Source organism: Silurus aristotelis (assembly GCF_946808225.1).
Source record: "Silurus aristotelis genome assembly, chromosome: 29".
In the NCBI taxonomy this organism is placed as follows: Eukaryota; Metazoa; Chordata; class Actinopteri; order Siluriformes; family Siluridae; genus Silurus; species Silurus aristotelis.
The window spans coordinates 480,137-551,365 of record NC_139602.1 but is presented as its reverse complement, the minus strand read 5'-3'; the positions used below and the strand labels follow the sequence as shown (position 1 = coordinate 551,365).

Here is a 71,229-nt window from a genome sequence, read left to right as displayed (position 1 = left end):
GTCCAAAAACAACTGTCATTGAAAGAGAAAGAAAATAAGAAGTTTTGGCCCCGTTTGCTATTACATTAACAGAAATGTTTTGAATGAAGATTAACATTAAGCATTGTACATGGGGGAGGTAGGAAAGGTAGTTTACATTCTCAGCAGAGTAGTTTTGATAACAGGCCAAGAGAAATATGAGCCATTTAAAACGTGTGCATTAACATAATTTATTGTTCTCCTACTCTGCTTGAGTACTCTTCACAGTTGCCCTTTTTCAGGCCCTGAGACAAATGACAGGTCCCACTTCAAGAACGGATGGGAGTGAAAAATCATTCACAGTTGGTAATCGCTTAAAACAGCACTATATTTACAGACTAATAAGTGCAAAATGTTCCAGGCCATTCCCTCCCTCTGACTGGGATTTGGGATCTTCAGGAGAAAAAAAAAACCTTCTGTGATTTACGTCAATTTGGAAAGCTTTCATTTGGAATAAGGCATCGTTTGTTGAGGAGGAGGAAAGGAAACAAAAGGAGGTGGAGGTGGAGGATTTATAATTTTCGGTGTATATTTGGAAGCGTCCCACACATTTCTAAACCAATTTATGTACAAATGGAGTGACCCTGGAATTAATGAGCTTTTCAGTTGAAGTTTCGGCGAAGACGAGGTCAAATAAATTACTCTCTCGAACTCCACTCATCCTCTCTGTCCATTCTCTCTCTCGCTCTCAGACTGTGAAAGAACATGAGAAATGCCACCTCATCGACACTTTCCGTCAATCCGGTGGGTCGTATTTTACTCTGAGCATTCCGAATGGCTATAAACAGAACTTGATGAATGACCGAGGGCTAAGACTGAGAAGCCAAGGGTCACTTTCTTTGCTCCAAATTGAAGACTGCTTTTGTTGATGTTATTCACATTTCTCTCTCCAGGCTTCTTTTCTCTTTGGTTTCACTTCAGAATTGTAAATCTTATATATCGTATGCGTCTATTATCTTAACAGTGCTACGTTACATCATAAACTCTTTTCTTTAACGGCATACGAAAATCCAACATTTGACACTGAAGTGCTAATGCACAGGATATAAATAATATTGCAGAATTTGGGGTTGCCAGTACTATGCAAAAAGCACATACTAAAATGAATGGAGGGTTTTTTTATACACTTAACTGCTTCGTTCCCAAAATGTTCACGCCAAAGTTGGAGACACACAATTGTACAGGAAGTCTTTACTAGGAACTAGGAGACCCAAACCTGTTCCGGCACATGACACAACAAGATCTGCTTCCCATGGGTTGGATGTGTGGAAGATCATGAGTGACCTGCTGTAGAGCTACAACCCTATTGGGGTGAATTGGAACACCACCCCAGATCTTCTCACTTCATCACCTATATCACTACCTTAATTCTAACAATGAGATCTCACACAATCCACAAAATCTAAGGAAACATCTACCCAGAGGAGTGGAGTTTGTATAACAGCAAATGTGGACTAAATGTGCCTCCTCGCAAGTTCTGAACCCTCTGGTTTCCTCCAACTGTCCAAAAACATGCACATTATCGGACTGCTATGGGTAACTGCTCTACCAGGATTGACTCCAAAGCCTCCATGACCCTGTCCAGGATGAAGTGGCTACTAAAGATAAACTAATGAATGTTCATTAATAGTTAAAGTGAACAGCTGTAAACGTCACACCTGAATATATTATAAATAAAACAATTTTTTTATTGTAAACACAAATTTTTTGCATTTTAAATGAAAAGGCACAAATTTCTGATAAATATCTACAAATACAGAATCAATTTCTCAGCTTTAGGAAAAATGCTTTTTCTGTTTTAATGTGTGGTTCAAGGCTATAGACAGATACTACATTTCCCATCAGCCACTGCACCTTAAACACTCCCACCACATGAGCATTGCACCTGATTCACATTCTCTCTTAATTAGCGCTTGTGCGTATTTAGCGTCACTTTTCACCGCAATCAGTTTCACGGTTTTCTTGTGTTTTCTACAACGTGCTCTCTTGCACTTTAATTGAAAATATTTGCATCCCGCTTTGCTCACAAGACAGTGTGATGGAAAAAAAAACTGATTTGCATGGAAACTATATAATATTTATATAAATTGCTAATTAATTGCAAATTGCTGAACGAATTAATGGAACATCATGTTTTAAATAATTACATTTATTTGTTCTATCAGCACCTGCCATCCACTCAGAAGTCTTCAAACATTACATTTATTAAAAATACCTCCTGTTTGAGGGTCTTTCCCAGGAAACTAGTCTTAAATTAAGTACACACATGTTTGTATTTGCATTTATTTGGAGGTTGAAGCCCCGGTATCGCCATGCTGGTGTTTTTGGGGCTCCAGGGGTTCTGAAACACCCTGTACTTTTAATCATCTTCCTAAAATCTCTGGTATATGAGACAAAAGAAGTTCAGTGTGCTGTAATGTGCAAGTGACAATTATTAAGAATTTAATTTTTTGTTTATTTCCTTTTCATCAGTCCACATGGTCCTCATTCTTTCCTATTTTAACGACCATCATTGGGGCTTTTCTTCTTGTTGGCTGTAACTGAATGCCATTTATTTTATAATTATTCTGTGCCACAAGCAAAAATAAAAAAGATGTTAATAAAAAAACCTGTTACTGTTTTACATTTATTTGCATTAAAAAAAGATCCTGTGAAGTTTATCCTCCACCGAAGATCTACAGTAAGACTTTATTCAGATCAAACAAAACAAACGTAGATGCACCAAACTGCTTCAGGAGGTCTGAGATGCATTTTAACCACCGTTTATAATAAATATAAATCTATCCCATACTCTATAATATACATATCTTCTAAACTGGCCTCGGTGAGCTTTAATAGGAAATAGACGAGGACCTTAAAAGTCAGCAGAGCTTGAAGAGTTGCAGATGAATAAAATGAGCTGAGGATCCTGGGAGAACTGGGACGCTGTAAAACACCATGGTGCAGATCAAATAAAGTCACAGTTCAACTTTAAGTTCGCTGCCTGGAGCCTTTGCTGAATGCCCACTTCCATCCCTCATGCCTTACATGTATACGATTACAGTGTATTAATCTTCTCTTTGAATGAATATTTGAGTCAAGACAATTAATAAAGCGTATTTTATATGCTGGAAAAATGATGATTATAACGCATAATAATCTGCCTGGTCCAATCTGTGGATTTTATTCATCTTCGGTTCCAATAATTAGTTTTACAATCAGAAGGAAAATAATGACACCATTCTCAGGACGTTGAAGAATTAAAGCTCTACGTTCGGAGCGTTTTATATTAAATAATATTGTAATTGTAGCTTCTTTTTTTTTTGTGATGTCATAAAACCTGCAGGTCAGAAATTCAGCACTACATTTTCAGTACATAAATCAGAGTTTGAGCTTCTTTCCTGTTTAGCTGCAGTGACATTTACTGTCCAGACGCTGCATTGAAAATAGAATTCCCATATAGATAGGACGAAGACGGAGTTCGAATGAGAGCATATGTGACACTTTACAGACGTTCGGCATTGTGCATGCCCTAATCTAGGCAATATTTTTTCTTATTTGCATGAAAGCTCTCTGAGCAGTGGTTAAGTTGATTTATGGGTTAATCAGTGTGGCAGATGTCTATATACAGTAAATCTGGTCCATCTGCCATTACAGCCATTACATTCTTCAACCACTTAAAAAAAAAAAAAAAGGAAAACTACCCAATGATGTCAGTGGTGTTGCTCTGAGATTAAGCAGTTTCGCAAAAGTTCTTGGCTGAGGTTTCCAAGGGAACACCTTGATGGCTATAATTACTGTCATGTTGAAGCGATGAGAGATACCAGAGGTCCAAATAAAATGTAAAATGGTTTTGATATAATAGATGTGTATCTCTTTTGTTTATAAATTCCCCAGACCATCTGCTGCTCATCTCGAGGGCTGAGTGGGGCTTTACTTGGCTTTATTTGCTTAAGTACTTCAGTCTGGACCTTTGCTGCAGTGTGAAGGGCTGTAATTAGAGGAGTGAACATCACCTAGATTTTACTCTTACTGAGATTCACTCCAGTGACCAGACAGACTTAACACACGTCAAGCGTATTATGTATGATGCGTCTTTCCGTGTCTACTTTCTGCTACTAAGGACCTGCTATCTGTTAGGTCAAACAGGCATTACAGGATTTCTGATACTCCTTAAGTACTTATACATTGAGTCACATTGAATTTCTGACATAAACGAGTAAATCTAACCGACCGCTGACATTCGGATCGGAGTAGAGATGGTTTATGATCGACCTCATCATCTCGTATCAACTGCTACCATTTTTGGTTGGGAAAAAAAAAACGATCCAGCGCAGAGAGAGACGAATGGAGCAGGATGACAAACGAGCACAGGTAGTCAATGTACACGACTTTACCAAAAGTATTGGGACACGTAGCATTTCCACCACATGGTTTTATTTGTGCAGTGAAGAGTCAATCTACACACTAATACACACAGACACCAAATTGAATTGCTTTGTAGGCTACATTATTCTATTAACGATGAAGAAAAAGATTTTATAAACCGGTGCATCAGATTTATGGCCGTGCCAGTTGTGTGAATGAACTGGCAACTCACCTGAAATAGCTGATTCTGAAACTGAGAGAAGCACAGAAGCTAAAAATAAACACCATATGAAAACCAGCAGGGTACTTCCCATGAAATTAAACTCAGAAGTCAGTAAGAGAAATGCTCTTCTTCTTTTTTTTTTTTTAGCTTGTTTTTAAGGCTGGTGATATATTAAATATTCAGCTTTGGTCATCATCATCATCATCATCATCTTCATCATCATCATCATCAGTAGGCATTGTTTGTGTGTATTTGACTCTGTTTTTCCCATGAATTGATTTTTATTGAATCTGGTGTCATATGGCTTTAATATTCGCTTATAATATTATTTTATTCTCAACATAACGTCCAGAATGATATGATGCTGCTGAAATAATGTCCAAATACGTGGTGTTTTCCTGACGAATATTAATGTATAAAGGGGTGGAGAGAAAAAAAAAACGACTTTTCTGACTTCCTGGTGTTGGCCAGCTTGGATCTTTACGACTCTTACTGTTCTCTTTAGAGAGTAATATCTATAAACATTTATTTATTGTAATGACAGACATTTGTGCAGAAGTGGGCCTTCGAGCATGTGACTTCATAAGTCAACCTCACATCAATAAAAATATAAATTCCACTTTTCTGGAGTGATGAGAACATTCCCAAAGGGGGCTTCTCTGGGGCTTGGCCCTCCATTTTTCCAGTTGGCACTCTTTTTAGAGCTCTGTGTTTTCAGAACTAACAGAGGATCTAAGGCCCATTACTCTATATTTGGAATATTGTAAAGAGGTAAGTGGAAGCCAGTGGAACATTTTGTAAATCTTGAGTCACCCCAAACCACCACGAGGACGATAAATGTGTTGGTCTCTCCAACAGGATATCCCCTTTGCCTCACTTACCATGGTCATAATGAGAATAACAGAGGGGGCATTATTTTTCCTCAGTAGTCCAGGAAGGTGATAAAGGGCTTTCAGATCCTTTCACAGGGTGCAACGGTATATACACATTAATTCACAGAGACATAACTAAATCTCTTCTCTCTATTACAGAACATTTTCCTCTTCACTTTACAGTTTAGAGCTCGAAGTACATATCCATAGGAGGTGAAGGATTAGTTTCTAATTAAAAGAAAAAAGCATAATTAAACTTATAGCTAGAATATATATAAGAATTTTATATATAAGGATTTCTCTAATCGGCATCATAAACATATCTTTATTAGATTCCAACATCGGCATATCTTGTAGTAAAAGTAGTAGAAGTGATGATGATAATAATAATAATAATAATAATAATAATAATAATAATAATAATAATAGTAATAATAATGATAAAAATATACTCGATCTAAAAGGAAGACAGTGTGTGTCCTGTTTTTCTGTTTTTCTCCTTGTTTTCATTCTGGTAGCATTAATGCGTTTAAAATCCGAGGTAAAACGCTCATAAATGATAATTTTGCCTACGGGATGTGAGATTATGTTACTTTCTTGGCAGGACTGTTGATAAAATATGTCACTGGCCATCTGCTGAAATGATTACCAAAGTTTTAGTGCACAAAACTGCTGATTTATAAAGCATTTAGTGAACATATCTTCCTTTTATGTGTCCTGTTATTACAAATATATAAACGTTAAATATCGCTAATATTACTGTATGTATGTGTGTTGGTATAAAGTGGTATAAAGGGCGGTTCTGCAGCCAAATTTATTACAGTCGGAATACAATCATTTCCTATTTGTATAAGAACTGACACATTACTGCCTTATTTTTTATAGTGCAGATGCTTAAGTGTGTGTGTGTGTGTGTGTGTGTGTGTGTGTGTGTGTGTGTGTGTGTGTGTGTGTGTGTGTGTGTATAAATATATGTATAATGCTTTTATTTCCAAATATTACTTGAAATTTGCATGCATGTAGGCATCAAGGTACAAAACAGGAAGTCATGACAATACATCATTTCCAGATGAAGGAAGTTTTTTTATCCATGGTATTTCTAATTCAGATGGAACAATCACTCTGGAGTTGGTGATCTCAGTTCTAATGCATTTAAACTTATTTGAGTCCAGCGCTTTTATAACGTGTCCTACACTCATACACACACTTATCCACGCAGATCTGATCGCTGTAATAGTGGTTGTTTTCAAGAGGAACCCACACTTGCGAGTCTGTACCAAATTTAAGGAAGTAACAACCGTTTTGACACAGTGAGAAACTCAGACCCAGCCAGCTGCCTAAACTAAAATGAGGGGTTTCAGTTCTTGTAAAGAAATACCTTGCAACATCATCAGCAGCCCGTTATATGTGAAGGCTATCATATCATAAGAGTTGCGACACTCGAAAACAAACCACAAATGTGTTCATCGTTTAATAAATCACACTTATGCAGAATGACTCAAAAATCTAAACCCTAAGACTTTTTTTTTTTTACATTAAGACACTTAATAATATGAAACAAACCGGCGCTAATGACTAAAACCTTTTAAAATCTGGTCTTTTTGTACGGATTGTCATCGAGAAAAACGTGTATAATACAAGTTCCTTTTTTGTTCTGCAATCAAAATAGAAGGTGTAAAACAATATTGTCCAAAGCAGCAGCTGTTGAAGTAATTCACCCATAAATATTGGACTCAAACACTCGTTCTTGGTTTTCAGTTGGAAGCAAAACTAAATGACTGCCCCCCAGATTTCTTCATGAAAAGGATCAGAGAGCTTCAGGAGAGTTCAAAATGCCTGCAGAAGCTGTAAGAAAATCCATTACAAACAAAACAAATCAAGAAAAGAAAGAGAACGTTTATATTTAACACTGCAGCTCAGCACAAAGGAGCTCAAGAAGGAGATTAAACAAGACGGGATGAAACATGTGGATAGGTTTATTTTTTTTTGGTCTGATCTTCAAGCTAATCACAGACATTATGAGGAAACACTAAAGGACCCATTAGGCTCATGTTGACCAATAATATAGAGAGTTACAGTCCATGCAAAATGACAATGTTAGTCTTTGGGATGGACTGAACCCCAAAATTCTGATTATGGCCTCGATTAAAGATCTAGAAATATCTTCAGCTGTGAAGAACATATGGATTGGTTACTAGTTCCCAGATCCTGATATACAGATACAGATGCTGTCATAATTGAACAGAAGGAATGTCAGTCCTTTTTTTTGTACCAACTGACCACCAAGTCGAATATTTCCATCAAGTGTACTTCCCATCCTATTAAATAGAAGGCGCTGGAGGTCACACTCGTCCTTAAAATGGTTTTGTCCACTGCGTGTTTCATATTTTCAGCCTCTTGTAATGCTCTGGTGAATAATCCAAATATGATTTCATTGGATCTTAACGAGTCTCCATTTTCTGTACGGTTTAAGAGCCGAATAACTAAAACTCCATTCCTGATGTATCGAGAAGAGTCGTGTAGAAAAAGGCCTAAAAATGAAACAGGGCAGAATGTTAAAGATGAAAACTTGCTTCCAGATAATGAAGATGGTAACAAATTTGTCTCTGTGTTTAATGGATCCAAATGGTTCTAAGTCATAATTATAAATCAGACTTTTACCAGGAAGAAATGAAAATGCAAGAGAAGCAGCTAAACAGCTTTAGTTTCTCCCCTGGGCTTTGGGGAATTTAATTGGATGCCACAAGAGGTCACAAATGCACCAAGCAATTCATGGAAAAATTCATGGGAGGTACAGTACGAATCTGTAAGGTTTGAATCTGTTTTTCTTTCTTTCTTGATGATCTTGACGACACCCCTGAGGATCACGAGGATTTAAAGTTGTGACCACGTAGTCTCCGAAAATGGGATGGAACAGGAAGCCAAATAAAGATCTTCCTAGACAACCTGGCATAAGCTTCGGAATATCTACGGAGAACTCAAATCCTTCTTTGGAGTCAGATTATTACAGTTTTTCTCGATTGCTAAGACACATTTCTTGAAAGCTGCTCTCTTTTTCCCTAAACTGTGAACACAAAACACAATTCTCAAACTACATTCACAAAACCTCAGACTCTTCTTGCAAAACCAAACTTTCACCTCAAAACAGTTGAATCTAAACTCAAAACTGAACTATGTTGTCAAATCGTGCCCCGAGTCAATCAAAATGAAAATCACTACGGAACAGTCACTAAACACTACGTAGAAAAATAGAAAACACAATGCTCAGGACATGAAGCTGGAGAAATAAATGTTTATTGTTCACTGTAGGCTAAATGCATTTTGCAAAACAAAAAAAAACCTGTGCATTTTGCACAAAAAGAAATAGATATAGTTTTGTAAGTGATACGGAAAAAGTGATTTAGGCCACTACAGTAAATCACTACTTAGAGTAATCAACATCGAATGTGTCTGGATATTTGCCAACCTGTACATACTGGAATCTTTGCTCTCTGACTCTGTCTGAGTTGCGATCAAAGGGCACTCTGTATAGCTGTTTCATGTGCAGGCTGTTGCGCTTGAGGACACGATCAACAGTAGAGAGGCTGACACTGATGATACCCTCGAAATGTACATGGTCCTCAATGATCTTCTGCTGAATTTCACTCAGTTTAATGGCATTGTTCTCACGGACCATATCTTTTGGTGGGGGGAGAACATACCTGTCCTCCCACCCCCATGTGGCAGTCTTTCAATTCTACAAAAAGAGAACATGGAGTTACAAAAAATATACATGGAATACTAGGCCTACAAACAAACAGTTAGACCAACCCTCCATGACAATACTACAGTACATTGGTACAGTGATGTTCTGAAACATATATTTACTTACAGTATACTCTGGTACAGTATGTAGTCTGTCATACAGTAATTGCTGTCAACATTTACACACTGTACTATAATGTCAAAAAAGGTAATTACCTGTTCTCTTCTCAAAATCTTCGGATTATGGTGGACACAGTGAGTCTACTGATGTTTGGTTGTACCCTTTGTCCAGCCTCCCTCATGCTCATACCATGGACAAGAACATGGTCAATCACAGTAGCTCTGATTTCATCAGATATTACTGTTCTTTGTCTTCACTGACCACCTCGACCTCCTCTCACACGAACTCTTCCTCTCAGATTTCTATCCATTGTAGGGTCTCACAAACCAGTGCTCTCTGAACTGGCTTACTGTATATGTTCCCTCACATCATTAGCCACAAGTGTGATCCATTTTGAGTTGTTGTGTTCAAGTGGTGACACTTGTGTTTGACATTTGTCACCTGTGCTCACCATTATGCAGCACGGGTGCATCACAATGAAAATGTGTTGGCAAGTTGTGTCTAAACAGGTGAAAAGTGCTTATGGTTTTGCCAAAAGAGTGATTGATTCAATCAGTGGGTTCAGGCAACTGAGCATTTGGTTCAGACAATAGAGTTTAGTGTTTTAGCAATTGAGAAAAACTGTAATACAGTGGTATCCAAAACCACTGCATTTTTAAAGTAAAAAAATCAATAAAAATTAATGAAATAAACGTAATATGCATCCAATAATTATCAAATTATAAAATGAGTAATATTTTCCTGCACTTGTTGACACACAGATATTTTTGTACTGTAATCATTTTTAATGCATGCAATAAGAAAAGAAAATTTATGGTATGAATAACAGTATTTATTCTAGATCCTTGATTTCACCCGAAAGGGTTTATTATACTGTTCAAGAATTGTTAGGAATAGAAACACCCATGTGCACCTCTAAGCCTCTGAGTGAGGATGTGAAAAAGAGCTAATTAATGCCTGCACATAAGAGGAAGACTATAAAAAGATTGCACTTCCAGCTCACTTGATGATTCCACTGTGTGAAATCATTTTGAAATGGAAGTTAATGCAGACCATAGAAATCAAGACAAGATCTAGAAAGTCCAAGTAAACTCAAATAGACGGAACCTTCTTAGAACAGTGAAGGTCAGTGGATTATATTCAACAAGCAAAAATGTCTGTATTTTTGTTTTGTTTTTCAGCAGCAAATACAATACAAACAAAGCATTTTTATTTAAGCATCTTTATTTTCTGGTCAATGCCAAATCCAATTCCAAAGATAAAACGCACTGCAGTTGGTGCTCAAAGAAAACCAGTTTCTGATGTCCTCATGAAAATTTCAATTCAGTAGAATTTTCTTTGTATATTACACCAATTAGCCATAGCATTATGACCCCCTGCCTAATATTGTGTTGGTCTCCATTTCTGCTGAAACAGACGTGACCCCTTGATCATCAACAGCATGAACTTCTTCAGAAGTTTGCGCTACAGGAACTCGTCTGTTGGATCGGACCACAAGGACCTGCCTTCACTCCCCACGTGAATCAATGAGCCTCGTCCACGACCCTGTCGCCGGTTCACCACTGTTCCTTCCTTGGAGCACTTTTGATAGATTCTGACCACTACAGACCAGGAACATCCCACAAGAGCTGCAGTTTTGGGGATGCTCTGACCCAGACGTCTAGACGTCAAAATTCGACTAACCCTAACCCCATTTTTTCTGCTTTTAACATCAACTTTGAGGACAAAATGTTCACCTGCTGCCTAATAAATAAATCCACCCACTAACAGGAGCCATGATGAAGAGATCATCAGTGTTCTTCACTTCACCGTTCATAATGTTCTAACGTCATAATGTTACGAATAATCAGCGTATATTTAACACATGACCTGTGTCCCACCTTGATAAGAAGGAAAATATGTTCATATACGTTTCATTGTCTTCAGTTGTTTATAGACCCATGAGAAAAGAGTCAATGAAGACTTTGGATGATCCTTTTGCATCCAGACACTGATGTTCCTGTCAATGTCAGACTGAATGTGTAGTAGTCCAGGATTAAGTGCCTGATCGAACCTGGAGTTGGCCAGAGCTTGTGTGGTTTAAAGCCACAGGCATTTATGATATGGGATCTCCAGGAGATACTCTAAGAGCATCTGGAATTAACACTGGAGAATACTTCAACCCCAAGAGTGAGGCAAGAGATTGTTCTCAACCCCTCAAGTTACTTCAGCTTTCCTCTCACCCTGAACAAATTTTCAGCGCTGGACCATCTCCCCTCTCCCACATTAACAGTTCAGTCATTTTCTCTTCATGACGCAATTTTTAGACATCATTCTTTACCTGAGCCCTTTAAAGCTATGATTTGTTCAAATAGATTGCATTTTGTTGCTTTTAGCTTGAGTTTAGGCGTAGATTAAAGATGTAGTTCTGTAACAGACGCAATGGAGATTCCTCTTCACTCCTTCTCTTTCTCCACCCATCCCGAGGAACCAGCACCAGTCGTGTCCCACCTCATAAAGATTTCTTACCTTTAAAGATTAGATGCTGACCCTGGGAAGATCGTGAGCCATACTACATATGCTGTTTCTCCATCGTTCAACATTCAAAGGTGATGAATCTATAATAAGCTCAGATGTTCAGCTATTTTCTTAGTTGCTCAGGAGCTTCTGGATCCACAACTTCGACTGACTGTAGAAGACTGTAGAAAAGACATTACTCATAATCACACATATTTCATGATATTTCTCTCTCCAGTGTAATGTTTTAATGATTTATAATCAAACTCTTGGTGTCACCCAGAGAAAGATGGGTTTCCTTCTGATTCTGGTTCCTCTCAAGATTTCTTCCTCATAACAGGTTTGCTCATCGGGGATAAATACACATCCATTTAATTATAAGTGAATTTTTTTCTATAACTCTGTAAAAGATGCTTTGAGACAATTGGCTTTATGAAAAGCGCTAAAGAAATCAAATCAAATCAGATGTTGTTCAGTAGCTCGCTCTGGGTTATTATATGTGTGCCCTCCTTCATTTCCCTCACATCCATTATCCATTAACTCAGCAGGAGAGTCCATATCCTTCCTGCTCTTGTACTGTTGAACACGTCGCTGCCGAGCCGCTCAATCAGCTGTTATGAGTTTCAGTTCAGGAGCATTCATGTCCCTCGGTTTCCCACAAACCCATCAGGCCTAGTGGCGGTAACCTTCATTGTCTTTGCACCACACACTGCATTCCTGCTGAGCTGTTCAGTCAGCACCACAGTTTCTATTTATCATGTGATAGAAACGTGTAGATGCTTCAATGTCGCTTCAATCAACCAGAGCTTTTGGTGTTAACAGTGTGAGAACATCATATTAGGTAGGTCTGATTCTTGGTGGTTAGCACAGTAATGCAGCTCTTCCAGGTTTCTTCTAGAACCTGTCCTAAAAGTCTTCTTTCAACTCAAGCACCTTCTGCAGATCGCCGGATCTTCACAAACGGTGTCAAAACATTGTGCTGGATCTCCATCTTCAGGACGAGGGTGAAGTCAAAGCACAGGAGCTCGTCGAAAGTCTTCCCGATCTCTCATCATCTTCTAGTGATGTCCCTCTTAAAGGGCATCTGCGGCTCGAAACACTTCGAACGACGTACGTCGGATTTGCCCAGTTTCACGCAAGATTTCACGTTTGATCTTTGTTCGAACTCGCTGTCCGTGATGAAATCAGAAAAGAGCAGCACCAGTTACGCTATTAATCTCCAAACCTTTGGATACCACCTCGAATATGGTTCTTTAAACACTAGATATTACAATGAAATATAACTATAAACAAGCTTCAGCGGTGGTGTCAAACATGACTAATGATGGAGACTGAGTTGCTGTTTGACATGAGCATGAGTGAAAAGATGTGGTGAACTTTTGGGAGCTCCAGTGTTTGGAGTGGAGGTGTAGTTACTTATCCTGACAATCTGGAGGAAAATTTTAATCATGAGAAACCTACAAATCATGCAGAGAGGGTTGATGAGGCCTGGAGCATTGAAACCGGTTTGAAGAGGGATGACGTTACTCTTTATGATATATGAAGATAATACAGGTGGATAAATGCTGTACAGATGCTTAGAAATATTGTTTGTTTGGGTTTAGTGTGTGTGTGTGTGTGTGTGTGTGTGTGTGTGTGTGTGTGTTTGTGTGTGTGTGTGTGTGTGTGCGCACATCTGGGTTGTGTGCTAATTTTATGCTAATATTTTTGGCATGAAAATAAGATTGTTTCTTTTTTTTTTTTTTTTAAAGTAAATGAATCCAAATACATGGAAGAGTATTTCCATGAAGAGTAAATGCCATAAGGGTGTTTCCGTTTATGCATCTGCATGTGAATTGGCAGAAGAACTACAATATAAAAAAATGACCATTACACTGTTGATGGAACGTCCACATGACCGCCCTGTTTCTAAAGAATCAGTACAGCTGAAAACAAAATCTAGCAATAGTCATTTGTGAAGTCTATCTTTTCTATTTCCATCCTCTGTGAGTCAAAGCCTCTCGGTTATAAGATGATGGCCTCTACTGGAGCTGCAGCAATTGACAAAGACAGCTCAATCATTTCCACCCATCCTTAAACCGCCAGACCCAGCTGGCTTTGACATTAACACTAGACCATGACTGACAGAGGCCCTGGCCTTGGGTTGGATCCCAGGGGTCTCTAAAGTACATTCAGCTCTCCTTTTGCCTGTTGATTTACTGTTCTCAGTGGCCACACGTTGATCCATTTCCCCTCTCAGTTTGCTCACAGGGCAGCCTGAAAAACTGTCTCCCAGCAATATTTTTGCTTTATGATTTCCGAAGGAGCTGATAAAGAAAAAACAAGCCTTCTTTTTTTTGCACCTGTTTGAGTTAATGTGCACTCCAGTCCAGGCCGGCTGCTCTAAGCGACTGGGGAATAAGGGGAAGGCCAGCATGTCACAGGCCTCAATATGGATCTTCTATTTTCCTTCTGCCCAGGCCTGATCCGGCCCCAGCAGCAGGGTGTGTCCATTTAATGTGATGGTCAAACTGAGGCCCAAACCTAAAGCCTGCTGCATGTGCAGTATCGACATGTGTGGTGAGTATTTGTGTAACATGGGCCACAACATGGAAGTGACATTCATAAGGCAAATGTGAGGAAATTTATGTTGCTTTTTAGGGGGCAACATGCAGATGTGGCCCTGCTGGAGATCGTGTAAAATTTGTGGGACTTCGAGTGATTTTTCAAAGTGAAAATCCTGATCAGATTCACACATTCGACCCTCCTATATATTATTCTGTATTCCGTTCAGTATCATTGAGTCTGATCGAGTATGTAGCATGTGGATTTAATCGTTTCCAAATGTCTTTCTTTCTTTCTCACATTATTTCATTTATGAATCAGAAGGTCACAAGTTCAAATGCCACTGCCGGTCCCTCAACCATCAACTGCTCAGTTGTATGTTGCTCCAGATAAGAGCATCTGCCAAATTCTGCAAACGTAAATGAGGGTTAGAGCTTATTGGTTACGCCATTGGACTTTAAATCCGAAAGTCATTCAAAGTTCAAATCCCAGCCCACTCCTGGGCCCCTGAGCAAGGCCCCCCTAACCCCTTAGCTGCTCAGTTATATGAATGAGACACTTTTTGAGATTAAATGGATGACTATGGCCATGCTATGGCCTCATATTGACCCTTAAACTGCTGGAAAATCCACAGCTATTCTATGATATCCAGATGCACAAATATGTATCAGGAATATTAATATATGAATGAAATTTTCCACAAACGCATGATCACCGGTGAGTTTCCTGTATTTCTGCACTTTTACTTTGAATGAGCAATTTGTAACTTTTAATGTAAAGGTTTGTTATTAAAAAAACAAAAAACAAAATCCATATGAGAAGTTTTTTTTTTCTAAGGCTGGACCCCATTAACAAAAGGTGCTCAAAATAGCTTCAAATAAAGACACCCACCCAGCCCCAGCGATTGCTACTTCCTCAGCTTTTCCAGTTCATGGATGGCTGTGTGAGTTAAAACAACGTGGTTAATGGAGACCTCACCAGCCCCAGGGACTAATTAAAATCACATGACTTCCTTCTAGGCTTCCATGAAAATAACTGTATCACAATGGACTGTGTTATTAATATCAGCTTTGGGAAAGTCAGAGCTCGACTCAGTGCATGACCAAACTCGGAGGAATGCATAGAATCTGAGAGAGAGAGAGACAGAGAGAGAGAGAGAGAGAGAGAGAGAGAGAGAGAGAGAGACAGAGAGAGAGAGAGAGAGAGAGAGAGAGAGAGAGAGAGAGAGAGAGTGAGAGATGGAGAGAAAGAGTGTGAGAGAGAGAGAGAGAGAGAGAGAGAGAGAGAGAGAGAGAGAGAGAGAGAGATTTTTTTCAATTTTTGGGGGAAAAGTTTTTTATTCTGTATACAGTGCATGTGTGTCGGCCTGGGAAAACCCTTTACGTGGTCATATTTTGACATCCACTAATGCATGAAGCTGTGAAAAGTACAAGTGAGTTTTAGTTCAAAAATTCTGTAAGCCTTGAAAATAACATGGGGAGAAAAATGGATGTCAAATAGCATTTTTAAAGCCATTCGCCTTTTAATCTCAATATGATTTAAGAAACAGATATATAGAAATGTAGTAAATGGTTGAAATAGAATGAGTTTCTGCTCCACATACACCAATAGAAAAGCTGCTTATGCTAAGTTAATGATGCTATACTCAGTGGGTGTGAGATACAGAGATTTCACAGTGTCTTTAATATTCTGTTTTTTCAGTATTAACTCATTTAATCCACTCTTTTATTTCGATGAAGTGGATTTTTGTTATAGCAGCAGCACCTGAGATCGATCCGTCTCGCTGCTATTTCCCATGAATGTTTATGGATACGCTAGCAATCAAAATGTCATGCTAGTTCTCTGCACGTCTTCAGCAAGAAAATCCTCGTCGCGATCTTTACGTACTAATGGAAAATGTTTTCAAAGGAAAAAGCACAATGCAAATAAAAGTCTAAAAGATCAACACTATACTGCAATTCCACATCACATCCTCACTGTATCTGTTTCTTCTTTATATACTTATATCATTCTTTATATACTGTATTTCTATATACTTATTCTTTTGTTATTTTTTAACTATTATGTGAATTGCTTTAGTAAATTTCTTTTTTACTCTCTTTTCCTTTTTTACTCTCTTTTTCTTTTTTACTCTCTGTGCCGCTGTAATACATGAAATTCCCTCTGGGATGAATAAAGTGATCTATCATTTTATTCATCTCTTTAGAATATAATTCTTTAACACTATAATTGGACCAGGTATCTTCTGTATCTCCGTGAACTAGAGTTCATTCTCGTTCAGCTCCAGGTTCCTTGTCGTGCCACTCGATCATTAATTTGCCACCCAAACAGTTTTTACTGCCTTGTCTGACCATCCCATTAAAATGTTCTTTGGGGGCACTAGTGGAGTGCAAAAAATATATAAGGGATATAGTAGTGGGCAATAAAATACACAGGTGGGGAAAGTATGTCACTTCTGTCGAGCTCATTTTAAAATCCTCTGTCTTCATATGAAACTGTCATGGTGTCTGTCAGTGGGCTGAAAAGGCCTATAAGAAAGCAGCTGTATTTCCAACAGTGACAAAAGTGCAGAGGCCCAGACGCTCTGTACCATCCGAACTCATCTCATCAACCTTTTTATATTTATATTAACTCTCTCTTTTGAAGTTTTGCTCCTTCATTGCGCAGTAAAGTGAAAAAATTCCTTCGGTCAGAGTTTCACTTTCTCTGTTTGCATCTGGAGCGAGTTTGAATTAGTTGTGGTAGTTTAGATGAGTTTGGGTTAGCTTAAATGAGTATGGAGGAATTCTGGGGTAGTTTCGATGAGTTTGGGGTAGTTTAGATGAGTTTGGGGTAGTTTGGGTTTGTTTAGATGAGTTTGGGGTAGTTTAGATGAGTTTGGGGTAGTTTGGGTTAGATTGGATAAGTTTGGGGTAGTTTGGTTGAGGTTGTGGTAGTTTGAGCAAGGTTTAGGTAGTTTCGATAAGATTGGGGTCATTTGGATGGGTTTGGAGGAATTATGGGTTTGTTTAGATGAGTTTGGGGTTGTTTAGATGAGTTTGGGTCTGTTTAGATGAGTTTAGGGTAGCTTGGGTGAGGTTGGGGTAGTTTGGGTGAGGTTTAGGTAGTTTAGATAAGATTGGGGTAGTTTGGATGGGTTTGGAGGAATTATTAGTTGGTTTAGATGTGTTTGGGGTAGTTTGGATTGGGTTGGGGTGGTTTGGAGTAATTTGGGGTAGTTTGGATGAGTTTGGGGAAGTTTGGAGGGGGTCAGTTTAGATTTTCTCATTTTTTTAAAAAGGGATTTAAATAAAAAGACAGAAATGGAGCCCAGTCTTGCATCACTGAGATTAGTGATCTGTTATATATGTGATGTTACTGGTTTATAAGTATCAGAGTTTTTCCATAAGTTCTTGTGCAGTTGTTGAAAGCAGGTCTTTCAGGCCCTGTAGTTTACGCCTGCTGTGAAGTCTTTTTCTTATCTGTGTAGATGATACTAAACGTTTTGAAGTGTGGGGAGCACTTGTGAATTTGTTTTATCTCTTTTATCGTCCGTTACAATCTTTTACACAATCAATAATTCCACAACAGAATGGACTGAGCAGTAAATCAGCCACTTTCAGCCTGATGTCCAATGACACTAACAGACGGCTTCTCAGGAATGCACTGAAGCAGCGCTTTCAATATGGGGTTCCCATATGGCATAGATTAGTGTCTGGAGACAGGTAAAGCTCTGATATCATATGTCATTTTTTTCCCGTGGATATCAAAACCTTTTGTTTTAACTTATATTTGTTGAACTATACAACAATAGTGACAGCTTTTTAAATCAACACCTCCTCAAATATCGTGCGAAGTGAACGCAACGTCTCTCTAGTGACATCACTGAGCTGCTCATTTCCAATTCCGATCCTGGATGTTGATACATTATTTTTTGCTTCGCCCGGTCTTATTGCCGATTGTTTTTGAGTGTGCTGTAGGAATTATAGTTTGCATGAAGTACCTGACTTTTGCATCCACCCTTCCCTGTCTCCATGACAGAAGACGTTGTGGGAAAACTCCGAGCTCACAGTCTTGTTGCGTAATGAGCTAAATCTATCTAACAGGTGTTTATTAACCTGTGCACAGATAAAGAACTTAACTGCTATCTACTAACAAGAACAAAAGTCCCTAACATTTAATCATATGATTACTTTAAAATGACACTCCAGACGTCAGAGGAATCAGAGAGCAATTGCTAGCTATAAAAAAAAAAACAGAATAGTCTTGTGTGTGCTTCAGTTCAGAACTCAGCCCCTGACACTGGATAGAATGAACTTGCAAGGCTCAAAGCTGCCAAAGTCTGAGACCAGATGTTACCACGGAACTAGCATGCTGAGAAGATCAGACATCTCTGGACTCTCTCATTCACCTCTGCTCTCATCTAGAGCAGAGGTATTCAGCATTATCTCTGAAGATCCAGTGTGGCCACAAGCCTTCATTTCAACCAAGATACTTTGGTGCTGAAGATCAGTGGTTAAGAGAAGGTTGTGAATTGCAGTACCACCAAACCCCCATACTGTAAGTCCTTCTGGATAATGCTATCGAGCAAATGCATAAAAATATAAATGTAGCTGATGAAAGACTGAGATGAACTCTTTGAAGTCAAATCAGGTTTAGCTTCTGTTTGGTTCATCTAATTGCTCAGTTCCTGACACGTTCCATCAAGCTCCTAATGTTACACACTTAAATCACATTTAAACCTGCTCAAATTCCCAGTCCAACCCGGTATGTCACCCCTATGTCATCAGACTCCACTCCAATATTCATTACAGATCACAAACATGACTCCTGTGAGCTACGATCCCCAGACGTCTAAAACACTCCAAGCTACTGATTAAGCAATGATTATACGCTCAGTTTCACAGCTTTCGATCTTTCTTTCTTTCTTTCTTTCTTTCTTTCTTTCTTTCTTTCTTTCTTTCTTTCTTTCTTTCTTTCTTTCTTTCTTTCGCCCAACGTGCATCTGCATCTGTCTTTACATGACACAGCACTTTATCTACAACATGGATGCAGCAGGAGATCCAGATCCACTCATGAGGCAGATTATTGGAGATTTAAGAAGAGAACAATCACCGTAGTCTATTTAGAAACCAAGATTCATACTGTATGTGCTTTAGACCTTTTTACATTCCTTAAATTCAATGTACGTTTTTGCCGGTATGTTTATGTTGTTATCCCAGCCACTCCAAGCTGCTATTCTTGGGCCCCTGAGCAAGGCCCCTAACCCCATAGGTGCACATTTGTTCAAATGGGATAAATGTAAGTTGCTCTGAATTAGGGTGTCTGCCAAAATCCAAGTCAGGAAGTCAAACAAACTCTCTGTAGACCTTCTGTGATCAAATTGCTTTGAGACGTAGATTTGTGCAAGGATATAAAACCATTCTAATCCATGTTCTGATGAGCACCAAGAGGTTGAGGAGCATCGCGTCGAGCAGCGTGCGAAGGAGTAAAAATAAATATCTGATTTGTGTCTGATTTACTGTTAAATTACAGGTGATTTTTGTCTTGACCAGGTGAAATAGTTTTACTTTGTTTCAGGAAATTCTGTCATGAGCTAAAATAAAAGTTTTATCAAAACCATGTGGTTCACCAGCAGTCTCTCTTTAACCTTTAACGTACTCTCACAGGGACACAGAACATTATAAGCTATCCAGTTAATATCACTGGGCACTGACAGACTTTTTTGCCATTTTGATATGGCTGAATTTTGCAGGCATATCCTGTGGTCCATCAGGAACAGCCTTAGTTTCAATTTAGTGTCTCCCAGAAGGCCTTCACTTCCTATTTCTAGTGTAAATTGTATAACCCTTCCCCTTTTACTGCACACGTTTTAACTGCTTCAAAAGCAGGAGGAAAAAATGAGATGATGAAGGAGATCTGATGGTCAGAACTTTTTTTTTTTTTTTTTTATATTGTGTAAATAGTTTCAGAAATCAAAAACATAAAATAAAGAATATATAACTGTCTATACAAGCCCAGATCAAACCCACAGTCCATGATTTAATCATCATTATTTAGACTTTAACTGATTTACCGTTTTTTACTATTATAAATGTACAAATGATTAAATACGTCAGGTCAAAACTAGAACTAGAAAAGCTCCATAAATCCAGTTCCATGACGATATGCTTCACATGCTATAGAGCTCAAACCCTATTGAACACCGTCTGGATGAATTTGAATGCTGATGGCACCCCAGACCTTCTCACCTCCTCACCAACTTGTGCCCTTGTGACTGATTTAAATCCTTAAAATCTCCACAAGATCTAGTGGAAAACCTTCCCAGAAGAGTGGAATAAATGTGCAATTGGATGTTCAAAAAGTACCTGCTAATAATATACATCTGTGCTGCTGTTACATTTATATAATCTGCTATTACTGTAAAAGTGTTGTGCACAGACGGTTCTATACGTATCACATCTGAAGTAAAGCGTTACAAAGTATTTTATAGGGCCAGTTAAATTACCATCTGGCCACGAACCGAATACTCTCTCAGGGAGTTTAGGTGCATTTGAAGAATGCAGCTGAAGATCCCGTCCGTGGCACGTAGAGAACTGAAGTCGGCCGAATGGGCCCACAGCAACTCCCCTGCTGGAGTGGAGCCCGAGGCTTAATTAACATAGCAAGCATTACAAGGATGACGTTAAATAATCACCAGTGCTTCAATGACATGCTAGTTCCTGCATTTCAGCAGCACTGAACTCGTAACCGTATCCAGGCCAGCTGCCCCTTCAGGGAGGTCATCGTGCTGAACTTGACCTTTTTGAAGTGCTGCAAGAGCAACCACACAGACGGTAAAACAATTCAGTATGTGACTATCAGCGTTTTCCCTTTAATATCTTTCGTGCTCAGACAAATCATTTTACGTGATTAAAATTGATTATTATTGCGTCAAATGCGGGAGGAAGTCATTACATTTCTAATCTGTAATAAAACTCATAATCTTAAATACAGCACAGGTAATGGTTATTTCCTAATTGGATGTCATTAAAATAACTATGAAGCTGTGATGCAGCGTGATTGTATACACATTAAACATTGTCTCCCATGAGCGGCTCTGTGATTAGCCTTGAACTCAGAAAGACCATCAGATCAAGTTTCCCCAGCGGACTCCTCCACCCACTTTGAAACAGTCCCCTAATGCTCTAATTAAGACGTGAGTGCCTTCCCTGAGGGAGTGTGTCATTCTAAAATCATCCTGCAAGTCACTGCTGAGTTATGCCCTATATGGGTTTATGAGCAAATCATCCTCCTGGTTTGATCCAACCAACGATTAGAAGAACGTTTTTAGAACGCTCATGCTGTATTATGTTTATATCAATGATTAACATACACCCAATCTCATTTAACAATATAATGATAAAAAAAAACACACCTTCTAACCACAGACAATGCTAATCATTATAATAATAAATGCTTTGTTTTTTCCCTTTCAGCTCAGTAGACTCACACGTCTCCTCTCACGTATTAAAAGCGACCCATAAAAACACATACCAGACCTGATAACCCCTTATTTTAAATCTAACCTAATATATTCAGGTGATACTAAATTCAAACAAAACCTCATTACGTTTTTGCTAACCCTTCCTCTGAAACCTCGTGCTCATCAATTTAGCGTCATTCCACACAACGTCTGTAAGTTACCCAATAAAGCTCCTGGAGCTCACAGAGCTGTGATTACGGTGTGTGTAAAGATAAAGACGCATGGCTCTGGAGCTCGTCTGGAAACAGGATGGCAAATGTGCTACAAGCTGAAAGATTAGACGGGGCCAGGGGGGATAATTATACCGTTTTGTCAGGCATTGTTGATATAAATATGACCAAATTCCTCCTTTTCTTGCTCCCCCATCTCATTCTCACGAGCACACACACACACACACACACACACACACACACACACACACACACACACACACACACACACACAGTCATTAATTTGTTTAATCATCATGTCCAACAGGTGGTGGGCAAATGTAGAGGGCAAACTGATACCGTGTTTCCTGAAAACAGACAAAGGCGGTAATTACACACCGTTTTCTATCCTTATTTCAGTTTTCTTTCTTATGTTGTAACTGATACGGTTTTATTTTTGAACGTACGGACGTCTGTGTATACAACATCAAATATGTAAGATATAAATGTGTGTGTGTGTGTGTGTGTGTGTGTGTGTGTGTGTGTGTGTGTGTGTATATTCCTTTTTGTCCAGAATGACCCTGAGAAGGTCAGTGAGAACTCCTGACAGTAGCAGCCGCAATTCACCAAGTCTCGTCTAAGCAGCTGTTAATGCCACTGAGTACTTCGTCAGTCAGCAGCAAAATAATATCTTTTCACATGTTAGTTAGTAGCTCCTTTCAGCTTAAATACACTGAGCACTATTTCTTTAACTCTGTCTTTCCATGTTCAGTCTGCTTGAGTGAATCTAAATATATGTTGATAGGAATGCAGATGCAACTGATGCTCACGTCACTTAATGCAGAATTAAATTTCAATCAATTTAAGAAGAGAAATAGGAAGAAGGAAAAGTTTTATTTGTCACATAGACATAACAGCAGAGTGAAATTCTTTTTTTTCCCCCATATCCTGGATTGTTGGGAAGCCGGGGTCAAAGCACAGGGTCGTCCGTGATGCAGAGGGGACTGGCTCAAGGGTCCAGCAGTGGCAGCAGTGGTGATGGTGGATCTTAAATCTTTGACCTTCTGATTAAATTAAATTTTACATACACATTCATACAGGGAACGACATGCTTTTTATATCTGTCTAACCTTTAATAAATAACAAAAGATATGAAGTATAAAAAATATAAAAGTATACAGATAAAGTACTGAAGACTATTTTTCACTGGAAGATTATATGAGTCTTCGGGTCTGTAGAATTGCTGGATAACCTCGCCACCTGGATAGACACTTCTCTTTTCTCCCTGACGTTGACATCCCTGCTGACCACTTTCCTCTGCAACTGGATCCTGGACCATTTGACCAGAAGACCCCACATATTAAGACATACCTCCTACAGCACATCCACACTGAACTCTGGTGTTCCCCAGGGCTGTATGCTTAGTCCACTTCTGATGGGATATGCATTTAGAATCTAATATATATATATATATATATATATATATATATATTTAATAACCAAACTTTGTGGACCATATGGTTGACCATAATGATCAGAAATCAAAAGGCAGAAGCTATGATTATTAAGGTTAAAGCATATTATATTTAATTTATATATGCATGTATAATTTGTCCTAACACTTCTGATTTGCAATGCAAAAGAATTTGATATTTGATATTGAACTGCTGATCATATCAATTTCTCATAGTGGCACCGAAAAAATTGTATTGGCTACCAGCTAACGAGAAGCAGAATTAACCAATCAGAATCATGCATTTCCCAGTTTGGAATTAATCTCAATATGCAAAGAGACAATCAAGTACCATCAGGTTTCCTGCAGAAGAAAATGAAGCCACTGATGCTGTATGAGGAGAAGGTCCTGTATTACCATCTCCAGCTGTAGCTAAGCATTCTGTGAACGTTCTGGCTTATGCCAATGGAGATCACTTTTATTGAATGTATGTTAATGTAGGAATAGAAACAAAAGAACTAATAAATCTCTAAAAAAGCTCAAGGCTCAAGGCAAGAAGAAATGCAGGTGACTCACACATGAACAATGCTCACCAACTAAAGTGACATATGATATACAGTATATTCACTAATGAGGGGAAACACAACACAGGTGTGCACAATGACAGGACATGAGCCAGACATCAACAACAACAATTAAAAAAAAAAAGCTAAGAAATTGATAACGTGAGTGAGGTTGCCCTCTGGTGGTAGAGGTGGGTATTGTGCGTGGTGGAGAATACAGTTTGGGCAAAATCTGAAAAAGTTGTTTAGAAAATGCAATTTTTATGCCGTTAAATACAGAATCTGGAGAATAGTTATGATTCTATTTACATGAATTAACATAAATAGCAATGTAGGATGAACTTCCACCTAGATCTGGATCTTGTATTGCATATAGTTTTCAGGTGAAAATGATTTGAGATTTGAGAAAGATATGAGAATAAAAACCTTGAGAGGAACCACCTGGGTGACACCAGATTTTCATTTATTAATAAATCATTGCTGAGGTTATCACCCTTTCACTCATCCACATTTGAATGGAAAACTCTTTGTGGTGGTAGTATCAAATCTACCACTGTTGTGGTAGAACTGTTTGCATTTTGTGAAGATCAGAAAAATCAAAAGATTGGAAGATGGTTCCAGTTTGGTTGGGAGCAAAAGAAATCTTAAAGGACAACATGAGACTTCCATTGTAGCACTGACTCAATCTACATTTACCTGTTGCTCTCATATCAGGTGGTTTACTTTTGAGTCTGGTTCTTCTCAAGGTTCCTTCCTAATGAAGTCTCAGAGTTTTCCTTCATCACAGTCGCTCCATAGGGATCGACTTATAATTATAAGAAGCAAAAATATAGGCAGTACTGTACTTAAGTAGCTTTTCATGTATCTGTTACTTTGCTAAAGTACTTTAACATTTTAAAGTTTAAAGATTGTTCATGAACGATTTGTTCATTTTGAACGAGTCTTTGTGACTCAGAAGAACGAGTCGTCTCAAAGAGTGATTCATTAGAGTGATTCATTAGAGTGATTAATTAGAGTGATTCATTAGAGTGATACATTAGAGTGATTCATTAGAGTGATTCATTAGAGTGATTCATTAGAGTGATACATTAGAGTGATACATTAGAGTCATTAGAGTGATTCATTAGAGTGATACATTAGAGTGATACATTAGAGTGATACATTAGAGTCATTAGAGTGATTCATTAGAGTGATTCACTCTAATGACTCTAATGTCATTAGAGTGATTTATTAGAGTGATTCATTAGAGTGATTCATTAGAGTGATTTATTAGAGTGATACATTAGAGTGATTCATTAGAGTGATTCATTAGAGTGATTCATTGGAGTGATTCATTAGTTTTCTACTGGACGCGCATGAGCAAAGTGTCACAAAAAACAAAAATAACAAAAAACAACATTGAGAGGTTCGTTCTTTTATCACGTGACTCCTATAAACGCTACACAATAGATCAGATTTTTTTGGGGGGTCTGAATCTTGACACTTGTTTCAATAATGATGTGAGTCACGTGACAAACGATCTCAGGACACGGACCAGAAGATATAAGAGGTGAAGCAACACTTTCATTTTATCATCGTATGTTTTTATGTTTTCATATTATACTTATTGAAACTATAGTTAATATTTGTGTATGTAGACGTGTAACATTTTATTTTATTTCTGATCAAAGAAACGAAATAAACTAAATGACTCAAAAAAAAAAAAAGAATAGATTCAAAGAACCGAGTCAGTAAAATGATCCGATCTTCCCATTTGAAGTGCAGGAAGATTTTTCATCCGGAATAAAAAAATACTTATTTTGGTAAAACATGAGTTTTATAATTTATGTTGAAATAAAATAAGCTATTCGATACATAATAATATATTGATTATAAATACTCATTTTAAAAACAAAAAGAAGAGGAAACATCCGGGTATTTGAAAGCACTTCCGGGTTAAGGAGCAGGCACGCGGAAGTCGTGTCCCCGGTATTGAAGTTTAACTTTAGACTTCAACCCGGTGTTTATTGTAAATATTTTACTACGGAGTGTTTAACTTTACCTTTTATCTTTATTTTATCTGTTTCTTCAACATTCTGCTCGCTGAAGCTTAAACAGTGTGTGTTACAGAACCGAGCAGGATTTTACTCTCTACACACTAAATTATACTATAAATACTTTATTATAAAATACTATCAATACTATAATATAATAATATAACATACTACATAAGTAACTTAATATTTGGGGAAATGTATTTATAAAATTACTTTCAGCAGGATTATACAAAGGTAGGACATGTTATTTATTTCCCAGTATTTTAATTAACTTAATAATAATAATAATAATAATAATAATAATATTAATAATAATAATAATATTAATAATAATATTAATAATAATAATAATAATAGTCAGTAATTCAGCACCTAAAAAGTTATATAATAATTTTCTAAGACATTCCATTAGTTTCTCATTGTAAAAGAGCAAATTCATTACAATAATTCCTATAATTTAGTATAAATTAGTTTTTTTTAGATCAGATGTTCTTAATGAAACTATGACCTTCAGTAAAATCTTTTCAGATTGATTATAGTTATATATGTGCAGTCATGTCACACACTCTTTACACAACTTTGTTTATTTATTTAATTGATTTAAGAAATAATAAAACAGTCCACATGCACTGAAATGCAGTGTCTTTATCGTTTTCTTCCCGCAGTGATTTCTGGATTTTTGTCCTAAACAGAATAATGAGTGTCGCACGACTCTGGAGATCCTACCAGGTGTTACTGACCAAAAGACCATGGACTGTGCAAATAATAACCGCTGGTAAGAATCTCAGAAGTCATTCATCAGTGTAAAAAAACAGTAGATGTATTTTTAATTCAAATGTTCATTCTTTATTTCAACTTAATTATGCGTTTACCCCTTTTCATTTTTTATTTTTATTGTAATATATATAATCAGGATTCCTACACATGAAAAATTATGGAATTTGAACAATATTTGTGTTTCCATACTATTGCTCTATTCAGTTTTCCAAAACATGAAATTAAGAATTTGTAAAATAAAATATATATATATATATATATATATGGTGTTTTTTTATGGGCTTTAGTTTCTGTTTTTGTTCTGTTATATATAAAAAATTTAACTCAAAAAAGTTCAATCACAATTGTTTTCTTTACTCCTGCAGTTGCACTTTTCTGCCAGTAGATGGAAGTGAAAACATTTTAATTAAAACCAGTTAGTTTGAGGTAGCAGAGCTGAAGATGTTGAGATGTTTGTTGGGAGTGACGAGGATGGACAGGATTAGAAATGAGTTTATTAGAGGGACAGCGCATGTAGGACGTTTCGGAGACAAGGTGAGGGAGGTGAGATTGAGATGGTTTGGACATGTGCAGAGGAGGGACATGGGGTATATCAGTAGGAAAATGCTGAGGATGGAGACACCAGGTAGGAGGAAAAGAGGAAGAACAAGGAAGAGGTTTATGGATGTGGTGAGGGAAGACATGCAGGTAGTTGGTGTGAACGAGGCAGATGTAGAGGACAGGGGGGGATGGAGACGGATGATCCGCTGTGGCGCCCCCTAATGGGAGTAGCCGAAAAAATAAGTTTTATCATCATGATTCTCGAACTGCAATTTAGTGTTTAATTACATTCTCTAGCTGAATTATCAGTCCGTAAATACTCTTAAACATGTTCTGGAATAGTTTACATTTCTTAGTATTAACAGTGAGCAGGCAGTAACACATCCTGACCAAATCACGTGTTGTTTACTGCATCTCCAGACGCAGAGACACAAGAGACACGTGCAGGTGAATTTATATTAGAGGTCAACAGATGCTGGATTGTACCGATAATGATGCTTGGATCGTACTCGCTGATAACCGATTAATCAAACGATAGATTTTAAAATGAATACTGGATAAAAAACAAACACTCCATGTAAAACATTAATGAACTTAATAACTGAAACAAATACAGTATTGAATCATGAAAATGTGCTAAATATGTATATATATATAAATAAATATAATTTAGTGCACTCCGTGCAGCACGCATTCTCTCTAGTGATTCGCCACTAGAGGTCGCTCTCGTAATGACCGCAGCGCAACTCTATGAATTTTTGCCGATTGTTCCAGCAATCAATTTAGATGATTTATTTACTCATCAGGTTTTGTATGTATTGATTGTACCAGGTACATCATGGCGATGGCTTTGAGATGATGAGATGATGCTGGCTTTGAGCGGATATTTCCGGTGTGCACGGTTTAGCATGCTGAGGTGAAGTGTTTGCCAAATTGATCAAAGATAATTTCGCATGGAATGCTAAATGTGTCAGTCAGGTCTCAAAGCCACCAGAGGAACATCTTCAAGGACAGCAAGGGGGAGAAGGTTGTGCTGATTTCAGCAGTTCAACAATCACCATTCAACCTCCTGTCCTCCTGAAGGAGAATAAATTACATAAAGAGAAAATGTATTGTGGTAGTTTTATAATTGACTGTGATGCCTTCTCATGTCCTCTTGTCTTCTTGTCTATCTGTAGTGGAGCTTCTCTTTATTCTGAAGACTACAGATATACAAACTAACCCGAACGAACAAGGTTCTTGGATCTCTCCAGAACATTCTCTGAATAAATCTTCAGCCCACTGATTTAGACTGAGACACACACACTGCTACTGCACTTGATCTTCTCCTCCTCCTGCTTTGGAGTAGAGCTGCTTTAACAAGAGAATTCACGAGCAGGTTCTCGGTCTCTTTCCACTCGGATATTCTGGATTATTAGTTGTTGTGTGACATATTAGGAAAGGTTACATTACGTAACAGGGTACTACATTTCCTGTCCACGATCTGCCATTAAGACACAATGACCTTTGTAAAGCACGATATTAGTTCAGGGACAGTCCTGTAAATTTTGTAATACTTGAGGTGGGCTGCCATAAAGACTGGTGACGGGGCGTTTTCAGTTTTCCTTTAACTGAGTAGGGAAGAGATTCGACTCATTGACCAGGAAGATGTCATTTGTTCTGTTTGTACAGAATTAGACACTAAAAACATCCATATAGTTCTAAATAAATGATTTATTTACTGACAGTCCAGAACAATACATACGGCTATAAAAGTAATTGCTGTTCAGGTGGAGCAGCTGTGACTTTGTTTTAAACTTATTTTATTCATGTCTTATTACCCAGGTGTCTGCCTGTTTATTTACCTGCCATCAAGTTTGTCTGTTTGTATTGCAGTCTGTCTCTGCTTTCTTGTCTGCCTGTCAGTTTGTCTGTCTGTCTACTTGCTTGTATCTTTCCTGTCTGTCTGCCTGCTTGTTTGTTTTTTCCTTCCTAACTGTCAGCAGTCTATTTTCCTGTCTGTCTGTCTGTCTGTCTGCCTGCCTGCCTGCCTGTCTGCCTGCCTGCCTGCTTGCTTGCTTGCTTATATGTTTTCTGCCTGTCTGCATGAATTTCTTCCTTACTGACTTTCTGGATGTCTGTCTGTCTGTCTATCTTTCTGTCTGCCTGCTTGTCTGTCTGCTCGCTTGTCTGTCTGCTTGCTTTTCTGTCTGTCTATCTGCCATCCTGTCTGCCTGCCTGTCTATTTGTCTACCTGTTTATCTTCTTGTCTGTCTGTCTGTCTGTCTGTCTGTCTACCTGTATTTCTTACTGTCTGTCTGCCTGCCTGTATGTCTTTTTGTCTGTCTGTCTGTCTGTTTGTCTGTCTGTCTACCTGTCTCTCTTCCTGCCCGTCTGCTTGTATGTTCACACTGCACTCATTGTTCTGGTCTGAGATGAGAATATAAGGTGAGCTATAAACATGTTTTCTGTGTGCAGGGTATTTGAGCTCAGGCTGCTGCACACACGAACACCGATCTCCTGCTGATCTACAAAGCCGAGCTCCTTCTCTCATTCTCTCACTGTTATTACTGATCTCCATTATATACAGCTCCAGTCCTTCTCAATCTGAGCTGCACTTCTCCCTTTTTCCTTTTTTAAGTAATGTAGAGACGCGGTACGTCTCTCGTACGCAGGTCCTCAGTAACGTGTCACTTAGAGAGAACGCCTCAAAAGGACCAAACTACAAAAACAAAGGATAATATTTTTCTCTTCTCATTAACGTTAATGTTGTCCTGCAGGTTCTCTGATGGGGGTAGGAGATATCATCTCACAGCAGCTGATCGAGAGGCGCGGCTTGACCAAGCACAACGTTATACGCACCACGAAGATGATGAGCATCGGCTTCTTATTCATTGCAAGTCAACTCAAAGAAATCCCCGTATACACAACAAAACAATAGAAAATTCTACAACTCTTGTATGTTACGGCCCATAAAACCTGATGTTTGTCCACTGCAGGGGCCAGTTATCGGTGGATGGTACAGAGTACTGGACAGACTTGTTATTGGGGCGACCAAAGGTACTGCAGTGAAGAAAATGCTGCTTGACCAGGTAGAGTTCAGCTCCATTATATCTAAAAGAGCATCCGAGATTGAATTTCACCTCCTGTAAACATCAATCATCGTCCGAATATTAATGGACTTGACTCTAATGCTCGTTTCATACAGGTGTGCTTCGCTCCTTGCTTCCTTGGGACGTTTCTGGGAATCTGCGGAACTCTCAACGGGCTCACTGTGGAGGAGAACGTAGCCAAGCTCAAGAGGGTTCGTGTGCAGCTGAGATTAGATTTTGATGTTCTGTAGCAGACCCCAAGAACATTGTTATATTGATACGTGTATTAAGACGTGACCTAATAACACGTTTATTTGTTGTTTTGTCCTGGTAGGACTATACAGATGCCTTGATTGCCAATTACTACGTAAGTAAATTCTATTTGTGATGTGTGGATGTTATTTTTTACAATCAGCTACACAATTATCTAAAATAAAATAAAAAACGCATCATATAAATCAGAAAATCCACGTTTTCGTGAAGCAGATTAGATTGTAGTGGTGCAGCGGGTCACAAAACTCACTGTTCGGATCACATTACTGTTTTTGAGTCACGGATCGGATCATTATTCATTATTCAGATTCTCAAAGAAATGTTGGCAACGTCTTGCAGAGTCCATGCCATGAAGAATCAAAGCTGGCGTGAGAATAAAATGAGGACCTAAACAGCGTCATCCTCATCAGCCTCCAGTTTTCTGCTGGAAAGGCGATTCATTGAGTTCTGTTCCGTTCTTTTGGCCGAAGTTCTTGTTATTAAAATCCTTTTATTGGGTCTATAAAATGTTAAAAGCTCCACGTACTGTTCTCTGTTTTGACGAGATGTTGGCACAGGAGCAGGACAGTCATTCTGGCAGCCACTGTCTAATTACAAATGGAACTAAATTAAGTTTATCTTCAGATTTTTGACGGCTCTTCGCAAACATAACAGCACTGAGACTCCTGTGAAGCTCAACAAGCCCTGAAATTACAGGATCTCTACAGACTCTTCAGGATTTTAGGTCTAGCTCACAGGACTCACAGGTTCTCCATGGGCTTTCGGCAAGTGGTCTGAGATGGTTTGCTTTATGAGTATGTCGAAGTGGTGCATTAAAATCACAATGATGTCACAGAGATCTGTGGCCATTACATCTCTACAATTTTAAAATAGAGAAATTAAGAATTAGGATATGAATTTAATTACAGAAATGTATTTCATCCCCGGTTGTGTTTCCTCAACACTTTTGGGAAGATGTTCCACAAGATTTTGTGAAGATTTTATTTAGCCACTTAGTAAAGTCAGATACTGATGTAGTTCAGGATGAAATGAGGAGGCTTGTGGTGCTTTCACAGTCCTCCCAAAGGTGTTTAAGCTCTATAGCAGGCTGCTCAAGATCTTCCATATCCAGCTCATGAAAAGCAGATCTTCATGGAGCTGGCTTTGTGTGTTATCCTGGAAAAGGTTTTGGTCTCCAAGTTCAATTAAACTTTCAAAGATGTCCTATAGAAATGTGTCTCAGTCAAGTGTCCCAGTACTTTTTTTTTTCTTTCCATAAATTGAATAAATAAAAAGTTGCACTGAGTTTGTTTGTGTGTTTTTCTTTTCTTTATGTCAGTTGTGGCCTGCTGTTCAGATTGCCAATTTTTATTTCGTCCCTCTTCACCACAGGTAAAAATGTTATTATATCTATATTTTTTAACCCTGATTTTCAGAAGAAACTGATATTTTCACTGCTGTTATTTGCAGGTTGGCTGTAGTGCAGGTTGTTGCCGTGGCTTGGAATTCCTACCTCTCATGGAAAGCCAATAAACTGTAGGGAAATGTACTGTTTCCCACTCATCATACATTCAACGAGGACATTTACAATGAAATTCTGACCATAATGATCTACTTGCCATTCCAGCATTTTGTGTTTAGTCCTCTGTGAATGTGAGGACTTTATTATGTAGGTAGATGAAATGGTAATAAAACACTAACTGGATTTCATTTGAGCTTTTAGGAGAGATTTAACCATTTTTACAAGCATATAGCTTGTGTTTCTGTGTGTGTGTGTGTGTGTGTGTGTGTGTGTGTGTGTGTGTGTGTGTGTGTGTGTGTGTGTGTGTGTTTGTGAGAAAAAGAAAAACCCATCCAAAAACCTATGTATACATGTAAAAGTATAACTGTAGTGTGTTTGGGTATAATGTGGGTTCATTATTCACCAGTCAGGTGTTGGGAACATGGAAGTGTGTCCATCTCCTATACAACAAACGAAGGTGCCTCATGTTGCCATTCCTCAGTCTGAGTTTATCTTGCATACCGTAGTTAAGGTCATGGATTATATTCAGGCTTCAGTGGTTTGATCTCCTAAACTCTCACATTGACCACCATGGTTATAAATTAAAGCAGCTGTTACATCAAACGTGATTCTTTTCCATTTCTGTGTGTTGTGTGTGATTTAGATTTGTAAAAGGAGGTTTGGTTTTGGTTTTGAAATATCACCAGTCAACAAAAAGTCAATCACGAGTTAATTCATTGAAACTGTATTTGTATTTTTAAACACGGCACATTGATATTAATCAGATTTACAGAAAGCAGGATATCAAGTCTCAGATTTATCTCCGAGGTCAACAAAAAAAACCCCCAGAGAGGAACCACTTCACACCTGGGTGAACCCTGTATGGCATGTAATTATTCATTATTAGCCTGAACCTGAATTTGTGCATTGATGTTTTAACGTGTTATACTCAAGTTATCAGTCACTCTTTATGTTGTCTGTAGTTTGAGATGATCATCCAGAGACTTTGGGAAAAGTAGTTATAACAGCATACATACAAAAGGGAAAGACATTGTGAACTGCACGTGTATATGACTGTCCGGTCCTTCTGACTGTATAGTTTTATCACGTGAAAATGGAACTTTATTGATCTTATTTTAAGAAGACGACCTCCTCTTGATTAAATGTAATAAATATTGACAATAATAATTGAAGAGGAATTAAGAAGACATGATCAACAGTGTGAGCAGTTTTATATTTAAGGGCCATGGCCAGCTCCCTCCCTTCCCCTCCCATCTCTCTCTCACACACTCACACTCACTCACACACACTCAGATTCATCAATAATGACGTTAAGAGATGCTCATCCTCGGCACAAACTTTCTACAGAATGAACAAATAGACGTTCAATTTTTTTGTGTTATTTTTCTGGGAAGTTCTTCACCCGTGTTGGTTTCTCCGAGGTCCTCCTGTGCCTAAGATCCACCTGGCCATCAGACAGGGCAGCTATATCCCTCCAGCTCGAGCTGCTCGTCTAATTTACAGGCAGTTTATGCATTTGCACTGACGTCAGTGAAGCTTTCTTGGATGTATATAACCATTGCGCAGAAACCGCAGCGTTTCCAAAAGCCACTGTGAAGGATCCGACTTTCTTTCTTTCTCTCTTTCTTTCCTGACTGCGACTTTTTCTGTAAGAACTTTTGAAGGAGAAATACAATAAAGTAAGAGTTTTTCTTTTTCCTTTCAAAATGTTTAAACCATTAATTATTTTATTTTTTAATATCAGTGTGTTTAAAAAATTTATGCACAATAAAATTGTGCATAATTTAGTGCAAAGGTGATTTTTTTTCATTATTATTATTATTATTATTATTATTATTATTTCCGCTATATACTAAAGCCTTAAGTGATGTATGTGCATGGATATGATAATTTCATTACACTGTCCTCTGTAATAATTCATTCTTTTTGTATGTTTCTTGAACCCCAGGGTGTGTCTGCTCTGTCCAGCATGAAGCCTGTCCCCTCTGTCTTGCTGATAGCGGCTGTGCTCTTCTTCACTCAGATTCCTCCGAGTTTATGTAGACCTCGGGATTTACACCTGCTGGATCGCCGTGATGACTTCAAGAACCGGCTTGAGGTGTTCCTCAGGTCGGGAGAGGGAGAGGCCGTGTCCTTCCTCGATGGCGGAGACAGTCGAGGACGTGCAACACTCCCCGTCCCGAACAGTCTGGAGGAACTGATGGGTCTCACCAAGAGGAACAACGATCCGCCCATATCGATCGATCTGACCTTCCATCTGCTGCGCAATATGATCGAAATGGCGCGGAACGAGAATCAGAGAGAACAGGCAGAACTGAACCGCAAATACCTGGACGAAATCGGGAAGTAAAAAAAAAGAGATAAAAAATCATCCCGACGCACTTTTCAGACCTCCGTTTGCGTTCTTGATTTTTTTTATTTTTTATTTTGCTAAAGCATTATTACTGCTTTACTGGAAACAATCATGACTTCTGCCCTCAGTGCTACATGGTTAAACCAAATGCCCACTGAGTGGAGACCCGACAGGAGGAGAACTGAACTCCATCCTACAGGAATCGAGGTGTGTGTTTCTCTAGTGCACGTGGGCTGCATAGGCAACAACCACCAGTGTACATGGAGTCAATAAATTTCACTTCTTAAGCTCTTTACCTGTGCTTTATTTGTAGCTTCTGCACACCTTCTTCCTCAACATCTAGTGGCTTAGAAAGCTTCATGAAATAAAGATGTTCTGGAGATCAATGATTAATGACTGCTGTAATGAATGTAGTGCACGTGCTCTCTGTTAAACCAGGCCACTTAGGAAAATGCCAATTTAATTGACACCGGTGATACCTGTTCCTGAGTGACTGGAGCTTACCACAGGCCAGTAACACACACACACACACACACACACACACACACACACACACACTTCATACAGTGTGTACAGAACTTTAGCCTGAGAGTTAAAAATTCACTACTATACTAAACATTGGCATCCTCCATATCACACACTTATAAACCATAGATAGATAGATTGATAGATTGATTGATTGATTGATTGATTGATTGATTTCCCGGAGGAAAACTAGAATGCATACAATATAACATAACAGTGCGATGTGTTGGTGTAATGGGGTGTAAAGATTAAATTACATTTATTTCCCTTAATTTACATGCATTTAATTAAATTCCTGATTAATGTAGCAGGGCAACTACTGGCAACAGCATATGAATGGATACGAGGAAACATATTTAATAGATATTTAAAAATAAATGAATTGGATATGAATTGGGGATAATTCAACTGTTGTCCAATGAGTTTATTTGAATATTTGCCTGGTATGAAGCAGTGCTCCAGCTCAGTAATGAGCCTTTGTAAAGTGTGAACACAGTCATGACCTCCTGTAGCACTTTTATTCAGCAGAGAAGAAGCCCCAGTTGGTCATGGAGTCGGTGCTGTTTACAGTATTAAATGGCTGTGTACTGTTTTCACCCCCACCACCTCAAAACTGTCCAAAAAAGCAGCTCAAGACCACACCAGCATTATTAATCAGTCTGTCAGGGTATTTAGCTTTTCCAGCTCTGATGCCACCTCTCCATGACCCTGCTGAGAAGTTGTTCACACTGGTAGTAGGCCTGCTAGAAACTCTAACATCTTGCTAAGTATTAATTTATATAAACTGAGTCTGTTTACCTTTTCACTTAACTTCACCTTTTTCTGTAATTTCTCTCAAGATTTTGTAACACTGCTAAATATTTGTATTGAAGTCAAAAAAGCTCCATTTATTGACCCTTACTCGCCACGTCACGTTGTGGGTGCTCAATCGGGGCTTAAGAACTGCGATGGCAAACGCTCTCGTACCCCGTGGGATTTCCGATTGATTCAGCGGCACGGCCAAACTCTCCTGAGCTCTCCTGTGGGTTCTTCATTAAGGTCGACAGCTCTGGTGACAAGGTCAGAGTCTGTAAGTCCAGGCACGAGCGCTCGCTTATACATCCCAGTTAAGACCACAGGGATTATTGTGTAATTAGTGTGCAGTGAGAAGGAGAACATACAGACAATGTTTCTAGAAACTCAAGCACAGAAGTACATTTTAGAATTATACATTTTTCTAGTTAGATATTTAGTCATTTTGAGTAAAACTGTATTATACTCATGGTATACACTATTCTATTGCATTGTATACAAATGTATCACTTTTTTTAATCAGATCCACGCATCAAAGCAGCTAAAAACCAAGTTTGAGTATCTGATTTGAACAGTAGTTGAGTATTTGACTCGTATTGAACGTCAGTTCAAAGATGCACTCGTCCTCAACACCAAGACACGTGTTACTGAAAATCCAAAACAAGTTGATTTGTGACGTTTTATTTTCTAAAACACAAATCAAATTGTTAAACTTAAAACTTTATTCACCATCAATACAAAAACTTTAACATGCCAGAATAAAACAAAGATTAAAAATCTTGAATTAAATAATACAATTACTGGATCATGTCACAAAGTAGAAAAAACATTTGTATAGACAAATAAAAATGACAGTAAATAATTTGAGATGAATTAAAAGCAAATATTCAGAGCTGACTGTGATGTAATGCAGCTCTCAGACTCAGACTGCGGCGATATTTTTATTCAAACTCAACAAAAGCTGGATCTCAAAATGTTTGAATTTATTTGAGCTCCTTTTGGACTGAAAATGAGGCCAGCGGTGATAAAAAGTGTCTCCCAGGCAGCAGATGCTGGTCGGAGAGTGTTGATGACGTCTTTAACAGAGCTGCACAATGTAAATAGTAACGTTCACTTTCAGTTAAAGTATATTGCAGTGAAAGGTTTCTTTTATCTTTAATACTTAGTAAAACTAGAAAAAGCCGCAAAAATGACTTACGTACAGTAACAAAGTGCATTTACTTCAAAACTTTACACCACTGGTAATGAACAAGCATATGTACATTTATAAGCATATTTTTATTGTTTACTGTTTAGAATAAGAATTTTTGAACATATCTTTCACGCTTTATATGATTAAAATCAGAAAATCAGGTTTATTGATTAGATTCCTGGATCCAACAGCTGGATTACATTCCATATTACATTCCTATTGTTATTCTTTGCCATCGAAACTTTAGCCTTAATTTACTGATTGATTCACTGAACAAATCTGAATGAATCATTTTGGTGAACAGAGAAAAGACTCACCAAGCACCAATTAAATCACGTGTAAAACAGAGCGTGCGCTCGACCCTGATTGGTGTTTCACCAGTTACGTTTTTATCCACATAAATAAAAATTTTCGCAAAATGTAGTCGAGTAAAAAGTACGATATTTGACTTGTAGTGAAGTTAAAGTCTCCAAATGGAAATACTTCAAATATGCAAAAAAGCTACTTAAATACATTTAATGAATTACATTTACTTCATTACTGTTTATCTCCAGATTCTCCTAAAGGCCAGCCCTGGCCTGCTGCTCTCACAGATGATCTCAGTCTGAAAGAAAACAAGACAAACTATGAGTGATTATTAAATTTTATTCTACAATGTGACTCTCAGCCCATCGTAGAGATCTGGAACTGTCAGTAGTCATGTCCGACTGAACTGCATTCATTTATTTGCTGTTGTAATCACTGACTCACCAAACACCTGTAAAGGTCACTGCAGCCACCTGTGTAGTCGCGAGCTGGCCTGGTGCCAAAGCAGCCACTCGTCCTCCATATCAGGTGAGGTTTTCATAGCGTTATGTCATCGGCGATGAAGCTAAGCGTCCCCCTCTCTCAGCAGAATTAGTCACGAGCACCAAACTTCTCCTAGTCGTGCAAATTAAGCTTTGGTGAAGCGATCACACATAACACACTGACATATGGTGTCCTCCATGCATGCTAATTCTCTGTGGTGAGTGATGCCAAAAATATTCCTCATCGTTCATCTGGAGTCTGCTGGACGGTGAGGAGAGGACGGAGAGTTTGCTGAAAAACAAAAACTCAAAGTAAAAGACCAAAGAAGCCAAGCTGTGATTCAGACACTACAGGGAGGTGATGAGTCAGATCTCAGGGTCAGCTGTGATCCAACAAGAAGACCTTGATTCGTGAAACAGCTCACAAGTCAACATAGGAGCACCGTATCAAGTGTATAATAAAGTAATGGAGTGTCGGTATTTCCAGGAACATTTTTATTCATCTGTGAAGACCAAATGTCCACGTAATGAAATGTTCCTGTGTGTTTAATTCCTGTGTCTTTTGAATAGCGGTGATAGTGGAGTAATGGGGAGGTGGTAACTTAATGGTAAAGAACTGGGACTTTGGACCTGAAGGTCATGAGGTTGTGAGTTTAAATCCCAGCCACACCAAACTGCCATTCCTGGGCCCCTGTGCAAGGCCCTTAACCCCATAGCTGTTCAGGATAAAGGTATCTGCTAAATGCTGTAAATGTAAATAATCAGTTACAATCTATTCACCAGATCAGAATAACGGGAGGTGGAAGCTCAGTGGTTTGGTCACAAGTTCAATCCCAGCACCAACAAGCTGCCACTGCTGGGCCCTTGAGCAAGGCCCTTAACAATCACCTACACAGTTTTAAGTGTAGAGGAAACTTGGGGTTTTAAAGGAAACTTCCAGCATGTTTCAGTAAGAACCCTGCTTCTGGCCTCAGAACTCAGAAACTCCAGGTCCAAAGGAAAGCAATCATCCACCTTTCAGTCCATGCAGCTGATCTTACAGTGTCCTGCTGACGCTCTCTGCTGGCTGCCACTGGTAAAGCACTTCCTGTTACAAACCTGCCAACCTAAACATGGATGTTTGTACCTTGGTGTCTGTAGATGTCTTCTCTTGTTTCATGTGGATCACAACACATTTGCATTTCATCCCTGTGGCCTGCTTTCTGTTAAATATGTTTCTATTGACCCAAATATGAAATGCCCAAAAGTTTGTGGACACCTGAGCATAAGATTGGTAGGTGCTTCTTCTTTATAAACTCTCTCTTTATGAGTCGCTCTTATAATGAGCTCCACACTTCTGGGACGATGTTCCACTAGATTTTGTGGGGATGTTGTTTCATTTCATTTCCAAAGATGCTCAATAGTTTTGAATTCTATAAGAGGTTAGTGAAGATCTTCCACACAGAAGATCTTCAACACATGTAAAGCATTTATTCATGGAGCTGGATTTGTGCACAGGTGCATCGTCATAGAACAGTTTCTAGTCTCCTAGGACAAGTGAGGGAAAAATTTCATGCTACAGCAAAATATCTGATAAAATGTTGTGCCTCCAAGTTTGTGCTAATGTGGAGGAGAAGAAGCACATACTGTCTGGCTGGAAACGTCTGGTGTCCCGATACTTTTAGGCATATAGAATAAGTCGTGTGTTTGATTTTAATATTATCCTATGAGGTGAATGTATGATGAGAGTTTGCTACCCCTGTGATTAAACAGTCTTTTCTAGTGCTTATGCATTTTTATCTCTGTGATCCCTTTAGGACATCCTACCAGATCCTGAGGACCAGGAGAAAAGACTGAGGAGGAGTTTATACACTGCAGAGTTTCATTATACTTTAATCAACTTGTGTATTTAAATATTTCTTTTAGATTTATAATTTGGTTTATTATATTGTATTACATAAACCAATTAGCCATAACATTATGAGCACCTGCCTAATTCTTTGCTGCTGAAACAGTCGTGACCCCATCAACAGCATGAACTTCTTCAGAACTTTGTGCTACAGGAGCTCGTCTGTTGGTTCGGACCACACGTACCAGCCTTCGCTCCACATGTGCATCAATGAGCCTCGTCCACGACCCTGTCGCCGGTTCACCACTGTTCCTTCCTTGGAGCACTTTTGATAGATTCTGACCACTGCAGAACAGGAACATCCCACAAGAGCTGCAGTTTTAGAGACGCTCTGGCCCAGTCGTCTAGACATCACAATTTGTCAAATCTATACGCTCACCCATATTGTGTTGTTGTTTGTTTTACATTATTTTTTAATTTCCTGCTTGCCTCTTTTTGGTTTAGATAGACGTGGTGTCCACTCAGAGATCTGGAGATCACTGGGTCTGGAGTATTAACTCCAACTTCCAGGAGCAGAATCGATCTGTTTCGGCATTCAGTTATCATTTTGTTTGTTTTTTGAGAGAAAATGAGAACATTATTTGATGTTTGATATTTGGTGAACTCTTTAGCAGTGGTCCATGTAGTGATTCATGTGTGACACTGTACAGAGCTTAGGTTGAGTTACAGTCAGTCCACAGCAGCGATCCATAGACCCTTACAACACTTGAAGCTTTTTCTAAACTAAATTTAAAAAATAACCAGAATCCGAGGAGGCGGTTGATGTTTCGGCATGAAAAATAAAACCAGAATGTATCCTGAAGTCCTGATTAAATCCCATTGAAAATATGAACAATTTTGATCTTTAAAAAAACCATCAGCGGAGCTTTCAGATAAATCCAGAGCTGCACATTTCCGAGTCGTCTGGATTTCCGAGTTGTCTGAATTGAAACAAAATCCAAGCTCGGTTTCCACCGTAGTGAAAAAAACCTGCAAGTCCCAAAAGGCTCTAACATCATCCAAAGTAATGATGCTGCGAAGAGCAATAAAGAAACATCTTGAACTTTTAAAGCTGAAGATTTCATTAGGATATTTATACATGTAGATTTTATTATCTTGATCTGTTTATTCCTGTAAATTTGATTAAATCAATAGGAAGAATGAAGCTACTCAAACATTAGGATCTGCATGAAGATGTATTAAATGTGTTGGAGTAAAGACTACGCCGTCTCTGCCTCTGATTGCGTCACAAACCACAAAATAAGGAAACGTTCTTTTACAAACATTTTTTTCTACACTGACGTATTTGGAGACGCTGCTTCCTCTTTCTGGAGGACTGACCAAGACCCGGAAGTAGTTTCCTGCCGTTACTTTTTAGACCGAAGAAATGTCTGAATGGATCGTCACAGGTAAAAAATACCATAAAGAACAAATTACAATAAGATCTACTGTAGAAAACTTTACAATCATATACGGTTTACTGTTTTATCCGCATTCAACATGCCGGCTTCTTGCTTCTTAGTCAAACCGGTAAACTTCTGAGTCAGAGGCGAGCGTGTTAACACGTGCAATGCAGGAAGGGAAGCCATAAATAGGAAACAATGTTGTATTAGGCAGTTACTTGTCATGACATTTTCACTTGTTTCATTTTCTTTTATGCGTCATTTATAGAGAGAGTAAATCACGGCGGAAACTTTTGGTCTCATTAGGAAAGTTCAGCTCGTCAGTCTCGTTAACCAGGAAACACCTTTTTTTTTACATTGGTTATTGCTGGTCTTCTAATATTATGTTGAAAATGTAAACAAATTATAATTTTATATATATATACACACACTGCATTCAGAAAGTATTCAGACTCTCTTCACTTTTTTCACTGTTGTTATGGTGCAGTCTGATACTACATTCATTTGAATAGACTTTTTTCCCAGTGGTGGATGAAGTACAAGAACCATGTATTCAAGTTAAAGTAGATTCACTCTGTAAAATGGCACAGTAAAAATTATCCTTTAAAATTTCACTTGAGTAAAAGTACAAAAGTTTTTGCCCTCAAATGTACTCAAATTACTGATTTATTACTATAATGTTCCTATTATTATTTTTATCACAAGATTCTTTAATTAAGCACCTCAGTTTATGTGTAAAGACTCGAATGTGACTCTCAGCACACTGATCTAATAATAGAATGATATTAATGACTAAAACACTAATATTTTTGTAGCCTTCCCTAAATCTGTGCCTCGCAACAATCCTGTCTCTGATCTCTGTAGGCCAGGGGTGTCAAACTCAGGCCCGCGGAGTAATTATTTTTGGCCCGCAAGATCATATTAAGTGTGTATTAATGCTAGTTAAGACTTTGAAGCCCAGAAATGCAGATTTGAACTGCTCAGTAATCCGTGTGTGGTTGACGTGGAAAGCACACCAACCAATCTCCAAATGGAGCTGATTGAACTCCAGTGTAGAGACAAGATCAAGTCAAAGTACGACTCTGTGTGTGCTGCACAGTTTCCATGTTTCCTCTCCGACACACTGCTCCAACTCCGTGCCCAAGCTGCTCAAACACTCTCTGTGTTCACCAGCACATATCTGTGTGTGTAACTGTTCTCTTTAATGAAGATGAACAAAACCCCACTCAGGAGTCTCACTGATGAACACCTTCACTCTATCCTGAGGATTTCCTCAGCTCAGAGCCTAAACCCCAGACATGATTCTCAGCTCAGAGTCTAAACCCAGACATGATGCTCAGCCCAGAGTCTAAACCCAGACATGATGCACAGCTCAGAGCCTAAACCCAGACATAATGCCAGGCTCAGAACCTAAACCCAGACATGATGCTTAGCTCAGAGCCTAAACACAGACATGATGCTCAGCTCAGAGTCTAAACCCAGACATGATGCTCAGCTCAGAGTCTATACCCAGACATGATGCTTAGCTCAGAGCCTAAACCCAGACATGATGCTCAGCTCAGAACCTAAACCCAGACATGATGCTCAGCTCAGAGTCTGAACCCAGACATGATGCTCAGTTTAGAGCCTAAACCCAGACATAATGCTCAGTTCAGAACCTAAACCCAGACATCATGCTCAGCTCAGAGCCTAAACCCAGACATGATGCTCAGCTCAGAGCCTAAACCCAGACATGATGCTCAGCTCAGAGTCTAAACCCAGACATGATGCTCAGCTCAGAGCCTAAACCCAGACATGATGCTCAGCTCAGAGTCTAAACCCAGACATGATGCTCAGCTCAGAACCTAAACCCAGACATGATGCTCAGCTCAGAACCTAAACCCAGACATGATGCTCAGCTCAGAGTCTAAACCCAGACATGATGCTCAGCTCAGAGCCTAAACCCAGACATGATGCTCAGCTCAGCTCAGAACCTAAACCCAGACATGATGCTCAGCTCAGCTCAGAACCTAAACCCAGACATGATGCTCAGTTTAGAGCCTAAACCCAGACATGATGCTCAGCTCAGAACCTAAACCCAGACATGATGCTCAGCTCAGAGCCTAAACCCAGACATGATGCTCAGCTCAGAGTCTAAACCCAGACATGATGCTCAGCTCAGAGTCTAAACCCAGTCATGATGCTCAGCTCAGAGCCTAAACCCAGACATGATGCTCAGCTCAGAGCCGAAACCCAGACATGATGCTCAGCTCAGAGTCTAAACCCAGACATGATGCTCAGCTCAGAACCTAAACCCAGACATGATGCTCAGCTCAGAGTCTAAACCCAGACATGATGCTCAGCTCAGAGCCTAAACCCAGACATGATGCTCAGCTCAGAGTCTAAACCCAGACATGATGCTCAGCTCAGAGTCTAAACCCAGACATGATGCTCAGCTCAGAGCCTAAACCCAGACATGATGCTCAGCTCAGAGTCTAAACCCAGACATGATGCTCAGCTCAGAACCTAAACCCAGACATGATGCTCAGCTCAGAACCTAAACCCAGACATGATGCTCAGCTCAGAGTCTAAACCTAGACATGATGCTCAGTTCAGAGCCTAAACCCAGACATGATGCTCAGCTCAGCTCAGAACCTAAACCCAGACATGATGCTCAGCTCAGAGCCGAAACCCAGACATGATGCTCAGCTCAGAGTCTAAACCCAGACATGATGCTCAGCTCAGAGCCTAAACCCAGACATGATGCTCAGCTCAGAGTCTAAACCCAGACATGATGCTCAGCTCAGAGCCTAAACCCAGACATGATGCTCAGCTCAGAGCCTAAACCCAGACATGATGCTCAGCTCAGAGTCTAAACCTAGACATGATGCTCAGCTCAGAGCCTAAACCCAGACATGATGCTCAGCTCAGAACCTAAACCCAGACATGATGCTCAGCTCAGAGCCTAAACCCAGACATGATGCACAGCTCAGAGTCTAAACCCAGACATGATGCTCAGCTCAGAGCCTAAACCCAGACATGATGCTCAGCTCAGAGCCTAAACCCAGACATGATGCTCAGCTCAGAGTCTAAACCCAGACATGATGCTCAGCTCAGAGCCTAAACCCAGACATGATGCTCAGCTCAGAGTCTAAACCCAGACATGATGCTCAGCTCAGAGTCTAAACCCAGACATGATGCTCAGCTCAGAGCCTAAACCCAGACATGATGCTCAGCTCAGAGTCTAAACCCAGACATGATGCTCAGCTCAGAGCCTAAACCCAGACATGATGCTCAGCTCAGAGCCTAAACCCAGACATGATGCTCAGCTCAGAGTCTAAACCCAGACATGATGCTCAGCTCAGAGTCTAAACCCAGACATGATGCTCAGCTCAGAGTCTAAACCCAGACATGATGCTCAGCTCAGAGCCTAAACCCAGACATGATGCTCAGCTCAGAGTCTAAACCCAGACATGATGCTCAGCTCAGAGCCTAAACCCAGACATGATGCACTTGCATCTAAAAAGAGATTCAGGAATCTGACTTTAACCAATCAGAGTAAATCAGTGTTGTAAACTGAGCTTGAATAAATGATGTCTTTATGCACTTTTTCTACTCTAAAGCATGGACTGTTAATGGTTGAATGAATGCTTTTTTTAATTGAAGGAAATAATTATTTTTGGTTGTTTTGTTGTTGCCCTGTGAAAAAAGGTTTTAGATTAAAAAGGAATTCGAAAGGCTACATAGAGAGAGAGAGAGAGAGAGAGAGAGAGAGAGAGAGAGAGAGAGAGAGACCTCATGACTTGGTTTTTGGTCTGATATGCACTGTGTGGGCTTCGAGAGAGAGAGAGAGGTGTGTGCCTTTCCAAATCATGTACAATATAACGTTGCAGAGAAACCTAAGCTGATCTGCTATGTCTGGCTCCTGGTATACACCTGACCTGTGCTGCTGGTGCTCCTGAAGGCCTCGCTCATTTCACGTGCCTCAGAATAGAGTCTTCTATAACCAGAGCTCTTTCAGGTTTCTCAGCAGGTGCTTCACTGAGGAGAGCAAATATGCCTAACTATAACCCTAACCCCAGACACACAAAGAGTTGAGGGACTGCTGCTGCTGTGGGTGAACCTTAGTGTTCAGAGTGTTGCAATGGCCCAGGATATTTCTGTATCAGCTAAACTCCTGTGACGTTATCTTCTTTTGTTTTACTCTGTAGGCATTTCTGAGACTGGAGAAGGAACAGGAGCCTGTCCATTATATTCAGAACCAACCAGTTTGATCTACATGTCTACAGCACAACCAGTGGAGGAGATGGAAGTGGATGACCCCTACTTCTGCTCTGTAGCCAAATCTAAGACTGGTATGGGACCAATTAACAGTGACATTTTTCATTTCTTACTTTGTACAAATAACTCGAAGAAGTAATAACAAGTATTAAAAAAGAGTTCTTCAAAACTATTTTGCCTTGAGACCAATTTGTATACATTTGTGTATGCAGGGAACATCCATGTAGCTTTCAATGTTGCTGTTTACTGTTTATTCTAGGCATTCCTGAGACTGGAGAAGGTACAGGAACCTGGCCTTTCAGTTTGAGCTGTGAGGACCCAAGACAGGCAGGAGAGGGCACGAAGGTGGATGATCTCTACTCCTGCTCTGTAGCCGAATCTGAGCCTGGTATGGGACCAATTAACAGAGAAATAATATATATTTATTTTTATATTTTTATAGGTCTTATTTTTGTGGACTCCAAATGTTCTCAATAAAATCGAGGTCAAGAGGAATGATTGGTGACACACCATGATCTTTGCTCTTTTTATGCCCATAGCAACCAAATAGTCAGTGGTGTTTTTTCAACGTGTGATGGTGCGGTTTCCTGCATGACAATCATTTGATTTCAGAAGGCACAATTCTTTTTTTTTTTTGTATACCAGGGCAGAAAATGGTCTGTTAGGAACTTTACATATCTTACAGATGTTATTTTGACAACATCAGGGATCCTAAAGAAACCTACCATTTTACTTCTCGATATTCCAGCCTGAATCATCTCTCCATGTTTTCTTTAAAAAACTGAAACCTAAATGTTTATATACAGAAGCTAATTTATGCTGCTGTAAATTTACAATTATATACACTTTTAATTATACAGAAATGATACAGAATACGCAGGTTGGAGCTGAACTGCATGATGATGACTGGCAGTAACTGATGCTTATAGGCTTAATGATGTATGTTTTTTATTTCAGATGTGGTTGGTCTTTTTCCAACCCCTTGGAGAGAAGTGTCCTGGACTGATACGTAAGTCACCGATATCATGGATTATAATATAATATAATATAATATAATATAATATAATATAATATAATATAATATAATATAATATAATATAATATACAACAGGTTACTGGAAACTGGGCTACTGTTAGACAAAGGAGGAGGAGAAGGAGAGGAGAAAGATGTCTACAGAGACAACAGGGAAAGCAGAAGTGAAGGAGAGGGGAAAAGGTAAGTGGAAAGAGTGGGTTTACACATTGGAGGTGGGTTTAAACGGTTCTACAATGGTGGAGAGTACAGAACGAGTTTAGTGTAGGTAAAGAGAATTTCAGATAGGGTGATTAACATGAACCTGGAAATTGAAGGGGGATGTTATATGTCTCAAATGGAAGAAATGTGGCACAACCAGGACTCCTCCATGGGCTGGTTGCCCAGCCAAACTGAGCAATCAGGAGGAAGGGCATTAGTGAGAGAGCCACCAAGAACCTGATGGTCACTAGATGAAAGCTCTCTGACTATGTGGAACAAGATTTTTTTGGTCTGATGAATCCAAGATTTATCGGTTTGGCCTCAATTCTAAATGTTATGTCTGGAGGAACCCAGGCACCACTTATCTTTTGCCTAAAACCATTGAAGCATGGTGGTGGCAGCAACATGCTGTGGGTTTTTTCTTTTCTGTGCAGGGAATGGGAGACTGGTCAGGGTTGAGGAAAAGCTGAATCGAGTAATCAATAAACACCTGTTCCACAGCACTCAGGACCTCAGTCTGGGCCAAAGTTTCACCTTCCTACATGATGACTACCCTAAACACACAGTCAAGTCAACACAGGAGTGGATTAGAACCGACACTGTTAAGGTCCTAGAATGGCACAGCCAGAGCCCTGACCTCTGGAGATACCTGAAAATGGCTTCCATCGATTCTCCCCATCCAACCTGCTCCAGCTTGAGAGCATTTGTTGGGCAGAAATTCTTTAATCCAGGCAGATTTGAGGCTGTAATTGCTGCCAAAGGTACTTAAATTAAGTACTGAGCAGAGGGTCTGAATACATATAGACGTGATATTTCCAGACATTTCTACAATTCTGTTTTTATTGTCATTATGGGTACTAACAGTAGATTTATGAGAAAAGAATTGTAGTATCAGGCTGCAAATTGAGAAAAGTGAAGGATGTCTGAATACTTTCTAAACACTCTGTGTGTGTGTGTGTGTGTGTGTGTGTGTGTGTGTGTGTGTGTGTGTGTGTGTGTGTGTGTGTATATATATATACATATACACACATTTATTATTCCTTTTTTTTTATTTTGGTTCTAGGCGACTGCAGTTGCTGATAGAAAATCCCTTTCCTTACATCAAAAGTGGAGGCCCTGCTGAATTATGCCGGTTTACCAATACATGTGTGGTAGACTCATTGCTAGCTGCTCTCCATACAACATCCATCATATCTTCTGATTTAGAAGATCTTTTTAATAAAAATAACTTTTTTAAACAGGTCATGTCGCTGTTAAACAACAAATTCTACATTAAGGCTCGAAAGGTTTTTGTAGAAGAGCTGAATCCTGGTAAATGTAACCTTTATGGCAACGTTAGTGATTATTTCCCTCTCCTTCGTAAACTGGTTTACTTCGATCAGAAACATCTCCCAAAGAACAGTTCCATCTACAACACAATACTCAGGTAAGTATAAGTTCAGCTACGTCAAGCAATCCTCTCTGTCATTTTATAGAGAACACAACATATAATGAAGAATGTTCATTTCAAATCATGTAAAAAGATCAATATGTATATATTTTAGCATGTGTGTCATCTCTCTTCCTGCATGTAGACCACTTAAGAATAGGATTGAAGTGATAGTTGTAGGCGAGACGTCTGATCCAGCTCTATTTCTGGTCCATAATGCAGTCCAGGGGATTCTGAATACCGAGCTGCCAAGAGATGTTATGGATGAGAAGAACAGGTAACTGTACAAATGCATTAAAAATCATATTACAGCAAAACTACATTCTAAAACTAAAATGTACCTGTTTATATGAGATTCATTACATTCTGTATCTTTCTTTAAGGATCTTCTTGCTACAGTTTTTATTAATCGGGAAAGATGAACACATGACCATGTGCTTTCACTCATCTGAAAACACGTGGTATTTATACGACAATGATCCAACAAAGCCTTCGTTCCAGCCTTTTCTCCTGGAGAGTCTTCAAAACTTCATAATATGTTTGGCCGGATACATCACCCGAGTGAAAGAATATAAACCTTTTAAGAGTTGAGTTTTTAATCTCATATTGAGTTTTTCTTTTCTCATCTATTATACCTGTGTTTATGTATAATGGCATTCATGTCCAGGACCACCCACTTCATCCTTTACTGTCGCTCCTCTAATATCCTGTGACTTTCCTTCATTTCTTTCACTCTGTAGGCATTACCGAGTCTGGAGAAGACGTTGGAACTCGACCTTTCTATTCAGATACAAGCAGTTCCAGCTGTATGGGTCCAGGACAGCCTGTGGAGGACTGGGAAATGGAGGACTTGTGCTCTTGCTCTTTAGCTGTTCCTGAGTCTGGAGAAGCACCAATCAACAGTGAAATAGTCTACTCTTAATCACTTACTTTGTACAAATAACTTGCAGGTGTAGAAAAAGGTGTAATATGGATTGAAAGATCTTGGACTTCACAGAGAATCACTTGCAATGAATAATTTAATGTGTTTAAAATTGTGTATTTATAATGTTTATTTTTTAATAATGTATTTTTTTTTCTAAAATCTGTTGTTTATGAATTTAGTTAGCTAATTTGTCACTGCATTAACATTGTCTTTTTTTATTTTTCTAATGTTGAGTTGAATTTAGAAAATAATTCTGATGTATATATTAATACACAAGCGTGTCCTTGTTTTTATACTAATTGCTTACACGTTCTCAACAAGAAAGTGGCAGCTGGATGGGATTTGACTTTGGATAGGAAAGGTCATATGTTCAAATCCCAGAACTGCTAACTGCTGGGCCCTTGAGCAAGGCCCTTAACCTTCAACTGCTCAGGTGTAAGTGGCTCTGGATAAGGATAAGCATTTTACACTTTCGAGTTTCTCAGTAAAATGACTGAAGGAGAGAAAGATCTAATAAAGCAGAATAGAGGGAGATGAGTAGGGAATGATTGCAGCTATAACAGTTAAGTCTCAGACATTTCACAACATTACATCTAACTAGAAATTGTTAAAATAAAGGGTCTTGAACCGATGATCTTCTGACCAGTAACCTGGAATCCGAGCCATCACTACCCGAGCATGTTGTTCTTCCTCTTTAAAAGAAGATGGGATCAGGGCTGGTTAAGTTTCAGTTTTGTTTCTTCTCCATCTTGCACTCATTGTGACGCATTTTCTTGACAGGCAGGACTTTTGTGTTTTTCTCCGATTGATCATTTCCCTGATGGCTTCCATCGTGTCTTCCCTAAACAATGAGCAGGAGAAGAGGCTACAGAATTTTTTCTCCACTCCTGTTCGTCTTCATCTTCTCTACAAGAGCAGTCATCATGGAGCGGATATAACTCAGCTCCTCTCCAGCTTCGACAAGTCCGGAAAATTTTTCATCGCAGTGTTTCTGCCGTCGGGTTCAGTCCGAGGAGCTTTCGTGAGTAAATCTCTGAAAGGTGGAACAGAGTTCTCTGATGCAGAAGCGTTTGTGTTTGAAATTAATGAACATGATGCCAAACAGTTTCCTGTGATAAATGCTGCCAAAGCCATCAAAGTTAGCAGCCAAAATGCTTTACACACACAAATGTTAGCTAGTAAAAAACTAGTTCATTCTCAAACTGCAAATGGTATTGCTTTTGGGAGCTGCTTAAACTTAAAATTGGAAAATTATAACTGGTACGCGAGCTTCTACAAAGATGAAGAATATGGCACGACATGGTCAGAGGAGAATTGCTGTGCAGATGTGGAGCTGCACCGTGTCCAAGGTACATTTAATAACCAGATGTTAAAGTAACTAACCTTTAAACTTCTTATTGATCTTTCAGCTGCTTATTAAAGAAAATCATGAACTTTTTGTCATTTTTGGTTGAAAAAAGCAGGCGTGTTGCTCAGTTACTGTGTAAGATTTAGAGTCAGGTGAGGTGTTATATAAAACATTTCTGTGTTTGGTGGCTGTGAGGTAAGAACACACCCTGAATCAGATGGCAGTTTATCGCAGGGCACAAAGTAATCAGTCAACCTAAACAAATAAAGCCTAGTCAAAGAAGAAAAAGAAAAAAAGAAAAACGGAACTGAAATCATTATGTTTCCCACATTACCTCTATGTGAATAATATATAATGAACACAGATAGATAGATAGATAGATAGATAGATAGATAGATAGATAGATAGATAGATAGATAGATAGATAGATAGATAGATTTAATTGTACAGGTACACAGCAACAATATGCATTTCAACATCTATCAGAAGTGCAAACAATAACATTGTGCAAATGAATAAATGCAGATAAATATGTAACATATATGTACAATTATACATATAAAGGCTCAAATATAAGTGAAAATTTAAATTCTGAATATGTGCTTGATAGGTGTAAGGCACAATATTTGTACAGAAGGTTTATAAATATACAATAATACTAAAAGGTTTATATATATACAGATGGTTTATAAATATACAGGAGATAATCTAAAATATGATGTGAATGTACTATTATATACAGTTATAATTCTACAAAGATTTACATTTACATTTTTTGGCATTTAACAGATGCCCGTATCCAGAAGTGCTTTGAGTCTCTATCAATGAATAAATCAACACTGGTTTGCTAGATTACAAACTTAAGATGTATTTAGCCTAAAACTCTGTTGAAATGAATTATAGCATGCGAGTGCTAGTTGAAGTGAAAGTGGAAGATGAAGGTCTTCACCAGTTGAATGAAGATAGTCAGGGACTCCGTTGTTCAGGCATCTAGGGGACGTTTATTCCACCACCTCAGTGCCAGAACAGAGAAGAACCTTGAAGTATAATCACCTCATCCTCTGAGAGAAGGTGGGACCAGTCGAGCAGTGCTGGAGGATCTCAGGCAGTGTGGTGCAGTGTGAAGAATGATGAGGTTCCTGAGGTAAGATGGTGCTGGTCCAGTTTTGGCCTTGTAGGCAAACATCAGTGTTTTAATCTAAGCGCAGCTACCAGAAGCCAGTGGAAGCACAGCAGTGGGGTGGTGTTCAAGCACACTGGTTTGGGAGAACTTGGGCAGGTCAACACAAGTCACCCAGCTGTGTTTTAAATCATTTGCAGAGGATAAATAGTGTTTGGAAGAAGACCTGCCAGCAGAGAGATGCAGTAGTCCAGTCTTGAAATGATGAATGTGAGCAAGAAATGAGAAATGATACAGAATACGCAGGTTGGAGCTGAACTGCATGATGATGACTGGCAGTATCTGATGCTTATAGGCTTAATGATGTATGTTTTTTATTTCAGATGTGGTTGGTCTTTTACCAACCCCTTGGAGAGAAGTGTCCTGGACTGATACGTAAGTCACCGATATCATGGATTACAATATAATATTTGTATTATAATATAATATAGTATATAATATAATATAATCCAGTCATCTAGGACTAGCTTAGAAAAGATATTACATTTTATATTCATAAGAACATATTCTGTACACTATATGGACTTCTGCTTGATCATCACATTCCACATTTAGTCCTAATTTCCTGTTTTAATGAGCTCCACTCTTCTGGGAAGATGTTCCACTATATTATGTGGAGATTTGTGGGATTTCATTCAGCCACAATGGCGTAAGGAAAGTCAGGTTCTGATGTAGGTGAGGAAGTCTATAGCAGATCTTCCACACACATCCAACCCATGTAGAGCAGATCTCCATGGAGCTGGATTTGTGCACTTTGTGTCATGCTGGAACAGGTTTGGAAAGGGAAGATTTCTGGAAACGTCTGGTGTCCTAATATCTGTCCATATAGTGTGGACCTGGTTAGATTTGACAGGAGCATGTTTATGTTTAAGTCGAGGATTAAAGGTCCTCCATCATCATTTTATGTTTGCTGTTATGGGTTGGTCTGGACAAGTTCATACAATGGCTGTGTTTCTTCTTCCTAACGGCAATGTATCAATAACTTGTGTGTGTTGTTCAGGACAAGGGAAAGGCTAAGGAAGGAGTTTGTCTCCTTCCAGCTGCCCACGAAGTGTCCAGTGTCACAGGTGAAGGCTTTGCTCTTGGGCCCAGTGGGTTCTGGGAAATCCTGCTTCATCAACTCCATCCGATCCACTATGTACAAGCGGATTGTCCATCTGCCCAACGTCGGGACGGCAGTGAACGGGTTCACCAAGAAGGTTGTGGAAAACTCTACAGGGAAATTTAATATAAATGCAGAACTCAAACAAATAAATATACATATTGGACACTAATATTCTAATACTTCAGATTTTTCACCTCTCACTGTTAGCAGATATTTAAAGATAGGATTATTTCTTTCTTCTTTTACCCAGCTGAATATTTATGATGTCCGTGGAGGTAAAGGAGGTTCTCCAACAGTTCTGAGTTTCTGTGACGTGATGGCACTTGGAGATGACTCTACTGGTCTGTCTTCTGAAGATGCAATTTCTGTCATGAAAGGCCACATCCCTAAAGGATACAAGGTCCAGCACGGCAACTCACTGTAGTCTGATTGATTTTATAGCAATTCTGTTCATGTGCCTATGTTTTTAGCTTATTGTTGAATGTTCTGCTCCAGTTCCAGCCTGATGCTCCAGCCACGGATGCTGTAAGTGGCTACAAAAAAAACCCTTCCATAAATGAGCAGGTCCACTGCGTCCTCTTCATGCTTGATGCCTACAAATTAGGATCATACCCCAGCAGCTTGAAGTCTACACTCAGGAAGCTGCACAGAACCACTTCAGAGTTGGGTAAGAGAGACTTCATCCTGGGTCATGCCTACACTGGTGTCTGGAGGAGAATATTGTTATATGTGATTCAGTGGAAGATGTAAGACCACTGCACAGATCTTTATAAAGCGTTCAGTTTCCATAATTAACTATTAAGGCTCGGTACGGTCAGGGGGAAGAAATGCAAAACATGCAAAACACTTGCTAATTTTTTTATTATTTTTTTATTAACATAATTTATTTATTGTTTATTTGTCAACATTTTTAATAAAATGCCTGTTTGGTTCAAATACAAATTAAAATATCTAAAAATAAAATCAATCAAATGAATCCAATACAATTATTTTATTATATTAATTCAGTTGAGTAATCGATTAAATTGGCACAAATTAAATTGATTAAAAAAATAAAATAAAATGTAATTTAATTTTTACTATTTTTATTTGATATTATTTAATATTTAATTTTTAAAGACTTAACTTTCCTGACATGAGTTTATTAAGAAGATAATCAACAGGTGAATTGTGTGATGAAGAAGAATGTATTTATTTATTTGATTTTTCTTACACCACAGCAGTTTTTATTCAAATTAATACAATAATTCTGTATTATTGTATAAAATAATTATACTTGTATAAAGTAAAAAATGTAAAAAAAAAAAAAAAAAACTGCTGTGGTGTAAGAAAAATAAAATAAATAAATAAATACATTTGATTACAATTTATAAAAAAAAAAAAAAAAAAAAAAAATTTTTTTTTTTTTTTTTTTTTTTATAAAATTAAATACAAAACGCACATAATTCCTGATTCCTGCTGTGAACAATCCTTTTAAATTGTGGTGGTCTTTCCTGCAGAAATCCCTCAGCTGATTTTGCTCACTCATGTGGACCAGGTGTGTCCGGCAGTACAGGAGAACTTGATGCATGTGTACTCCAGCCGTAATGTGCAGGAGAAGGTACGATGTTCTTCTGGATCAGAGAAATGGCACAGCTTGATTTTGATTTATGATGTGCACATTTATAACCTTCATTCCTCTGGGAAGATGTTCTGCTAAATGCTGGAGTGTGCTTCTGAAGATTGGTGAGATTTCATTCAGACACAAGGGTGTAAGTGAAGTCAGGAGGCCTGGGGTGCAGTCAGAGTTCCAAAGGTGTTCAATAGGGTTTAATAGCAGGAGATCTTCCACTCCAAACCATCTCCAGTAAAGCAGATCTTCATGGAGCTGGCTTTGTGCACAGGGGCATTGCCATGCTGGAACAGGTTTGGGTCACAAGTGAAAGGAAAATGTTATGTCATCGCCATCATATTCATATTATATATAATCATATTCTTCTGTGTGGTTTCATATTATTCAGAAAAATACAGTGTTTTGAAAATTTGTACACCTTTTATTCCTTCTCTCGTCTGTACACAGATGGAGAAAGCTGCCAAATTGGTGGGATTGCCGTTGTCCTACGTACTGCCGGTGAAGAACTACGTTTCCCAGCTGACTGTGGACTGCAACACCGACATCCTGCTCCTGAGTGCAGTTATGAGCATCCTACAGGCTGTGGACGACACACTGGAGGACCAGTATACTAGTTCAGTGACCCCTGTCAAGGTCGTTGATACCCTTACTAACTGGCCTAATTAGGCATAACATTGTCATTATAACATTATGAGCAGTGAAGAGAAAAACACTGATTATCTCTTCATCATGTCACCTGTTGAGCTCCTGTAGCTCATATTGCTGAAGATGTTCATGATCGACGGGTCACGACTGTTTGCTCACTCGTTACTTATTCACAATAATTAAAGCTATGGCTTTTTCGAATTAGTTTTTTTGTTTTGTAGAAACATGTTTGAGTAATTTAGCTTACTTTAGCTTTACTAAGCATTAAAACTGCTTGTGCCAATATCATCCAGCATAACTTACTATTCAGCTTCATTTCAGCATTACTAACCTCAGTCTAGTCTAACAGGTAATTATATAGAGATTCTTCTTTATAAAATATAATCAGATTAACGTAGGGGGAAATAAACATAAAAACATATGAGGCAAAATATAACCTTCACTTTTGCACCACTGTTCACTTATTGACTGCAATAAAGCTGTTTTTGCTCCTCTTTAATCCACGACTGAAAGTCTCTTTATTCACAAAGTTTCATTTTATTTTAAATGATAGCAAAAGATCATTTAATGTTTCTTTAAATAAACTATCTTGTTACTACTTTACCATTAAAAATTTGAATTTGAATAGTATTTACATGATAACTTACTAAACTAAAGAAATAAAACACACCTAAAACTTACTTCAGAATTATACATTTCTAGCAGAATAATTTTCTATTTACTAATAATAGCGACAAGTTCATTGTCTGGATCTGGGAACATTCTGTGACTGTGCTTCCGTTTCTTGCCACCAGGTGTCGCCACTGGGCGCCTACTCACTATCCTCTAGTCCCACACAGTGTCCCAAGTTTTTTCACCTGGTCCTTGTTAGTCCTCAGTATATTTGTCTTTTGTGTTGGGTTTTCTTGGTTCATTGTCGCTATGTTCAGACCTTTTGAAGTGTCCAAAACTCTGACAGATTTCTGAGTTGAATTTCGAGTCCACTTTTGTTTCTCGAGACATCTGTGTAAGTCTGTGTTTCCTGAGTCACTCTTTATTATTGTATGTTATGTTCTAGTTTAGGATTTAATGTTCTGTCATCAATGTTCTGATCTTAACCCTTATGTTTTGATGTGTTGCCACTCTCATGATCTGAAGTTATCAGTTATACTTTGTTACTTGATCTGTTGCTGATGTGATTTTAGGGGTTGTTTCTTTCATGTTTGTGTGTCTGTTGAAAACGTTATAATACAATTGTCCACAAGAGGGGGTACTGTTTCAGTTTTGGCAGTGTGCGTGTCTCTGGACCTTATAATTCCACGTAGTTAATATAAGTCCACATTGCTGATTTTTTGAAGATAAATCTGATTTCTTTGGTAAACACAAGACACTTATTACACAAGTTCTACATTTGATTCAATGTTTAATGCAATGCATCTAAAATATTGTAAACAAATGAAAACAGAGAGAACTGAATGTGTGTATACTTACAGATATACTTAAATTCTCGGTATACAAGCAACATATCCATGAATGTCATATTTTTTTTTCAGGTTCGCTATATTTAAAACCATTTACCGTTAAATAGAGACAGATACGGACAAAATATAATTAATAAAAAACTCAAAAAGAGTGATTGTTTGTTTTTTTTGGAGCAGTTTTCTTCTGCTCAAGGTCACGGACTCTAGAGATGGATGGATCATGTGTTCTTATATCTGAGAGAATTTGAGGTCATGGGAATTTCTTCATCATGTGTGTGTTGGTCTCCATCTTATAGTGTCTTCATTTCTCTTAAGAGCTTGATTGGGTTAAGTCAGTGTACACACACAGTCAGGAATGTGTGTTCAACATTTCTATTTTGTGTGTGTGAATTTCTTCCTATAGTTCAGACCAGTTTCAAAACACTGAAACTATGAGTGTATGTTTGTGCATGTTTTAATATCTATGTGAGGACCGAATAGCTCTATAAGGAAAGGAATATACTTATATAAGTAAAATTGTGCATTACTAGATATATATCTCTCTATATAATATACTTTATGGTAAATGCAACATGTGGTAGTGGCTTCAGAGTCATGTGACATTTTGGTGTAGAATAAAGTGTCCTGTATGTGTGTGTGTCAATGAGGAACATGTGAACATCCAATCAGAACATTAGATGTTTGTTATTTAAAACAGCCAGACACGCGAGTTATATAAAAATATAACATTTTATTCCAAACTACAAAAGAAAAGGGTGAAAACATGTAACTTTTTGGTCACATTTCTCAATAAAATAATACAAGAACTGCAACAAGAACAGTCACGTCAGCGCAAAAAAAGAAGCGATCATTACACACAAACTGAAGCGAGACAAATAACAAAGGTTTTCAATTTAAATTAACTTAATCTGTACAAACATTATGTACATTATTTACATCGTTCAAAGGAAATACTTTTAAAAAAGGAATGAAGCTGCAAATCGTCCAGTCGGTTTTTTTTCTTCGTTTTTTTCTTTTTCTTTCGGACAAAATACCAACTCTCTTTGAGTCGGTTCGTCGAAGTTTTGACACTCAGTGCTGCAGGAATCACCTTCTGCTGGTCTTAACATCTCAAAAAAAAAAACTTGGCTAGAGTTTTTGTTAGCTACAAACAAGGGCACATTCATTCTCTCGCTCGCTCTCTCTTTCTCACATCAGTGAGGCGTTCTAGCTCCTATTTTGAGGTTAAATTCTGCTGCCCTCCTCACCTCTCACCACTCTTTAGATCCGCCCACCACAATTTAGGGGAGGCGAATACCGTAATTAGGATAATCAGCAACGAATTCGTGTGTTGCCAAATTTATAGTGCAGTAACATTTCGTCGTTTTTTTCTAACGACGGTTTGGGTTTTATCCGTTTTCACCCACTCTGAGGCCAAAACGCCCCCAACATCCATTGTGACACACTGGCTATGATAATACAGATAACAGAAATAGAGGCACAACAAAAACAACAAACAAACAAAAAAAAATTCTAAGACAATAGACATAAAACAAGACGAGTACAGTTCTGTGATATGAGATGGGAATCTGGTTCAAGTGGACGGAATTTTCTTCGCTCGGCTCACGCTGTCCTTGCTCAAGCCGTGTCGCCGTGCATCTTCTTGTAGTACAGGGACTCGAAGATGTCGTTTTCACTTGGGCAGTTGTAGTGGCATGCGCATGTCTTGATCACCATCATTTGCTTCTTCATGATCTGGCCGTCAGGGCACTTGAAGTCGACGGGCAGAGTCGTGGTCCTGTGGGGGGTACAGCAGCGGCCGTCGGTACACACGCCGCAGAACTTGGGTCGGTACGCTTTGGTGGTGGTGCAGCCTGAAACCTCAAACTTCATGGGCTTGGAGACACGAGGCGTACGGATGCACTTCTTTCCTTTCTGTTAAAGGAACAAAACAAGAGCAGGGTTAAGACCTAATCTCTATATACAGTGTAAAGTAAACAGACCATAAGAAGGACTTGGTTGAGAAGATGTGGTCCATTGATTCCTACCTTGATTTTTTCCTCCAGATGGGATTCGCAGGGACGGACCATGCAGAGGCGGGACTGCTTCTCCAAACGGCACTCGGGGTTGTCGTTGGTCACACGAGTGGAGATGCCGAGACCGCACGTCTTTGAGCAGGCACTCCATTCAGTGGTCTGAACCAAGCAGTTCTCGCGCATGATAGAAGGATCTGGGCCATAGGTCTCTTCCTTTCTGTAAGCTACATCCAAAAATGTAGAAACGTTCGGTCAATACCAGTGACATCATTTTTTATATTGGACAAGTAGCACGTTTCACATCAATATTTTTGAGATTTTGAGACTTGCTATTCACCTGGCAGAAAAGAGCCCATGAAGGAGTTGGTGGTTGGGGGTGAATCACACACCCATTCCTCACAGCATTTTCCTGGCACCTTGACCCTGCGAGGCATGGGGCAGTCTGGGCTGGGGAGCCTCACGTCCATGCCGCAGAGTGGCACGCAACCCACTGCGCCATCCAGGCAGGTACACTGGTACTTGCAGCTGCTCTGAAACGATTCGCCGCTGCGGTAGACATTTCCTCCGAACACGCAGGGGGCGCCCTCCCGAGCTGTTGCAGAAAACATTATAGAGATGTTTAGACTCTACAGAAAGAGGGGATGGATGATAGTAACTGTAACGAGGAGAGGTTTCTGTAACAAAAGCTTACCGGTGCAGACTCCGATTCGTCGGTTGTTTGGTGACCCATAGTCACAATAGAGACCTTTGTGAGGATCACACACATCTCTCTCAGTGCACAGCTCACCCAGCTGTTTAGCACACACACGGCAGCACCCACAGGCATCCAGGACCAAGCTGTCACCTGGGGGGCATTGTGGGGCCACATCAGGGCACTTGCACTGACTGGGGCACTCCTGAGCTCCTGCCTGTAACAAAAGTCAAAAACCGTTACAATCTCATTCCCGTCCTTCAAAAACCTACATTCAGAGTAGAAAAAGCTTCTTAATTGCTTGGTTACAATTGGACTCTAAATGCATTTTAAAATCCTACATGGTGCTATAGTAAGAAAACTAAACTTACCCAGGCGAAGAAAGTGAAGCAGAGTGCAAAAATCAGGCTCATTCCGGAAAACATTTTCTCTTTCGTCTTCTGTCGTTTCAAAAGTGTGTAAAAAAATTTCTCTTCCTTAGGTGCTTGTAAAGTCTTTAGAGCTTTAGAGTCTTCTGTCTCTCTGTCTCGCATCCGATCAAGTCGATCTTGTTGAGGTTAAGGGCTTCTCCTTTCCAGCAAAAAAAAGTTGTCGTTTCTGTAGGCTGCTGCTTTGCCTGCTCAGCCCTCGTCACTTCTCTCTAAGGGAAGTCAGAGTCGTTCTGAGTTAAAGGCAGCAACAGGGTCCGCCTTTATACCCATCGAGTTGTGGTGGGCCGCCACTGGCTGAATGGAGCTCTGGATAAACATGGACATTCCTGGCATACTTTCCTTGTTTCCTGCCCTCCTCCTTCTCTCCACCTCTCCTCCACTCCTCCACTTCTCCCCACACTAAGAATCGCACCCCCTGCCATCCCACATTCCAGCTGTCTGAGACCTAGAGGGAACTGTCACATAGCAAAATAAAAAGTGCAGCTTTGGCACTATCCTGCAACTTCGTATATATATTTACACGTGTGTGTGTGTGTGTGTGTGTGTGTGTGTTTGTTTAAGTAGTTTCTTTTCATTTTTTGGTAATTGGGGTTCATCAAATAAGACAACAGCATCATGTTTTCACCACCAGGCAATGCCAAGTGCACATATTTGTTTTAAAGAAGAAAATAAATGATTGTGATTAAATGGATTTTACTGACTGTCAAATCATTAGGAGTGATTTTAGTGGTTTATATCTATAGACTGTCATGTATACAATAGTAAACACGTGTAATATATGTACTGTATATTTGCTATTATAGGGAGATAGAAATATGGCTCTGAAGTGTGTATTAATGTATGTGGCTGGTTGCTTTTTTTATTTATTTTTTATTGTTGTCTGAGGTTTTGGTCCTAATCACTGTTTGTTACGGTTATTTTTATGCACTACACAGTGCAGGTGTGTGGATCCAGACAGAGATGCAGAGCTGCAGGAAAGTGGCTAGACTTGTACATTTGTGTATTTTGAAAGTGAAAAAATAAAGACCCGAGACCCCCTCCCATTAGGAAAGGGAGTGCTGGCCCTTGCACGGCGGCCAATCGGAAATGAAAAGCTCCGAGCGAGAGCTGCAGGAATGCGCCGGTTATGCCAGCAGACATGCTTTTCCTACACGCATGCTGTCTCGGAGGAAGCCTGCCTTATAAGGGAATCTTCACTCCAGGCCCTCTGTCTCTTGTGAGCTTTCTCTTTCTCCTCCTCCCTTGTTCTGTCGTTCTCTCTCGCTGCGGTCTGGCCAATGCAGTACAGTAAGAACTCCATCTGGAAACGGCCTTGCTGAATGCTAATGTACCCTGTCTGTCAACAACCTCTCATTCCTTATGAGCACAAGGCTGCCAGTTCTTTCACAAAAACACTGAACAACCACACCTACACACACACGCGCACACACACCTACACACACACACACACACACACACACACACACACACAGCGGTTAGCTCTAGCCTGCCAGGGCTCATCATGCCATCCGTGTGTGACCCGACGGCCTGCCAATCATTAACCACGTGGGGCGAGTGTCCCGCAAAATAAACCGGCTCTGTGTGTGGCGTCTCTTAGGTGTCTGAACGTCATCCTTGATGCTAACTGTAGCACCTGCATTCCTACCTCCCAGAAAAGGAATAAATATGTTCTGCTCTGATTCACTTTGATTCGATATGTTTAAACTTTAATTTGTGCCGCTTTGTGTGGGTCAAAACTGACAACGAAATGTACCTCCAGCAAGGAGTTTATTCCTGAATAAGCATTCCAGAGGCCACATTTAGCCCCATGTGGAGTTACACATTAATGTAGGAAGAGTTGCCCGTATTCTAAACGGAGTGAGGTGATGTAAGCAGAACTGAATTTGCATAGACTGAGACGGCCATGTTGGGATCAAAGGTCAGTATTTGATGATGCAATGGAAAGGCTTCCATCTCCAGGGAAAATAGAGGCATGTGCATAGCGGTTATAATTACCCTTTAGGGGGGATGTGGCCATGTGGCTGCATTTCCGACTCCTTACCAATGGAAAGGGAGGTTGGGGGGGCTTTTTTTGGGTTGTAATTTCTAGGTGGTTTATTGTTCTCCGAGCAAAAATAACAGATCTCAAATACTTTTTGTTCTGCCAGGGGGCAATTTTCCGCTGCCGTTTGGTTCCAGGATCACATTTTCGTTCTGTCTAGCCTGCTCCCATTTTAGTAAATGCATTAGCTGACAGATTGACTTTCCAGCCCTCTACCGAAATATGCCGTCTATGTGGTACCGGTTATTTTTTATTTATTTATTTTTAACCAGATCAAAGTGCTCGGTTCTTGTTTTGGACAATGTGGAATGTTCCGCCCTCTAGTGTTTTGACTGCATGAAACTTCCAGGGTTGTAGATCAATCAGTGACGAACCCGAGTACACACAAACTGTTAAAACGTGAATAATAAATTGTTTGGCTTTAATTAAAATGTAACTAACACCCTGAAATTGCGATGAAGTTTGATGGAATTTGAAGTGTTTCTAAATATTCTTTTCTCGATTCTCGTCCCCGATTCTCTCGCATCAATGTCGAGGCAAACAACTGCAAATCCATTAACGTCTGCCAAACACATAAAGTATTAGCTTAGTAAATGAATTGTGACTTGCACCCCGAAAGCTGTCTAGCAGATCCTTCTGTATTAGCTCTAAAAATACCTCTGCACATTATTAGTTCCACATGTGAAAAACTAGACGAATGCATTTGAATAGGCACTATGCACAAAAACAGACACGTCGGCTCTAGGCCAGCAGAAACACGGCTCGATTATTTCACCGTAAAACAGATGTTCTTGCGTTTGTGCTTTGAGAAGAAAGCTAATCTGCTTTTGCTTACTTAGCCCAATCACGCAACCGGCCTCTGTTATGTGCTGCTGAGTAGATTTTTGATGATACACAGCCAGCTTACTCATGTGATTATGGCTCAGAAGTATAGAAGTATACAACTTTGATTGTTGGCGCACAAACATTAGGTCGGAATTATGATAATAAGAAAATGGCTGACTTGGACGTCCTTTATAAAGCTTCCTAAACAGTAAAAAGTCATTTCAATGACACAAAATGAATAATGTAATGGCTGAACAAGATCATATTTTTTATGTCTTTCTTCATGGTCTGATCAAGTTCATCAGGTTGCACCTTTTACATTATGGTTTACTTTCTATGGAGTTAAAGGATCCACACCTTGGAGCGCCAGCTAATGGTGGAAGCCAAATTAGTTTATAATATTAATAATAATTTTTAGTTTTCATTGGAAATTAGTATTGGTGTAGAACTTACTTATAGCAGCATTGAAATCTAATAGAATGGACCAGAATTGGGTTACAGGTCAACTTTATATTGTTTATAACGATACATTAAAAACACAGGACATCATTATGCATCACTCCAATTGGGATCATCTCCAGAATTTTCTCTATTAAAGAACTTGTGCTGACGTTAGCAGCTTCTTTTCTTAAGAAAGAATATCATTCTTATTATCATTTAAAGTTCTATTCTGATTTTTATTTGGTGAATATCTGATTGACCTTGAACACTGACAGTGTTTAGTTAGAGAAACCTTGCGGATTGTCTTACACCCTAATCAAATTACTGTCCTGTGGCATTCCAGTGTGTCTCACTGGGCAATCTGGCACTTTAAATGGTAAAGGGGAATCCTGTGGTATGGTTTGGTAGCGTTTCCCATGTAGAGGTTTCCCTCGCAGAGCTGTTGTTGTGCAATAGGAGCTTTTTGTGGCTGCATTCCTGTGGGATTCAGCACAACATTCCTCATAGGATTCACTCCAGTGCATGCATTCTCTCGCTTTTTCTTCCCACCCATGTCTTGCGTGATGATGTCACTGTAGTTAAATCCTCATAGTATTTCTCGAAGGCGTTTTACTAAAATTGGGCAGATTCACCAAACGCAGGCTGAAACTTTTTTAGCAACGTATTCGGAGATACAGGTGTCAATGCAGAGTGTTGGGTTGGTTAGGGGTCATCGGTGGTCGAGTTTTTTTTTCCCCCTTGTTTAAGGAAACGCTAAATATTTAGAAGTTTTTCCAGTCTGGAGCATGGCTATTGCACTTCCAGCATGGATGGCTATTTTGCGAGCTGTAACATATCTCCGTACTTATGATGGGAACTTGTCTGGTTCATTTCAACATATGTTCAATGCTATGAATCCCTTGATTGAATGGTGCAAAATATTGTATTGTATTAGATGCTTGTGTTTTGTTATAAAGCGTGAGATCAACTGGGTTCAATCAACAATTAGGTGGATTTGGTTATATTTTTAATTAAGACCCCTTTAAAGCTGTGCTCCATTTCAAGGATATTTTTCTACCTGATCAGACTCTATACTGTCTGGAATCATCAAAGGCTTGAACAGCCATAAAATAAACATCAGCGAAGTTTTTTTTTCTCTCTCTCTCGCTCCAATCTGCTGTACCATCAAGAGACTCTATAACCGGCTGCTGGCTGGCCTCTAAAAGAATGTTCCCTGCTTTGAAACTTCAAACTGACCATCCATTGGTCATTGGTGGTTACGGGCTGTACTTCAGGGGATTTTAAAACAGTCTGACTACCTCTGACTGAGCTGATTCAAACTCCAGACGGGCTTTGGCCCACCGCCCCACATCTCATGTCTCTAAAAAAGCCCACAGCAATCATTTGATCATTTTTAGTGCAGAAAGGATTCTGGCTGTACAGACAAAATATGGAAATTGGGGTATTAAAAAAACGAGGCCTGGGAATGTGAAAGCTGTGATCAAAAATAAGGGGAAAAAAGGCCTCCGGGTTTAGATTTCAGAGAGCAAAGTTTGAAAAAACAAAGTGTTTTTGTTCCAGTCTGAACATCCTTTAAATAGAAGTAGGTACTGTATGCCTGCATGTGTGGAGGCTTTAAAACAGTTATGTTCTTGTGAGACACCGTTGAATGTGAGAGCAAATTTATAGTTTAGGATTTTCACAAAAAACAGAACCTTAAAACAATGAGGACTTGAAGACCATGGACATAAAACACAGCTTTATGGTTGAGAACTGAAACAGGGTTGCTTTGATTTAAGTTCAAAACCAAACAAACCATGCAATAAATATATCCTATACTGTGATTTACAGTAGATACACAAAGTTCCAAATAAAACCAAACCAGGTCTGCAAAAGCTTCCAATCCTGCAGCGATATTCCACACGGATACACTGGGTGTCTGGCTGTTCTGTACTCATGAAGCCTGACCAGCGGTTTTGAACCATTTCCGAAAATGTACACTTTCCTTCTGTTTTCCCAGACAACGCCAAGGTATGCACCCTGTACCCCTGACTGAGCAGCCACGAGAACATTCCACGCATGTGACTCGATGTTTTCATCTCTCCCAGAGAGATCTGGTGTTTGCTGTAGCTTGGCCAAACCTCATGCAAATAGGACGGCTTTGTCCGTTAAACCCCCTGTGCACCATCTGAGACTGTTTGGAAAGTCGTAGATGCTGAAAAAACAACATTCAAAGGTGCCGGGAAATGTGCTGACAACCTGCTGGATGTGCATTAATGGACTTAATCAATGCACTGACATGGCGTATATTAGCAAGGTTCTCCTGAGCATTGGCAAGCTTTGGTATATCAAGGAAATAAACAGATTCTACTAACATATTCACATTAAAATACATTTTTATTTCTTTTCCCAAAGACTTTGAGGTTCGTGGGCTTTTGTGTTTTGGCATAATGATGCTCCGACTATAAAGTTAAAGTGCATGTATTTGGGAGAAACTCTACCAGACGTGTGTTTTGTGCAGTTTTGTTTTCGGGCTGTTATATAAATGTTGTGATTTAATTATCACTTTTATCAAACGCATTGCTGCGAGACACAAAGTTGGAGTTCTGTGGCAGAAGCCATGAAAAGATCTGATTCATTTCAACACTGTGGAACGGAGTCATCCAGCCAAAATAAGCAATGCAGGAATGGACCCAAAACGGTGCACAGAAAGGAAACCAAGCAGACCGGGGCAGATACAACTCAATAACCATAACCAAGCACACGTCCGCAGGGGATTGAGGCGCAAAAAACAAGCATAAACAAAATAGAGACGTCAACAATGTAACGAATGCTGCATAAGCGACTCAGAGCGCAGGGTGAAACAGCGCCCCTGGAGCATAGAGGGGCTAAGGGCAATGCTCAAGAGCCCCATGAGTGGCGAGAGCTTGAACCCCCGTCCTTCCGATCAGTAAACCAGAGCTTTAACTACTGAACTCCCACCTTTCATGTAGCACATTTTGGTAGCAGAACTTGCTCATTTCTTTTCTATGCAGAGTGTAAACAATTGTAAACAAGCCGAACACCGCTGCTAGTTGGGGCTGGAGGTGTTGAGCTGGGATGCACTGGGATGTCTGCTTCTTACACTGTGAGGGATCTATCGCTCCTGACTCAGTGTCTGGCCTAGAGCCCTATTTGCTGGACAAATAAATACACCTTCTGTACTGTACCTTACAAATGATGTAGAACTAATAGCTGTGACTAACGCTTGCAAAAACAACGCATCCACTTTATATGACTCTACAAACACCAAGTCTGCTAAATCCGGATCCCATCTCATTACATAAATACCACCGTTGTTCATTGTGGTTGAGGTCTTTGGGGCAAAGATGAGCATCTAAATCAAAGGAATTATCCATAACCTTTTTCTCCTTCCTAAAGCCAATAACAAATATTTAGTTTTTACGCTGATGGGAATGACCTTGCACAAAAACCCATTATTTAAAAAAAACCTAAAACAAAAACAGGAACGCCTAGTAGATTACAGAACTGGAAACATTTCAGTCCTGGAATCTTTGTGATGATTTTTAGCAGGAACAATTCGAAGGCCCTTTGTTTTCTGAGCATTGTTTGTGGTGATCCGTTCATTGGAAAGGCATCTTAAATGCATTTCAAACAGTGCACTTGTCTCTGTTTAGCATTACCCTAAAAGGTAAGAAAATTGCCAGGAACATGGTGATGCAGATCCGGGTTGAGCTACAGAAGCTATTTTTTTAAAAACATAACTCTGAAGAAGTTAGTGGTATCTCTGGCCTGCCAAGAAAATGTTTTGGGTGTTTGCAGTTCTGGCCATTTCCTGGTTAGGTCCTGTCTTAGTTCTGGCACTGAACAAGACATTTGCCAGACCAGCATGGAACAGTGACACACCAAGAAGACCTGGAACTCTGCAATAGGTGTTTGCTTTCGGCCGTAACCACTTGCGTGCTACCTTTCTGACTCTGGCCTTTAGGTCACGATCTCACGATCCTTTCTGAACGAAGAAAAATAACTTATTAAGGCAGACTTTCCAACAACCCAGGTGTAGCCTCCGGTTACTGGTGGAGGAAGTGAAGCAGAAAGAGAGTTGGAAACTTCATTTCCTTGCACATTTATTTAGCTAATTCATTCCATTCTTGAAAGGCAAAGGAAACGCAGTACCCAAACATCAATTAACCACCTTTCATAAGCCGACACTTTCTGTGGAATCAGGAATGTCAGTTTTTGCCTCCCGCTCTCTCTGCAACCGCTCGCAGTCCTCTCCTAATTGGCTTCCTGAACTGCTTTGAATACGGAGATTGCTGTGGGTCATACATACACACTGCGTTTCATTTTCTGCCAGTGTAAATGTTACTTGAAAGTATGGCTGTGAAAATGACTTTTAGAGTTTTTATCCCCTCCCACGCAGGTGTTGCATAGCGTGCTAGGTTACCATCGTGGCTAATTTGACGGACCCTGCTTCCCAAATATCAAAGAGAAGACCCTATGTTTTTTGTTTTTGGTTGTTTGGTTTTTTTTGCCATGAATGTTTAATGCGTAACCTCGCCTTGGTCTGTAAACACACGTCTTTTTGTTTTCCCCGAGGGAGCTGTCAGGGATTCTTAGCGAACCTAAAAGGCTTTCAGGTGTTCTGGTTTATTTACTGAGTGGTCACAGGCAAACCTTTTTAATTCTCTCTCACTTTAATGTGCACTGCTGCTGAACATTAGGGGAGTTTTGATGTATAATTATGAGAGTTGTGGCTGATGTTGACTCGTCTTTTACATCTAAGTTCATCTCAGAGTGTGTTCTGCCCTTAATTCTTCCTCCATATCCCTTCTGAAGCTAAGTGGACATTATTACGCCTGTACTTTGTTTCTTCTGTCTAGTAAAGGATCCATGTGGAAACGTGATTAATATAGTTCTGAATGTTCACCTGGACTGCATTACAATTCCAGTTTATTTATAGGATTTCCAGAGCATCGCATATGTTTCTCAGTTCTTTAAAAATAGCTGTTTTTCCTCGTTCTCATCTTGATTATAGCACTGGATGGTATTTAATGTTCAATCATCTCTGAACCAAAATTCTTCCTGGCGAAAAAAAAAGGCGGCATGTTGAAAGCTTTGGTCGTTATTTTTCCAACCTTTAGACGAAGGGAAAAAAAACGCATCATCTTTCTGGGAGCGCCACTCTGTTTAAGAAAGCACTCTCTCTCTCTGTCTTCTCGTGACCAGACAGACGCTTTAATGTAGCTCATCAAATGGTTTGTAAAGTTTCATCCTGGGAATTTCCCATAAATGCCAATCTGAAAAGTATCGAGCTGCGAAGAAATGACTTACACATCCAGCTGGATATCCAGCGTTTAACCTTAATGATAAATATGTTCTCTCACATTTTACATTCAGCGTAAGAAGAAGACTTTTTATTTGCACATGTACATTACAGCACAGTGAAATTCTTTTCTTTACATATCTCAGCAATATTAGGAAGCTGGGTTCAGCCATGATACAGTGCCCTGAAGCAAAGAGCGTTGAGGGCCTTGTTCAAGGGCCCCAGGAATGGCATCTTGGCGATACCAGACCTTGAACCCCCGGCCTCGATTCTAGAAAATGATATCCTAACAATCTGAAGTTCGGAAATCCACCCGGTTAAAGTGATGAAAAAATCCATTGCTAGAGATTCCTTAGCAAATGTCACTGGACTAACATTACAAACATCCAGGGTCTGAACACCATGCTGCTGATGTTCTTCTGCTCCTTTAAAACAGCATATATAGAGCTATATTTAAATCCTATGAACATTGGAATTGGCTGCAGCCAAGAGATAAGCTTTATTTTTAGAATGATGGATGTTTGGACGCTTATCAGGCAGTGGCACGGTGGTTCTGTGGTCTGTGGCTTTGTGAGAAAACAGCAGATGTGGTCACTCGGTAGCACCCTGGGCTCTGATGAAAGAAAGACGATCAGATCGAGAAGAAATCCTTCGTGGCTCATGTTGTATGTAAGCGCATATGCACTAGTTTTGCTAAACCTGCTCAGTATTTAGAATTGTTCCTGAAAAGAAAAATAGTTCCCCACAATAATGTAATGTGATCGAAAATCTTGTGAAGTTCGACCACAATTTTCGCACTGAACTCTTTCCAAACCTCTTTCAGTTTGGATCTCTGATCTCTTCAGTGTAAGCTGAGTCAGGAGAGGTGCGATAGCCCTGGGCTGCCCAAGAAGACAGGCTTGATTGTGTGTGTTGAGGGTGTAACCGGGAAAAAGTCTTAATGCAAACCTGCGTTGCGGTCACTTAGCCTTGGCTAATCATGAAGGGGTTTGGGAAACGCCAATGCGCAGCATGAAGTTCTCGAAAAAAACACAGGACTTGGCCGTGACCTTTGCGAATCTGTCGACTCTTCAAAAGATTAGTCCGACTTTGCTGGGAAATAATTCAGCACCATTTCTAGACAGTTTATATGAAGTGATATTATTCTGAAGGTCACTGGGAGCAAAAGGAACGACACGTCAAAGGCCAGACGCATTACTTTAGGTGAATCTGATCCACAGTTTCTTTTTGGTTCAATGTTTGTGTTTTGAAAATAATTTTTTTTCCTGCTCCACAGTTTAAGATTTATAAACTCTCATTGCCACACCAGAAAATCGAACAAAATAGAAATCATAAACTTCTCCAGAATGAAGACTTGCTTATGGCAGAAAAGCATCTGTTTCACAGCAGTGATATCAGTATGGTATATTTCATATACGAGGTGGTATCAAAGTTTGTAGACTAACGGCGTAACTGGTGCTGTTCTGACCCACGTGTGTTCCCACATCTGTGATTTCATTACGGACAGCAAGTTAAAAGGTGAAATTCTCGGTGAATCTGCCACAAAGCTGTTTAACATGACGTACGTTTGACATGCAGCGACGCTGCGACGAGTCGTTCTTGGTGTTTCCAGGGGGACACGCATTTCAAGAGCGGAAGAATATCGCTGGAGAACGCGAGATCAGGAAGACTTTCGATGATCTCAAACCTTGAAAATCTCCAAACCGTTCAGCAACTCATGCAGGATGATCCTCAGAGAACAATCCACATGATCTCACTTCCACACCCACACTACTCTCCAGATTTGGCTTATGATTTATCACTGGAACGACACTCAAAGCTTCAGTTATAGCAAATTAATCAACACCTTCTGACCAATCAAATTTGAGAACCAGCAGTAATTCACTGTGGTTTAATGTTGAACATGTTAACGGCAAGTTCGTCTTCTGCTGAAAGACCCCTTGAAAAAGTGCAGACTTTGCATGGAAGAATAATCGATTTCTGTAGTCGAAGGCTCCGCACAATTCTATTTTCCACTCCAGGGCTGTTATTACTGTAATTATGTCAGTCGGTTTTGTAAGACAGCCTATAAATTTATCGTCACAAATGTTCAAATATATTTCCTGCCTTTCTTGGACTGAATTTAGACTAAAATAAAGCTAAAGTTTTACTCCAGAAGCTGCATCACATCAATGCCAGCATTAGTCCTGGTTTCCCAAAAGTCATGGCCCTCACCTGTTAGACAGCTCACACTAGTCAGTCACACACACACACACACACACACACACACACACACACACACACACACACACTTACTGGAAGCCATTATGTGAGGATGGCAAACTTGTGATAAATGATGGCTGAAGCTGCTGTTATGTTTTTACATTTTCCGTATCAAAAGTGAAATGCAGGAATGTGAGAGAAAGAGAAGCTTAAACAACAGCTACTGAAGGAACAAACAACCTTCTCAAAAATGCAAACTGTGTGTGAGTGGAAAGTGGAATTCCTTATGATGGAAAGTTCTGGATGATCCCTTGGGAGTGAGATTTTTCCACCTGCTGACTGATGAGTCAGAAAGAAAGAAAGAAAGAAAGAAAGAAAGAAAAAGAAAGAAAGAAAGAGAATACAGTACAAATGAATAGGCTGTTGGGTGGATGGTGGATGCTGTATTGTTTAGGCTGTTGGGTGTAGGGTTTAGTCTGTAGGCTGTTGGGTTTAGACTGTAGGTTGTAGAGGTTAGGCTGTTTGGTGTAGGGTTTAGACTGTAGGTTGTAGGGTTTAGTCCGTATGGTTTAAACTGTAGGTTGTAGGGTTTAGTCTGTATGGTTTAGACTGTAGGTTGTGGGGTTTGGTCTGTAGGCTGTTGGGTTTAGACTGTAGGTTGTAGAGGTTTGGCTGTAGGTTGTAGGGTTTAGTCTGTAGGCTGTTGGGTGTAGGGTTTAGACTGTAGGTTGTAGGGTTTAGGCTGTAGGTTGTAGGGTTTAGTCTGTAGGTTGTAGGGTTTAGACTGTAGGTTGTAGGGTTTAGTCTGTAGGCTGTAGGTTGTAGGGTTTAGACTGTAGGGTTTAAGCTGATTAGTATGTTATGTTATATGCTAGAATTCTTATTTTTTGAATCATTTAAATTAATAATATTTTCAACAAACACATCG

General features: G+C 39.4%; 5 protein-coding genes and 1 long non-coding RNA gene across 12 annotated transcripts; 5 read left to right on the top strand and 1 right to left on the bottom strand.

The window, feature by feature from the left end:
* The first annotated feature begins 3,318 nt into the window (after positions 1-3,318).
* Positions 3,319-10,004, top strand: LOC310722842. The gene is made up of 3 exons (XR_014532515.1): positions 3,319-8,088; positions 8,129-8,469; positions 9,958-10,004. It is a non-coding gene; the product is annotated as an uncharacterized lncRNA (long non-coding RNA).
* A 15,529-nt stretch (positions 10,005-25,533) lies between these two features.
* Positions 25,534-32,500, top strand: mpv17 (mitochondrial inner membrane protein MPV17). 7 transcript variants are annotated; one of them, XM_083535578.1, is made up of 8 exons: positions 25,534-25,583; positions 26,736-26,845; positions 30,147-30,262; positions 30,366-30,458; positions 30,575-30,670; positions 30,793-30,825; positions 32,050-32,102; positions 32,181-32,500. In XM_083535578.1, the coding sequence occupies exons 2-8, from the start codon at positions 26,767-26,769 to the stop codon at positions 32,248-32,250; spliced, it is 540 nt and encodes a 179-aa protein (XP_083391704.1). In that variant the 5' UTR covers positions 25,534-25,583; positions 26,736-26,766; the 3' UTR covers positions 32,251-32,500. The 7 variants fall into 7 exon arrangements, with proteins under 7 accessions (XP_083391704.1, XP_083391706.1, XP_083391702.1 ...); XM_083535580.1 differs by lacking the exon at positions 25,534-25,583 and adding an exon at positions 25,959-26,304 and having other exon boundaries at positions 26,763-26,845; XM_083535576.1 differs by lacking the exon at positions 25,534-25,583 and adding an exon at positions 25,960-26,304.
* A 1,010-nt stretch (positions 32,501-33,510) lies between these two features.
* On the top strand, positions 33,511-34,842 carry uts1 (urotensin 1). The gene is made up of 2 exons (XM_083534839.1): positions 33,511-33,911; positions 34,181-34,842. The coding sequence occupies exon 2, from the start codon at positions 34,202-34,204 to the stop codon at positions 34,580-34,582; it is 381 nt and encodes a 126-aa protein (XP_083390965.1). The 5' UTR covers positions 33,511-33,911; positions 34,181-34,201; the 3' UTR covers positions 34,583-34,842.
* A 6,196-nt stretch (positions 34,843-41,038) lies between these two features.
* On the top strand, positions 41,039-49,111 carry LOC310722907 (uncharacterized protein). Its single transcript, XM_083535727.1, has 9 exons — positions 41,039-41,158; positions 45,343-45,486; positions 45,672-45,800; positions 46,370-46,421; positions 46,524-46,628; positions 47,710-48,072; positions 48,221-48,352; positions 48,459-48,661; positions 48,816-49,111. Exons 1-9 carry the CDS (start codon positions 41,137-41,139, stop codon positions 48,995-48,997), a joined length of 1,332 nt encoding a protein of 443 aa, XP_083391853.1. The 5' UTR covers positions 41,039-41,136; the 3' UTR covers positions 48,998-49,111.
* Positions 49,112-49,692: 581 nt separating this feature from the next.
* On the top strand, positions 49,693-55,338 carry LOC310722904 (interferon-induced protein 44-like). Its single transcript, XM_083535723.1, has 7 exons — positions 49,693-50,349; positions 51,852-51,903; positions 52,529-52,727; positions 52,884-53,033; positions 53,129-53,300; positions 54,133-54,233; positions 54,693-55,338. The coding sequence occupies exons 1-7, from the start codon at positions 49,821-49,823 to the stop codon at positions 54,909-54,911; spliced, it is 1,422 nt and encodes a 473-aa protein (XP_083391849.1). The 5' UTR covers positions 49,693-49,820; the 3' UTR covers positions 54,912-55,338.
* Positions 55,339-57,060: 1,722 nt separating this feature from the next.
* On the bottom strand, positions 57,061-59,778 carry ccn2a (cellular communication network factor 2a). The gene is made up of 5 exons (XM_083535735.1): positions 59,428-59,778; positions 59,057-59,273; positions 58,703-58,957; positions 58,378-58,589; positions 57,061-58,264 (listed from the first exon to the last, which is right to left on the bottom strand). Exons 1-5 carry the CDS (start codon positions 59,587-59,589, stop codon positions 57,968-57,970), a joined length of 1,143 nt encoding a protein of 380 aa, XP_083391861.1. The 5' UTR covers positions 59,590-59,778; the 3' UTR covers positions 57,061-57,967.
* Positions 59,779-71,229: the final 11,451 nt, after the last annotated feature.

Excerpts from the sequence above, each read along its gene's own strand:
- mpv17 (XM_083535578.1), top strand. The coding sequence starts at position 26,767 with ATGAGTGTCGCACGACTCTGGAGATCCTACCAGGTGTTACTGACCAAA. Across the intron at positions 30,459-30,574 it reads AGAAAATGCTGCTTGACCAG|GTGTGCTTCGCTCCTTGCTT; the intron begins GTAGAGTTCAGC and ends CGTTTCATACAG. Across the intron at positions 30,671-30,792 it reads ACGTAGCCAAGCTCAAGAGG|GACTATACAGATGCCTTGAT; the intron begins GTTCGTGTGCAG and ends TTGTCCTGGTAG.
- uts1 (XM_083534839.1), top strand. The coding sequence starts at position 34,202 with ATGAAGCCTGTCCCCTCTGTCTTGCTGATAGCGGCTGTGCTCTTCTTC.
- LOC310722907 (XM_083535727.1), top strand. The coding sequence starts at position 41,137 with ATGTCTGAATGGATCGTCACAG. Across the intron at positions 45,487-45,671 it reads TGTAGCCAAATCTAAGACTG|GCATTCCTGAGACTGGAGAA; the intron begins GTATGGGACCAA and ends TGTTTATTCTAG. Across the intron at positions 48,073-48,220 it reads ATCTACAACACAATACTCAG|ACCACTTAAGAATAGGATTG; the intron begins GTAAGTATAAGT and ends TCCTGCATGTAG.
- LOC310722904 (XM_083535723.1), top strand. The coding sequence starts at position 49,821 with ATGGCTTCCATCGTGTCTTCCCTAAACAATGAGCAGGAGAAGAGGCTA. Across the intron at positions 51,904-52,528 it reads GAAGTGTCCTGGACTGATAC|GACAAGGGAAAGGCTAAGGA; the intron begins GTAAGTCACCGA and ends TGTGTTGTTCAG. Across the intron at positions 53,034-53,128 it reads ACATCCCTAAAGGATACAAG|TTCCAGCCTGATGCTCCAGC; the intron begins GTCCAGCACGGC and ends GTTCTGCTCCAG.
- ccn2a (XM_083535735.1), bottom strand. The coding sequence starts at position 59,589 with ATGCGAGACAGAGAGACAGAAGACTCTAAAGCTCTAAAGACTTTACAA. Across the intron at positions 58,958-59,056 it reads ACGAATCGGAGTCTGCACCG|CTCGGGAGGGCGCCCCCTGC; the intron begins GTAAGCTTTTGT and ends TTTCTGCAACAG. Across the intron at positions 58,590-58,702 it reads CATGGGCTCTTTTCTGCCAG|CTTACAGAAAGGAAGAGACC; the intron begins GTGAATAGCAAG and ends TTTTGGATGTAG.